Source organism: Embiotoca jacksoni, unplaced genomic scaffold (assembly GCF_022577435.1).
Source record: "Embiotoca jacksoni isolate LCO1_2020_lvr unplaced genomic scaffold, fEmbJac1.0.p SCAF_20, whole genome shotgun sequence".
In the NCBI taxonomy this organism is placed as follows: domain Eukaryota; kingdom Metazoa; phylum Chordata; class Actinopteri; family Embiotocidae; genus Embiotoca; species Embiotoca jacksoni.
In genome coordinates this window covers 5,369,013-5,440,499 of record NW_027185341.1, presented here as the reverse complement: position 1 = coordinate 5,440,499, position 71,487 = coordinate 5,369,013, and the positions used below count along the sequence as shown (strand labels likewise).

Here is a 71,487-nt window from a genome sequence, read left to right as displayed (position 1 = left end):
CTGCTGCTGCCCTCGGACTGCTGCTGGAAGTTCAGCCGCGCAGCTGTACGTCTCCGCGGCGGTAAGTCTTTTCAAAGTTTTTTCTGCCGACTCGCAAATCTCCAAACGGCGGCGGCTCTCGCGAACGCTGAGTGAAAGACACCACCACCACTACTACTACCACCCCTCCCTCCCTCCCCCCCCCCCTCTCCGGGCAAACCGTAGGTAAGAGGCGGCGAGTCGCTTTCAAGGGAGCAGGCAAGTTTGGCACGGCTTTACGCAGAGGCGACCATTGCGATCACGTTCTCTGGCTGTGAAACCCAACACCAGTTCTGGCCCCGCCCCTTTCCTTATATGGCTGAACAGTCCTCAAAAGTGGACGTCTTGCTTTTTTTTTTTTTTTTTTTTTTTTTTCCCCCCCCCAGATGTGCTTCCTGCTCTGCTGAAACAAAGTAAAGCAACCAAAAAGAGTTCACCGTTCGTTAAGGTGCCATTTTTTTTTTTTTTTGACGTGTTTAATTCGAGCTCATTGATGCCTCGCTACAATGTGCAGCACACCCAGTCAAAAGCACAGTTTCATGCGCTGCAATGAAAACTGTATGCTTAACCTTTTAATATGAGGTTATAGCCTGTGGTGTCTCCATTGCGATTATGTAACAGGTCTTATTTTGAAAGCAACGCAACTAAAAGCAGGTTTGCGACACAGATTTTTGCAGGCCAAAGGAAAACGGCGACATACAATGCAGATTTTACACAAGTCTCAAAATGTGTGGAATTTAGGCAGAACATAGTTGCAAGGAAAAGAAAAATAAGGTTATATCTTAAATATAAAAACAGAATAAACATAAGAACATGTATGCGAGAGTTCTACATCCAAGACTACACAAGGATATCTCATAGAAAATGTAGGTTTTGTTACAGTATTTTGGTCATGTTTTAAAACCTCTGGATAAAAGGTCCATATTGTCACAGGAAAGCTGTGGAGTTTTCAGAATTTGTCATAAAACTTTAAACAATTCGGCCCCGCCTCCATTGCGTGACTATGCCTCCATGTCCTGCTGAGAACTCCATTAAAGCCTCTAAAATAGTCTTCCATCCTAGGTTGCACTGTACCCTTTTGTCGCTCTGCATCAGGGCAGTCAGCTTCCTCTTCCTAATCCACCACGTACGAGGAGCGCTCATCCTGATCACACACAGAGCTGCAGCAGTGAAGCCAATTGAGGCATTTGTCTAAAAGCATCTTTTAATTAATCGGCTTTTTTTTTCTTCTAAACTACACTCCTTAGCTGTTTTTTTTTAACATTGTTTACACCTTAAAATATGTGTGTAAACCATTATTATTATTATTGGTCTTTTTCTCCACTATCTTTGTTTTAGTGATGCATGACACATGTGAGTGCATGTTTTTAATCAAAACTTGTGAAGGGAATCCAGATGCAAAATGAGCACTTGGCAATTTGTTGGCCTTTTTAACAGCTACAATAATAAGGATAACACGATTTACATTAACTACTGTAAGTGGTTTATTAAAAGATAGAAAAATAAATTATTGCATGTATGTATCGTGCAGCTATTTTGTTGAAAGACCTCTATGCTTAACAAAATGTCCCCAAAGTGTGCAAAAGTGGCCACATTTCTTGATAAAATAAATGATACTGAAGCTGCGATGCGTTTATTAATGATAATAAAGACGTTTGTTTTGTGTGTATGACTATCCAGCTTCAAAAATATGAAGAGCTTAATTCTTCTATTATGTTGTAAATTTAATATTAAAAGAGACATGGTTTCAAGGCATCAACAGGAGCTCTGTTGTGACTGGTGTTGGTCTTCAGTTTCACATTTTATTAACTCTATTAATTGGTTAATGAAGACATGCGCAATACATTACTCAGTATTAAACGAATTATCCTTTGGAGCCCTAACGTGTGCCTGTTGTATACGTGTGCACACAGTAGTAGGTGCTTGCGTTCGTGAGCATGTTTGCGTGCGAGGGAGTTGTGTGCCAAAGAGAAGCGTGGCTTCTCTTCTGTCTCTCAGGTACGACTGCTGCATTCAATAGCTTTCCGCCCAAGAAAGTAAAGTTTTGTGACAGGTGGGTAAGATGTGAAACCCCTTCTCCCATAAGATTGGACGAAAGGCCACAAGACAGCTAGTGACATATTTTGCCTCCGCCGAATCCTCTCAGTTGCTTTTCATCTTTTTTCAGGGAGCACTGACACAGAGAGAGAGAGAGAGAGAGAGAGAGAGAGAGCACCAGCGTCAGTATCCTCTTTGTTCCCCGTGCTGCCTTTAAGGCTTTCTCATACAAAAGCCGTGAGTGGCACTAAACTGTGTCAGTTGTCACACGTCACCACACAAGTGAGGAATGCGGTGCGGCGGGGGCTGGTTGTGACATGGGACACACAGGCATGCGAGTCAGCATGGACTGAGGGAGTCGTCAAATGCTAAAAGTATGCACTGGTGGAAGTGGCTGGTGTCATAACACAACGGTTGAAGTGATGGAGCCGTCTTATTTCACTACCTTCTGACAGGTGGAGCAGTAGCCCGGCATGCCTGTGTACAGCAGGACTCACCCTCGTTCGCTCAGCTGCAGTGTGGGGATTTGTATTGTGAAGCATTGTGTTTCCTCTACATATCTCTAGGTTGGATAGTGAGGCCTCTAGGGTCTCTTTAGCCCAGCTGCATCCTCTGCTTGTAGCCAGGTTTACACTGGAAGTTACTGGAGCTGAATCTTAACGGCTCTCCGGTCCAGTAAAGTTAATCTCCACCTCCTCCCTGCGATACAGATTTAGACTGCATTTCAGTGTGTACTGTACAGCCATAAGGACATGTCATGCATAGTGAAAAGCCATGTAATGCGTGTTTCATTTAATGCATTACATAACCTTCAGATTGTCTGGCTTGACACGGTGGTTTGTATAATGCGCATCCACTAACTTTGTGTCTGACTACTGCACAGACTCCAAAAATCTTTGGATACGCTTCGAAGATCCAAGATTTCTAATGCTGCTTCAACTATTTTCAAAGAGCAGCAAAGAGTGACAGACAAGCTTGACAATGGATTGAAGGATTAAGTACAGTAGGCATACAGCACAGCCATGTCAGTGGTTAGTTTACTACAGTGGTGCTTCAGGTTGGGAAAGCTGAATCCTTTACTTCTGTGGTTCCCAAACTCAAACGGTCAAGAAGGGCCAGAGGACAGGAGTCCCAAAATAATCAACAGAATTGGGAAGTAAAAAAAAATATTTAGTCCTCTAAATAATATATAAAGTGAAAGGAGGAAAAATATGAAACCAACCACAGCTGGGGACAAATTAGCATAGTATACATGCAGAAAAAGCTGAATCAGCACCCTGTAAAGTTAACTAATTGACAATCTAATCAGCATGTCATATCTTGTTTGTTTAATCTAGACAAATACCAAAGTGAGAATATTAAATTGTAGTTGTACAGGAGGTTATATGCCATATTATTTCTGTTCCATGTTGATGGCAAATGGCAGATTACGTCACGTTTGAAAAAGTGATCTTATTGGCCCGTTTCTTCTCTTTATGCTAAGCTAAAATGATAAAATTACCATAGCTTCCCCTTTATCATACAGACACAAAAACGGTATACATTTTTCTCATCTAACTTTCAGCAAGAAATACACCTAATCAAATGCGCTAACAACTTGTCGAACTACTCCTTTAAGAAGTCACCATGTCAGAATATTGTCATTACTTAATTGAGACTCAGAAAGCCTCGCAGAGCTTTCTTAAACCCGTCATTCCCTCCTATGAAACAATAACATAAAATAATCCCTGTTTATTGTTACTTGACTGTAGTGGTGTGTCGCTCTCATGTTCCTTCTTACAAGGCGCCTGGTGAGCCCTTTAGCAGGTGCTCAGTTTCCTCCTCTAAACGCTGGGTGCCCGTTTACTGTCCGGTGTGAAAGTCTGCTGCTATTTCCGAAAGTGTGGTAACATTAGCCAGCCTGATCAATGCTTTCACCCCCAGCATGGGGCCACATACCACATGTCACGCCCCGGTTCACAGAGAAAAGGAGAGGGTGTCAGACACCGAACCCCCCCCACACACACACCTCCCTGTCTGTGTAGGGTGTCACCCACACCCAAGAGAAACTTTTCCAGCTCCCCAAATGTCAGTGGGCAATTACAGTGGGCTGTGCAATGCACTGGGGCAACATGAGAGTCCAGGGGCCTGACGTCAATGAGCGCCGCTCTCTGCCAGCCTTTTCTCGGGTACACATTTGGAGACGATCTGAAACACGTAGTAAGGATTGTGAGAACCGCAGAGTCCCTTTACTTTTTATATACGTCCAGCCTGCTGCTGGCTTCTTAAAAACAAATGTTTATGTGGAACTACCGGCAGTCAACCCATTCATCACCCTGCGTCTGCTGTTTATTAACTTGTCATCCATAGTATAATGTAATGGTGACACCATAAAAAGCACTTCAGGGCACCGCTTCGGGCTACCTGATCGGGCTAAATAAAAGAGCAACGCTGACTGTATCACAGTAAGATGAAGATATCGCACCACTTGAATGCTCAAAAGTAGGCACTCTTCCAGGAGCTGAATGTGCCACTCATAGCTGTAAGTGTCTGGACAGTCTGGGTCAGATGTGCTGAAAGGTTACACAGCTTTCGCGTTGGTTCACTTTATGGTGCTATACTGTGAAGAATAAAGCAGAAATGTGCTCGGGGCAGAAAAAGAGAGAGATGGTATCAGCTGCATGGAAACAGTTAGCCGAGCCTCAAAGCTTCTTTTGAACTGCAAAGTGGCTGTTAAGAAACAGCTTTAACTCAGAAGACGTTCGAATAACATGCCACCAACATGCAGGAGGACGCAGAGGCAGAGGTCTCCACACTGTCACCACCAGACACAGACCTGCTCATCCACCCACATCGCCACATAATCTCACCTGCGAGAGAGACAAAAAAAAAAAACCCAAAAACATACAGTTTAATTTTCTCTTTCTCATTTTTTCCCCTACTGGCAAAAAAACAAAAAAAAAGATGATTTTTTTTTTTTTTTTCTTTTCTTTTTTTTCAAGCCTCTGACAGGCGAGCCTTTCGCAGGATTTAGTCCATCTGAAAACATGTGGTAAGCCTTGTGGAATGTTTCAAATGATTCCCAGATGTGGGCCGCAGACAGGTTTAACCCATTCTCTTCCCCGCTCAGCAGCAGCAACGGAGCAGAAAGGAGGCCTCGTCGGGAGAAGAAGTCTGAGCAATATCGCCCAACTTTTATCCCCTTCCGTCGATTTTTGTTACTTTCAAAGCATTAGGGCTCACTGAACTGTAGCTTAATGCAATTTGCTGTGAAGCTAAAAATGGAAGTTCTCTTATGCTGCATTACCCAAGAATAAAGAATGGTGAGAGTGCTGCTTTTTCCAGATGACTCAGCAATTGCAAGAACCTGATGAAAAAGACCCCAAAAATAAAAGGAAAACACCTTAATGAGGGCATATTCCTACTGCCGACTCAGATAACTTCTGAATACATCTATCGGTAGGCTGACGGCCTTTTCCCCCTGCAGAGCAACCTGGAAGAAAGTAGAACAATTCTCGTGTATCAGATCTAAAGCTTTATGCCGTACAAAAGAAAAGAAAAACTTGAACCCCATTGTTATTGTTCGCATGGTATGACGAGCAGGGACTGAAATCAGGGCTGCTGGATTGTTTTACGAAGGACATTGTTGTTGTAGTAACACTCCCAAAGATGGCGGTTTTGATGAGATAGGGATGGAGGTAGCAGAAGAGCCAGACTACTAAACGGGGTGGAGCGAGTGAGCTGCTTGATATCCTATGAGCAACAAACTCAAGTGACCCCATTCCCTGTTCTCCCTCTCTATCTCTCTGATGTTCCCTCCCTCCACCCTTTTCTCTCTCTCGCTCCTTCCCTCTGTACTTCCCCCTCTCTCTCTCACCAGCCCGGCCAACTGTGAAGCAGTTGTCCAACACGCCCGTCAGCCTGCCAGCCAGCACGTTGGCCTGAGTCCCATTATACACAATCATAACAGACAGAAAGGGTACATGCAGACAACTGATAGAATTGCGCTAAAATTGAGGGCAGAGGAGAGTGGCAGGCAGTCACTCTGGCAGCAAGTTGGCGAGCGAGCAGAGAAAGAAAGAAAAGCAAGAGGAGCAGTCGGAGGAGGAGAGATAGAGGGACTAGTCTTGTGCTCTGAGGCTCTTAGCAGGATACCATAGGCCATATGAGGCCAGAGCAGGCTGGGAAAGATTGTTACTGCTTTGAGCTTCCACATGTGAATGCACCGCAACCCCCCCCCCCACCCCCTCATTCTCTCCCCCTCCCCCCACCCCCTCGCTACCCCCCCGCCCACCCCTCTCCCTTTCTTTGCCTCCCTCCCCACAAGCCTCCCTGAGGAAGGACCAGTGTTTTAAAAGAATCACAAACAATTGCCAACTCCGAATTCTGCTTTTTATTTCGGAAAGAGAGTCGAACGTGCTTTTTTCTTACTAAGCCATGCTGTGTTGCAAGCGGCCTGATGCTCTGTTACTCACTTCACTCATTAGGAGAGAACAAGCCTGGGATCACATTCAGAAGAGATTAGGCTAAATCTGAAATAGGGTCATACTGTACCTTCCTATCAAATATTAGCTTTTTTTTTGTTATCATGTACACGACTACAAAGGAGAAAGGATTGGGCACACGGTGGTGTGTGTCTCAAACCACAATCATTGTGACTTTAAGGTCAGATATTCAAGAAATTGTGCAACATTTTGGGGAAAAATAGGTCTTTTTTTTTTTTTTTTTTTTTTGCAGCGTTTGATACAGCTGTCATGTCTGTGCTCTAAGAATGAAGCTCGAGCTGCTCCAATAGATTAGATATGGACTGGAGGCAGAGGAAAACAGCTGGCCTGGCTAACTTCAATGTTCAGAAATACACTTTTCAGCACTTCTAAGGCTCAACAGTTAACATATCCTTCTTGTATCTGACATTTGTACACATGCCACTGTGAGGTTGCCAGGCGACCAGCAGCAAAGTGAAGGCCCCTCACCTCCGGTCGGCAAGCACCCATACATTTCTGGTATTGTCCTGATTAAACAAATGAGATATAATGTGTTTAGTGTGGTGTTTAGAGGCATATTTTTGTAACGTTGGCGTGAGTCAGGCGCGCTGTTGTCCCCTGCTTCTAGACTTTATGCTCAGCGTAGCTAAATGCAGGTAGTTTTAGATTTACGTTACACAGATGAGAACGGTATCAATCTTCTTATCCCAATCTCACAGCCAGCCTCTTAACATATGACTAAAAAAGATTTAAAGTATTTTGGAAGCATTTTGTTTATTAGACTCTTGGTGTGCAGCACCAGCCCAGTCTCAAAATACAGCAAAAGAAATGTCTGAAGGCTATGTTGGTACACAGCGCCACAACGTATACGTATACCAATGTAGCTATTACAAAGTTTGGGTGGCAGCACACTTGCAGTAAGTATGTGCCACTATAAAGGTCAGGAAAGGTAAGAAACTACAGTTTTACTGTGTACACTATTATTTCTAAGTAAGGGGGCTATTTATGCTGCTGCGTTGATCGGCCAACACAACAGTCGTTCTGTTTTCAGGCTGATGATCATTGAGGTTAAAGCTGACAGAGCTGTAATGAAAATATAATTTTATGGCTTCACCTCTAACACATCGAAGCCAAACAAACATGTCTTGTCACAACATCATGTCAAGCAACATGAATCGACATCCATCCCAAACCGACCACCTGGCAGCCTCGGTCTGCACAGCGTCTTTATATCCACACACAAGATTGTGTTACACTCCCTCCCGCCGCGTCTTCCATTTTGGATCATCAGGGTGCCAGTCGCCAACATGTTCCCCTTCCCAGCATCTCATCAGAGGAAGCCCAGAGAATATGTCCCTTTAATTAGACCGCCCGTGAAAATAATGGCGCATTAATGACATTTCTATGGGGGCCAATGAGCTGGAACAACAGAGGAAAGACTAAATCACAAATCAATTCCAACAAATGTAATTAAGGCTTAATTAGCCTCCAGGGTGTCACTGGAATGCCGTGGAGGGGATGATGTGCAGGAAGAAAGTGAAGAGAGAGGAAGTGAAACGGAGATTTAGAGAAAGTAAGATCATCATGGGTCACAAACACAATGTGCGCCATTTATGTGAGCATTTCCAGCTCGATAACCTACTGCATGTACAACAATCCTAAATGACGTCCTACATTTATCTTTATCATGTTATTTGATTATCTCTGTGCTTTGATTAAAGTCAGAACAAATGCTAGCTTCTGGAAGCTAAATTTGTGGCTCTTGGCACGTGCCTGGGCGGTTTTAAAGGGGGAGGGTTGATTTAAAGGCAACACTTCCAGCGTGGAGCCACACAGCCAGCACCGGGTAGAGAAGTGCTAATTCTCTATAAAAACAGCAGCATGTATGGTTAAGCCCAGCAACATTCTGGTGTTAAAAAGAAAAGAAGGAGGGGGAGAAAGAAAACAACGTAGGAAAAGGGAGGGTAGGAAAAAAAAAAAAGAAATGCAAAACCACAGGGATGCTTGGATGGAACCAGCCTGCTTTGCTGGATGCCACATCACACAAATACAGACTCTCGCGCCAATAAATGAGCTTCATAAACTGCAATTAAAATCCTGGGCACTAATTTAGTGGAAATGGCAGCCTGTAAAAAGCAAAGAGTGTTAGGGAGAGGAGGAGAGGAGGGAGAAAAAAGGAGAAGTTTCTGGACTTCAACAAAGGTGATTTTTTTTTTTCTCCCTCTTTCCTTTTTCACAAATGCACAACATACCGTGCTCATGCATTTTCCGAGCTTGTACCACACGCATACAAAACACAGACACACTCCTTTTATTGCAGGGAAGCGTCAAATCTAAACATGCTGAACCTTTTCATGCATACAAACTCTAATAAGCAGCATCAAATACTTCTAAATATCAAGAGGAAACACCGAATGATATGTCCTCTTCCTCTCTCAAACACACACACACACACACACACACACACACTTCAGACACACCTACACTCTCTGGAGCCTTTTCCAGCAGCCATCCAGGAAGGCTGGCAGGCAGGTTCGTCATATCAGAGGTGTTTGGAGGTGGACTGGATACGGCTGATGGGAGACATCTGCCACGGCTGCCTGTCTGTCAGGGTCAAAAGACTATAGAATGAGGTGTCAGCATTGTGATAAAACAGGCCACACGGGCACGCGCACATGCACATGCACATGCACACGCACACACACACACACACACACACACACACACACACACCGAAAAACATGGCTGCTGGGGGCTGAAGAACCAGTTGCATAAACACATCCCCCTCCCACCTCAGCAGACAGCGCAGTCTAAACTGTCGAGTGACATACTTGATATGCTCGTGAGGTTTGTGTGTATCTTACAGCAAAGCACTGCATGTGATTGGGAGTGGATGGTAATGTCTTGCGGTGCAGTGCAACTCTGTTATAATGTTGTAAACGAGTCTGGTTGCTGCGGCGCTGAGTGACAATGGAATATCAGAGGCTGGAAAACAGTACGGCCCGCGCAGGCGCTGCGTGTGAATTCCTTGTAAAAGCAGCAGCAGCCATTCCTTCGCACAGGATGGGTGGTTTCAGCACCTCTTCCTGGTCAAGATTACTGCTGAGTATCGTCTGACCTTGAGCTGGCTCGTCTTCCCCCTCCTTCAAGACTGATCATAAGCTGAGGGCTTTAAATGTTATTCATGGAACTTGCATGGTCAAATTATGGAAACGTTAGGAATATGGCAAATGCGGCTGTAAAACACTCCCATATCATACTTGTAACTGCAGATATAAAAACTAAAAGAAGTGCAGTGAGCTTTTACAAATGTCATAGATTTTTGTGTGAGGAAAATTTTAGCTGCATTTTATATTTTTCATGGTCAGACAATGTGCCCCAAAACACACCCCGGTGGTCTCATCCCTGCGCCATATCCCCGAGAGGGCCGAACATGCACGGGAACTAAGCAATGTAAGCCCCGTGCCATGTTGCCCTTTTTTAATTGCTTATCGATTAGTGTGTCATGCTGTGACATAAACAGGGGAAACAAAAGAGGAAAAACCTGGATGTGATCAGAATTGAGGGGTGCGATGCATGGCCGAGCAGGAGACGGCCTCAGAGGGGGCGAGCGTAAAGAGAACCTTGCTGGAGAATAAATAAATAAAGCAGCCGGCATTGGCTCACACAAGGAGCTCAAGATTTACAGAATTTTGTTGTTGTTTATTAGAGTTCTTAAAAAGTTATAGTTGCAAGGAATTGACAAGAAATATACAGAAAAGTGAGCTCGTCCTCAGTTGTTAAATGTGGGCATCAAGTACATGCCTGTGAAAGAGGAAAACAACGTGAGCTTGTCGACGGAAGTTTGAGGTTCAGGCTTTTATCACCACCCAAATCCTCTGCTCTATCTCTCTTCTGGGTTTCCTGTGTAAGTCACCGCCCTCAAAAACTCTGCATTAGTAGTCATAACTTTTAAGTGAAAAGTAACATAATTTGATTATTTGTACATATTACAGACAATAAGCAGTTTTCCACTTTGTGCTTTGTCATAAGCGAAGTCTAAAAAACTTTTTAGGTTTGTGTTTTTGGGATCAAAAGGAGTTAAATAATAGATTTTATCATGTACTTTTAACGCCTTTAATTGAGAAATTACAACATGAAAAACATTCCGTTAGATAGTTCTAAATTACTGATCATTAATGATAACGATTGTCTGAATTGCTGAACTTGTGTGGTGGCATTTTTTATATTGCGACAATCATACCAATGGCCAGACATTTCAGTCACTATTTTCACACTCTACATTGACAGTGACTCACTGTCACTATGACTCATTGCCGACAGGCACGCAAATAGGAAATGATACCCACATATAATAATCAGTCGGGATCAGATGTTGCTCATCTGTGACTCGTGTTGCCTTTCCCAGGGCTGCAATATACAAGAGCTGACTGCACAGAGACTGACAGAAACAGCCAGCGAGGAGTGACCATAATCCTCAAATGTCCCCCTCTGATCCACGAGGAACTGACTGCTGATCTGATCCAAATGAGGCGAAGAAGGGAAAAACTCCTTCCCTTGATCTCTCTGCAAGAAAGATACAGCCATATGATGGTAATCTTGCAGAGCCAGGCCTCCGGCTCGAAGGACAGAGGGTTAAATGTAACGGAGATGAGCCACAGTTCACGTTTCCTTTATAAAGCAATACCAGGACTAATATTTTGTTATCAGTATGAACAGCAATACTTTTTAAACTATTCCTGTTCCTGATTGGAAGAGGGTTAGATAAATAAACAACCAAATCTCAGATGTTTGTGCCCTCATTTAAATATAGTGCCAAAATTTGTCGAGCAGGTAATAAAATTTGAACCATTTCGGGAGTTATTTTTCATAACGTGCTCAGGCGCTTTACGACAACTAATAGCCTCGAGTTAACTCACAAAAACACCAACTTTGCTTCTGCCTTTTTGTCTGTGCCAAAGGCAGTTTGGTTTGTCTGTGTCTACCAATGAAGAGGAAGTGCAGTTTCTCATACAGCTCTGCAGTAGTTACTGCATTTTTTTTTGTATCAGTATCACAATATGCAGATCATTTAAAAAGCCCAAATGAAAACAACTTTAAATGAAACCACACACGCAGAGTATGCACATAACATTAATACACAACTGGATTTCTTCAGCTCATGATGTATTTACTGGCAGGATATGACTGTGGTTGTGCTATAATCTGAATGAACTTCCCCTCTGCAGTTAATTTCGGAATATTTTGATTGCTACTATAACAGTACGTGAAGGTGGTTGCGGTAGTATGCTTACTGGCATTGTAATAAAGCAAATTTCAGAAATTTGTTCCACGTTGGCAGGGAAATTAACCAGTGCTGGTGTTTACAGAATCGTGTGCAGCTAATTGTTTTTATGAGCACGATTCTCTAATGAGTGGCAGAAAGTAAACATAAATGTTCAACTGGAGCAGTAGCTGATATTACAGTGAAGCGTGAGCAGACTGATGGTGGGATGGACGAGCAGAAGGTGAGTGTCTCATCAGTCTGGAAGGGTGCCGTGTTTCCTTGTAATCCACAATGTCTGAGCCGCTCCTTATGCCCGAGTTGATTGGGGAGGGCAGCTTAATAAGGGCTAACCTATAGTGATGTTGGGAGGAGGCCGTAAAAACAGTCCAGGATTATCACACCCACCGCAGAGCACACGGGAGCAGCAGAGGCAGGCGGGACTGTTGCAGCCAGAGATGGCCAGATGTGTACGGTGGGGGGGGCGGGAGGGGGTTGCTCGGTGACAGGCGAAGAGATTAAGGTCGCACTGGCCTGGTTGGATTAGTGCCAGGAGCTACATGATGCTAATGGACTGGCACTGCCAGGCAGAGCGAAGGCATAGGTAGGCTGGCAGATGTCGACACAAGGCTTTTATGTTGGTGCGAGGCTCCTCCCGCCACACCCCCACTCCCTCAAGTACCCCCTGCAATCCATCTTTACTCTACCCAAACAGATAAGGGATGACATAAGAGGTTTGGTAGCTGCAAACGGGGTTATGAAACAGGCCAAACCAACCAGAGATCCCTTTTGATCTAATCATGCATAGAGAGTTCTCACATTCTGTGTGTCACTCTCATTTTCTGTCACACAAACACACATCTGACCCACAAAATTCTCACATAAGAAACGAGAATTCTCTTGAACATTGAGGTAACTTTACCTGCTTGACATAAAAAAAAGATGAATCAGCACAAAGTAAGGCCATCCAGCGCAAATCCTGATTTAGACTAACATTGAAGTTTATCATATTTACTTATTATTGACTCAGAGAGGTACCGAGTCCCTTGGTGAGGCCAGAGTTTGTAGTGTTTATGTAACCCATTGTTCTGTACAGGTGTCAAATATATTTGTAACTTAATTTTGTCACGTTACCTGTAAAAAAAAACCAAAGCGACTCAACACAACATATTAAAGCAGAATGTGAAGGTCATAATGTCAAATAAAATTTCTCATTATCAGTTAATCCATTGTCATATTTCTTCCTCATAATATTGTCTTTAAAATGTCTGTTTTTTGTATACATCACAGGTTCCCTGTTACCGAAGGACCCAAATGCACAACACTGAGGTGGATTGAAGCAAACAGGACTTGACTCACAAAGAATGGCCAGACAGGTAAACACAATACTGAGAGGAAAGCAGACTCCAAAGTCCAAGCACAAAACAAAGCAGACAAAATACCTGACAAAGAAACAGAAGAGCAGTGAAACTAGTTTAAAAAAGAGCAACCTAACCTTTGGTTGAAAACTGGTGAACTGTCAGCTGGACTAGATCTACGGAGTGGGCTTGATGGCAGAGCGGCTGCAGGTGGGGCAGATTGGGGACCTGAGAGCAAGTGTGGTGGGCGTGGCCTGCGGGAGACTGGGCACAGAGTGAGAGAGAGAGAGAGATACCCAGGGACAACAAACTGAATAACAGAAAGAGCAGAAGGGCCCAAATAATGTCATTCCCATTCCACAGGGACTTTTTCAAATCCCTCGTTTTGTCTGTCAGTCAGCCCAAAGATAAAAAGATCATCAGATTACAATGGTATAAAAACCAAAAACAGGTTTCAGAATCTGGAGCCAACAAATATTTGGCTTCCTGGTTTGATAAGTTACTTACTGGACGAGGCTGACGTTGTACATTCATTTGAATTGTCCACAAAATCCATAAAAAGACCAAAACCAACCCTTCGAAAATGCATTTCTGCTGAGTAAGTTAAACAAACTAACAACATCTGGGCATTGTCCATTTTAGGAAATCAAAACGGAATAAGTATAGTGCATTTGTTTGGGACTATTTTCAGCTGTGCAGTAATATAATGTTACCCCGTACAATAGTGTTTTAATGATATTTTGACAACCTACACATGCAGTAGGTTTAATTGGTTTTGGTGTTTTTATTTTATATTCTAATAAAAATATAGAATATGCAAGCCGAAATTACTCATCAACTATTATTTTTTTATAAAAACTACAAAATATCAGAGCAGAGGAGCAGGAAGCAGATAACAGATGAGGACAGGGAAGGCAGCACAGCGGACATTGAACTGGCCAAGCAGGCAGGCAGGCAGACGGACAGCAGGCAAGCTAGCTCCTCCGGGGAATGGTTGGAAACGGGAACGTTCACATTTCTAGACAGTGACTGGCCCAGTTTCAGGGATACGGTCCATCCTCTCTCTTTCTCTTCCTCCTCCTCCTGTCTGTCTATTTCTCTCTTCACTACAACAGCGGAGCAGCCAAACAAATCATGCAAAGTTAACATCAACGTTTGCTCTCAGAGGTCGCCGGATCTCTCATAGAGCGGCTGACCTCTGTGCTGCTGGAGGGTGGAGTTCAGCCAAGGACAACTGTGTTTTTGAAGGCTGGATGTCATTACTTTTTCTTTTTTTTCTTTTTTTTTGGGGGGAGGGGGGGTGGGGGGGGGTATTTTAACCTCTTCCCTCGTCTACTGATCCACCACCCCTCCATCTACACACTGATTTTTTTTTTTTTATATCTCCCTCCTTTCCCATCGCCCCTCCCCTCCCCCCCTCTCTTTCAGCCTCTCACTTCCTCTCTGTTTTTAAGGACTCACGCTTGTTGAAGTGGAAAGCTGGCCTGTCGCTTGATATTACGGCCAACCTAAGACCAGTGCAGTGGCACAAGGTGCGCAAAGCCAAAAAAACACCTAAAAAACAAACAGACCAGACTGGAGTGTTACATTATCTCCCTTTCTTGCTCCTCTCTCCATTATCCATGAGGATGGGGACAAAACACAGAGATGCTTAGTATAAGAGGGAAAATAGAGGAGAAGTGGCAGAGTGGGAAGCAGAGGAGGAGAGATGACGAGCACAGGCAGGAATCGAGTGAGGAAGGACAGAACATGAGAGAGGGAAAGGGAATCTTTGGAGCGAACCGTAATCCAATAACAGGTCTTGCGAAAAGACACGCTGACCAGAAAAACTCCAGAGAGGTTACATGAGGACTTCGATTTACAAAGCATGTCCAGTTGGCCAAAAGAGGACGACGGGACAGAGAGACAGAGTGGATAGGAGGACAACAGGTTTGTCCATTTGTTAATCTCCAAACACCCCACCACCACCTTCGATCTGTTCATCCCACTTCAGTTGAAAGCCCCCCCCCCCCCCCCCCCCCCCCCCACACACACACACACTCCGCTGTGATAAGATTTCCCTGGAGAGAGAGTCAGATGGTACCACTCCTCCCCCACATCTCTTTACCTCCTCTGTTCCTTTCCTTTTTTCTTTTTTTTCCCCACTGTTTTAACCCTCCTCTCTCTGTCAAAGTCTTCTTCTCCTGCCATCATATCACTCATTCCCATGGCAGTGATGTGTGAAGAGCACGTGGGGCTGGGGGAAGGGGGGGGGAGAGAGTGGGTATCCACCAAGGGGCCTCTTAAGTATTCAAGGTCACTGTTTGACAAAGCGTATGCTGCGGCGCGTGGAGTGTTTCACAAGGCATGTGATGTTTTGTAATATTTGATGCGCTTCCCTGCAAATAGTGTGTGTGTGTGTGTGTGTGTGTGTGTGTGTGTGTGTGTGTGTGTGTGTGTGTGTGTGTGTGTGTGTGTGTGTGTGTGTGTGTGTGTGCGCGTGTGTCTTTTTCTGTGAGGAGCAGTTTGAGTCTTAGACCTTGAGTGAGGACATTTGGCCCGTTCTTCACTCTGGACAGATCTTCAAACGACAGTTTGATGGTGGGGTGAAAGTTGGGGTAAGGGATGAGATAGAAGAAGTGTCAGTGTGTCTGTCTCTGTGTGTGTGTGTGTGTGTGTGTGTGTGTGTGTGTGTGTGTGTGTGTGGGAGATGATCTGTGCACGGAATGTGTCCCAGCAATGAGAGTGTTTACAATCTTTTAGATAGTTTCAACATCACCAGTATTTCTCAAGAAAGACTGAAAATGTTGATTCGTACAGGGTTTGTTAAATCACCATGTTCACATCCGTCTGATATCATGTGAAAATCTTGTATCTCTAAATGAGAAGTGTTTTCTGATTGATTGCTGCATAATTGTGACTGTACTTCTGTTTAAAAGAGCTTGTGAAACCAAAGATTAGTAGAGGCTGTTTGGTAACCATATGAGACAGTGATACTTCCACTGGAGTTGGTTGCGATAAAATCAGTTTTCATCTGTCACAAGATCATTTTTTGAGACAACCTTCTCCAAAAAATGACCCGAAAGGTCTTCTGTGCAAGCAGCTTATTACGACCAACAGCTACATTTTAAAGTCAAGCGACCTCTCGCAGTTATATAAAAAAAAAAACTACGGTGTCGCGGGTGTCTCGTCATCAAATGAATTTTGACCATAGGTGAAATGACCGCGACCTCTTAACACCGTATCACATGGTGGTGCAATGTAATACGTTGCAATTACGCACAGGTACAATGGAAACAATGGCAATGGAAAGTCATTTTGGATCCTTTGTTGCGGTAAAAACACAAATGTGAATCGGAGAAGTGACGCAGTTTGGATGATGACAAATATAAGGTTGGGTGGAGGATACAACGGTGGACCATTGGCCCATTTCACACCAAGAGTTGGGACAGTTTTTTTTGAAATCGCATTTACTGTTGCCATGACAATGGAGATTGCCTAACTTAAAGGAAGTAGTAACTTTAACGCCCAACATGTTTCAACTCATCATATTAACTCAAACCAAATCTTTGTCTGACCTGAACCAAGACGTTTTTGTGCTAAAACTTAACCAGGGGCGCTAATTTAGAAAACTAATTTGAGGGTATGAACGGACGACCTTTATGTTCGTACGGGTTGGAGGCCTTGATGGATTTTTTTTTTAATTTTATTTTATTTATTTTTTTTTATCTGCCCTGCTTGTTCTGTTTTGGGCCTTACTTGTGTTTGAAAAAAACTAATGCCAAATATAATATGACACAATAAAAAAAAAAATCAAAATCAAACAACTATCTATCAGTGGTGATGGAAGTGATAGAAGCCTCACTCACACTTATTTCGACACATTGTGAGTGACAGTGATGTAGCGTCTGTGGCCATCACCCAAGCTAGCATTGATCAGGACTGGTGTGTCAGCACACCACCAAATCAATCACGCCCATTGATCCAACACCATGGGAAGAACGGGTGTGTATATTAGGGAATGTTTGTTTTTTGTGTGCCAAGAATATGATATTACCATAAGGTTAGAATCAGAGGAAAATCGATGCGGATTTACAAGGTTGTGAGGCGAGAGGAGCACAGGCAAATAAAAAAAAAAGTGTTTCTCCCTTACTCAATAAAACACCATGAGATTAAGGCTGAGCCAGATTCTATATACGGTATACTGTTTATGGTTATTATTTGGTACAGCTGCAGTTCATTATCAGCAATAAGATGGAAATGACTTCATTAATTCTTGTCTATTTTGGTTGAGAAAGACACAAGTTTGACTAACATGTTGTCCTCAGACTGAAGTCAAATCTACACCTTGTCTGTGGGTGTCACCAATCAAAATAATATCAGATCTTCCGAAGAGAGGAAAGAAAAGAAGATGAGTTAGACATCTCAATATACCAAAAGATAAACACAAGTAAAGAAATGCGGAGATTTTATTAGAATAGCGGTGGAAAAAAGTTTTATATGCTGGGGCTGCAGATTGTGAATACTGATCATCTTGCCTCCCTTGAACAGAGATCAGAGTAGATAAAGAGGAAAGAGAGTAAAAAGAGTGGGAGGGACATGGCCCCGAGACCTGTGTGTGTTTCCAGTGTCTCTCTCTCTCTCTCTCTCTCTCAATTCTTTTCTACGTTTCTCCACAGTCTGCCCCGGTAGAGCTGAAGATGTTTGACACAGACATGGTGATAAAAGACAGGCGAATCAAGAGAAATGAATGTTACAGTGGGTGGGATGAGAGCAAGAGGGATAGAGTGTGTGTGTGTGTGTGTGTGTGTGTGTGTGTGTGTGTGTGTGTGTGTGTGTGTGTGTGTGTGTGTGTGTGTGTGTGTGTGTGTGTTCAAGAGAGAGAGTGAGAGAGGAGGGGGGAAATAAATACAAATGATACCATGCTGGTGGAATGGAGCGCACTCCTGCTCCTCTTATCTGTCTGGAGAGGAGATGAAAACAGTGTGAGTATCACTCAGGGACCAAAACATAAAAAAAATCAGATGGCGGGAGAAGAAGAAGAAGAAGAAGAAGAAGGAGCCAGAGGTGAACCCCCTCCCCCCCCACCCCCCACACACCCCACCCCCATCCAAAAAAACAATTGGAACATGAAGAGCCTGCCTTTATGGTTTAAGAACAATGTACTGCATTCTTCCTCTTAACCACAAAACTGCAAGGCACTTACCCTTCTGTGTCCACACACTCGCAGGCTGCACACACACACACACACACGCACAAAAGCATGTGCACACACCAATTTCAGAACACATAAACGCAGGCGTCGTCACACACATGTTCATGCACAGACTGGCAAGAGCTTTTTCTGTACAAGAAAAAAAAAAAAAAAAAAAAAAAGGGGCAAATTACACATGAAAGGATGTGGGGAGAGGTGGTGGGTGGTGTGTTGATGGTGGGGGCAGCTCAGGGCGGCTGTTCTGAGTGTGTGTCTTTTTATCAGGTGAGGGAGAAGCGAGGAGGGGTGGCGGTGGGCGGGGGGGGGGGGGGGGGGGGGGGGTGGTGTAAGATTTATCTGCTGCAGTCGGAAAACTTTGACCCCGGAGTTGTAAATCTGTCAAAGGAGTCTAGCCAGCTCAACAGGAAACACGAATAGGAAAGGGGGGGGGGGGGTGTTTGGGGGTTTGGGGGATAGTGTGTGTGTGTGTGTGTGTGTGTGCGCGCGCGCGCGCGGGAGGGGGGGGGGGCACACCCATGAGCTCGAGCATTTCAAAAGAGGCACTTTTCAGAGCTGAGTTTTGGATGGGTGGTGGTTGTGGGGTGGTGGGGGTCCCGCCATGTTTACTATCCTGAAACTGATCCCTCACAGCCGGCGAATCTCCCTCCAGCTTTACCCCCCCCCCCCTCGAACACCCCCCTCCCCACACGCCCCTCCAAAAAGGAAAAAAGAATGTCATGCACAGACAGAACAAGGCAGGAAATTACTGTTTTGATATATGTAGGTGCATCGCAGCCTCCAGTGAGGTCCTGATGGAATCCAGTGGAAGTGCAAGTATTATAAAGACTCCACAAATGTGATCATTTATAAAAAAAAAAAAAACATATTCTCTGTGTTTACTTCTGAGTGTTGTTTACAGCTTGGTGATTTCCAGTAGACAACATACTGTATATGGTCTTCAATAGTCCCCATATGAACCTGAATGCAGCATGGTCAGACTCTGTGTTTCCACTCAGTGAGTTTTGGTCTGGTAAAACCAGGCTTGGCTGAAGCCGACCCCAGCTGACACAGGGCTCGAGGCAGGGTACAGTCTGGACACCTGTCAATCACAGGGCTGCCACATAGAGACACTGATGTTCGCGTTCACACCCATGGGCAGTTTAGCTCGCCTGTCTCCATCAGAATGTTGCTTACAGCTTCAGTTTTCTTTGCTGTGATTACAGTCTGGAAATCGTGTTCACATTAAGGTGTGCTCAGCCCCTCTGAAGGGTGAACCTGTCAGTGATCAGTGGAGGTGGCTAATTTTGATGACATTTAGGTCGTGTTTTTTTTCTAAATGTTGCAGCAGCGATGCAGCAGAGTTTTGGCCCATATGGTGGTCAATGCCGATTGGTTGGCTGCTCCGATAGTTTTGAAATTAACCCGAGGTCTATGGCCAGGAGGATGCAACGAACACCAAGTGACAGTTTAGCTGCCATTTAGCCTATACTGCATGTCTTTGGAAGAGGAACACCGAGAGGAATCCCTCACAGGCTCTAGGACAACATGTAAACTCTATAATCAACTAATGACCTTCTGTAGCTGAGAGGGCGGGACGATACGTGGGATGCCAGCAACTGCTGAAATAGGTTAGTTGGGAGAAGTCCCCGTTCACTGCCCCGTCACCAGGAGATGTTCTGGGATAAGGGACGAAACATCCATGAATGCTTGTCCTCAGCTGATGACTTTAGGTTTAGTTTAGTTTAGTTTAGGTTTAGTTTGTAAAAGGACAAACTAAGACTTGCAGGAAGTGCTGCAGAGTTCAGCAAAAAAAAAAAAAAAAAAAAAAAAAAAATTCATACCAAGAAAGCAGATCATATCTTCACTTAGCCTGCAGCAACCACAAACATTGGTGCAGTTTAGACCAGATTTGGGAAAAAACCACACATCATTCTATTTAACCAAATTCAGCATTGACAAAATACAAAAATTGATTGTCAGGTGTTTGAATCTATTATCAATAGGCCCTCTCGATCCCATCATCTTTCCGTTGGGATGAGTGCGACCACTCTGTCCTTTAGCGTCCAGTACTGAGAGCCTGCTCTGTGCCAGGGGGCAGGACGATTGGACACACTTGGACTAAAAGCATCTATTACTGAAGCCCTGGAAAACGCCAACACCTTGGCACAGGGTGGCACGCTGTCACAGGCTGCCCTGGGAACAGCTCAATTAGCCACCTGGCCACTGCCTACCCATCACAAAACTGAGCCTTTCAGCCCGGGGGGGCAGAGGTGTGGTGGGTCGGGAGAATAGGAGGCTGTTTTGGCAGACTGCAAACTGCACACGCAGGCTTAAGGGAACACCTTTCTTAGCGCTGGATATTGTATTTTTTTTTTTCTCCTAATCATCCATAAACCGCCTTTATGACAGGAGTAGCTGCAGAATGAGATCATCCGAGAGCTATTGTTCACAGCCCACACCTTCACTTTGCATTGCTGTAACCAAAATCACAAGAGAAAACAAAGAGACGATAAAAAAAAAAAAAAAAAAAGAAGCTGAGCCATTGTGTCAGTGGGTTCATTCACAAATTACTAAGAGCGAGTTTTGAGGCTACAGTGTGAATGTGTGTGAGTGGATGTATTTGGACAGCATACAGACCTGTGAAGCTACACACACACACACACACACACACACACACACACACACACACACACACACACACACACACACACACACACACACACACACACGAGTATGTTTTGTTGATCTGAGTTTGATTGAGTAGCAGCATGCTAACAGACCCGGAGTTAATATGTGTGAGAGGGCACGAGCTCCGTCTATTTCTGCATGTGCGTGTGGGCATATATAGGAAGTGTGTAAATGACAAAAGACAAGAGGCTAAACAAGGGCATAGTCAAATCACACACACTTCTTACATTACTGTGACTGAGAGGGATTTTTTTTTTTTTTCATGCTTTCGTTGAGTGAAAGAGAGAAAGAGAGGTGTGAAGCCTCAGTCACGCAATGCCACTCTGTTTGACTCTCTGCATGTGTGTGTGTGTGTGTGTGCGTGCGTGTGTGTGCGTGTGTGTGTGTGTGTGTGTGCGTGTGTGTGTGCGTGTGTGTGTGTGTGTGCATGTTTTGGGTGGCAGCAATAGTACAGCAACTGCATAGAACGGTGACCTGACATTGAGAGACCTGCACACAGGAAGTCATGGGTTCCTGATGCCTCCGTTCAGCGCTTAAAAACAAATTAGCACCTTTAAAAGAAAAAAAAAATCGTTTCCAAAAAATCCGACCGCTGCTCACAGATCTGCGAATATCACACCAACGAACGCAGGGGACGGGACGACCTCGCTAACAAACCAACCTACTGGACGGCCGCCACGTTAAACGTTTTTCTAAAAATACGCGAGCACGCCTGCAGGCGCATGTGCTGGTTTGAGGGATGTACAGAGGGCATCACAGGCCAAGTTTGGGGAACTTGTTGAGGTAACATACATGTGTGGTTTCATAGTTGGGGAAGTGAAAGATGAGGGCTGCAGCTGTTCATGTGTAGAGGGCCCCGTCCACGCTGGCTAGGAGACAAAGGAAGTGAGGTGCAGAAATTGCCGGTGTGCGCCGCGGTTATCTATCTGTCACGATCTGCTGCGCATGGGAGTGTAACTCTATATATTATCGTCGTATGTGCCAGCACGACACAACTTCCGTTTTTCAGCCGTTTTCCGCTTCCCCTTGGTTACCGCTCGTGAGACAAACACAACAAGCACATGATGAAAGAAAGATTTCTGTTTTAAAAAGCTGATTTTGTTTTAATGCAAATTACTAAAAGTGAAGTGATTCATTCTGGTTTTCGTATGCTGACAAATTAATCTGCCTCAACAAGAAAAGTTCAAAAGTTGCACCACATCGAAACTGGCACTCATGCTCACCTAGACTATTTCCCCTGTGGCCCTGTGTCATCCTCACCCACAAAGGTCACGATGACTGGTGTTGCACTTCTGGATTAAAACGGAATCATATTTTTCACACTAATTTAATGAATGGGGCTTTTTGTATCCTCTGCAAATCTTGCAAGAACAAGAGTGTAGTTGTGTTGTGGCCCAGGTGTCGAGGTGTGTGTGATTGTAGAGCGAGTGAAAAAAAACAAAAAACTCTACCAGCATGCTCACGTTTTTAAAATCAGCACGGAGGAGTTGAGAGAAGTGGAGGTGGAGGTTGTTTTTGGCCTGAACCCAAACGCCCCCCACACTTTACCTCCCCATGTTCCCCCTTACCCATCTCACAGACTCCCACTCTAAGCCCTCAGCTCCAGTATGAAATCAACATTGGGCCTGCAGGAAATGAGAGATCTCCACAGGAGATAGAGGAGGGAGGGAACGGAGGAGGAGGAGGAAACAAAAGAAAAACAGCAGCAAGAACCATAGATTTGACTTTTGGCATCCAAATGTCTCCTCTCCGTGTCGTGGTCCCTCTCTTTAACTTTATCACCCCCTTCCATTGTCTCTCTATCTTTCTGTCTCCGTGAACATCTGCTTGCTGTGTGTGATCGAGCATGCAGCTGTGCCTGCGTCTATATACTCAGCTCCAAGGGCTCGCCTTATGAAAGGCTCCGGGCTTGTTGTTCTTTCCTGGCACAGTAATTCGCTGGCTAAGCCCAGAAAGTGGACAAGCAGCGAGCTATTTCAGCGGGGCCTTGTTTTTGTTGTTCCACACTCAAAGACAACATGACCTCATGTGACCCCCACCGCCACCGCCGCCGTCGCCGCCGCCTCCCCTCAGCTACTCACGGCTGAAACACAGTGAAGTGTTCAAGGTGTGGGAGGCAGATCGCATCGCGCGGCACGCTGCACAGATGAGACTGCTGCTTCGCTCTATAATGTTTTACTTGAAAACACTGTGATTCGACAGGAAAGGCCACTTTAAGAGACGCCGGCTCAGATGTACTGCGCAGGGCTGAGGGGGTATTTTGACTTTCAACATGTACACACAACTGTGCATACAAATGTGTCTGTGGCCCTGTGTGCAGATTCAGATAAGCGAGATAGAAACAGACGCACACAGACACACACACAACACACACACACACACACACACTCCTACACACAAAGGGGTGGGGTAGCAATGAGGGGCTCGGTTAATGGCTTTTAAATTTCCACTGAGTGAGTGACTTACAACTGTGGAGCAACACAGCTGTTGCTGATTTGGGGAACAAAGAGGGGGGAACGGCAGCGATCTGAGAGACTGGACTGGGCTGCTCTCATTTAATGGGCTAAAATCTCCCAGGAATGACACACATGTGTGTGTGTGTGTGTATTTGTGTGTGTCCACACTTGCCCATAAGTATCTGTGGTCATCCTTCATGTACTTACTTTGTGAAGTCTCTTTTGTGTGCATGCATGTGCATGTGTGTACTTGTGTGTAGGAGGATGGGAGGGCAACAGGATACGTCTGGGTCTACAGCCATAGATTAAGGCAGCAGAGCGAGCGAGGGGAGACTTACGGCTCTACAGAGCTGAGTGATAGTGAAGGTCAACTCATTTGGGAATAAGCGAGAGTTGGAGAGGAGGGGAAAGACAGAGGAGGTTCAGATGCATGAGATTTAGTGCTGGGAGAGAGGAAAGGGAGATGGAGAGAGAAGGAGAGAGGGGATTAAGGCCAGAGCTCATCTAAGCATGTCAATAAGAGTTGAAAAATCTGTGTCAGCCAGGTGGAAAAAAAAAAAATCCAACTTTCTTTGATCAAAGATTTTCCATCTGCAGGCAGACAACAATGCAGCTCGTTTGAATGCGGCCTCGCTTGAAAACTCCACACGTCTTGATGTCAAACTTTTTTTTTGCAGTGGAGTTCCATCTCTTGAAATACTGCTTCCTGATTCCCCCCCCCCCCCACCCACACAATCCCCCCCCCTCCCCCCCCCCCCCCATAAACACACTCCCCTTCTCCCCTCCGAGTTTGGCTTTGTTTCCTGCCGCTGGTGAACGCAGCCCTTTTCCTCAGAGGCCCCCTCAGTGCACTGCAGCCTTGTAAAACATAGCAGGTCAGCGTCACATGACTGAGGTCTAGGACACTGAAGGCTGGGGCCAGCCCCTCAGCCGCGCAGAGCAGGAGTTGGGTGGCAAAGTACACATGGGTGGGGCAGTGTGGAGGGAGAAGGACGGAGAGTGACACCAGAGAGAAAGAGGTAGAAATATGGAGAGGAGAAAAAAAAAAAAAGTAAAGCAAGGAGGGAGGAATGGATGTTTGCAGTAAAACAATAACTCTCCTGAGAAGCTGAAACCACTAAAAGAATATTATTTCCATCCATCCATCCCTCCCTCCCAGAAGAACACCTCTCTCAACTCTCATCTTTCACCTCCTCCCAAAAACAGTGGAACGCTTTTCTTTTTTCTTTTTTTTTTTTTTGGTCTCACCTCTGTCTGTCTGAGATGCACAGTTTCCATCTACATCATAGACTGATGTAGATGGAGTCTGCGCTCCCCGCCCGACCATTTCCACAGAGTGATCGGAGCTGACATACATATGGAACACACTCATCCTAGTTGCACTCAAAAGAGAGGGGAGGGGGGGAGGGACCATACACACACCAGTACATACAGTACACTCACATGTACATGCGGGCTCATCAATCAGCATCAATCTCATGTACGATTTGTATAATAACATTTTGGATTGGAGTTTTGGCTTCTTTCACTTCCTGTAATTTCAGTGTCATGTCTGTTCTTGTGTGTCTCTCAGTCTCCCTCTTTCGCTCTTATTTTTGCGCTAAGCACTTGAAGCTCGTCCCCAGAGGCTTTATAGGAGGTCTGTCACACTAATAGATTTCACCTTCTCTCATTCTCTCTCTCTCTCTCTCTTGCTGTCGTTCCCTTTCCCACCCTCTTTCTCATCTGTTGCCCAATACAGGCCTGAGCGTTTGTCTATATCTGTTGCTATTTATTTATTTCTATTGACAGTGGCATAGAAATCCGAATTGTTTAAAATTGAGCTCACATTTCTCACAAACTGCAGTTCTGTGGCACAGAAAAGTGAGCTGGTGCAGTAGATGCAGTCTCCTTTTTTTTTTTTTTTTTAAATGCTGATGTAGGACATTAGGAACAAATGCTATTGTGGTCAATTAATATGACGTTAAAACAAGAAAAATCTATCGTAAAGCTAGCAGCGGTGTGAGGCTAATGCAGCGTTCAAACATTTCTTGTAGCTGCAACATGGGAAGTCGTATGCGCGGTATGTTTGGGGCTCAAATTGTGAAAACAGTGCTGCTGGACAACTGTGGCAAAAATAAGTCTAAAAGACTCCTCGGTGTCGTCGTCTGGAAGCCCCCAAAGCTAACAATTTAGCAACTTAGCAGGTAACGTAACCCAGAAAAAGTTATGTTTACATGACAAGAAATTACAATATATTATCTCACCATCCAAGGAAAAAATGAACCTCCAGGGTCTCTGAAAATGTCAGCAACCAACTGTGGTTGATTCCATCTGATGAGGAGCTGGAGGACACTATGCCCCGCCCACCTACAGAGGAAACCTGACTGCATTCCAGGCCTGTCAATCACACCGGACACGCCCCCCCCCCCCCAAAATATACTGCTGTTAGAGGCCTAATATCTATCTATTTATTGACTTTTTATTTCATGACAGCAGTTGAATTGGGGTCTAAGGAGACAGAGTTTTTTTTTTGAGCCAGCCCCCAGAGGCCCTCAGCGGTATTTCACTTTAGGACACTTCCGCATTGGCTTCACTTTTCAGACTACTTTTCAGCTTCGTCCGCTTTTCTACACCGTCGATGGTCACAACTCGTGAGCTTGGAGCTTCTAGAAAATTCAAAGGTTGTGAACACCACAGGAGGGGGGCATTCATATAGCCTTTTTCATGTGGACGCGGTAAACACAACCAAATTTGAAGGCTGCATTAATACAGTAAAACGCAATACAAACAAGTTCATGTTCAACATGCAAATTGTTCACCATGTTCACCGTCTCAATTTGGCCCGTTGGCATGCTGACATTTGCTATTTAGCGCTAAACACAAAATGCATGTAAGACGTGTGTGGTCAAAAACAAAAGCGCCAAACAAAACCAAAAATCAAAACCAAAAATCAAAACCAAAAATAAACGTATCAAAGTCCTGACAGTGACATACGTTTTCTGGCAGTTCATTCAAAGGACATTTGAGTTTGGACAAAGTGGCAGACACTGCTATCCTTAACGTCATGTCGCCAGCTTGGTAAAAAAAAAAAATTCAGTTGTTGAATTGCACCCACTGTTGTTGTTGAAAACATGGCACAGTTCCTGTTTTGCGCAAAAAGCAACCCAGCAAATTTCTGTTGGTCGATCCACTGCAGAGGATCACGGTGTAGAAAAAGGGTCGGCGGACCATTTTTAAGATATACATGATATAGAAATATTGTATCAGCGCTGTGAATGTGGTCCTGAGTGTATTCGTGCTTTAATGTCTAGTCAGTCCAGTGTGCGCACTGATTCAGGTGCTCTGGTGGAGTCCTGTTACTGGACATGTTTACCTCTCTGCATACATATTTACTTTCGTAGAAAATCTGTCTCCCTCAGTCTGTTTAAAGTATGCAGGAGTTTGTCAGAGCGCAGTCTGTGTGTGTCTCTGCTTGACAGTCTGACTTTGTGCATCTCTCACACTTGGGTTTTGAAATGTCCCCTGGAATCTACCTTCAACAACAACCTCACCCATACCTCTTCCTCCTCCTCCTCCTCCTCCCTCACTCCATCTTACTCATCCCACATGTCACATCACATTTCTCAGGCAGCTCCAGGAAAAGGGCAGAGGCCTTACGAATTGATGTGGGTCGCTTACAGGAGCATGGCCAAGACAAGGACAGGGACAGGGACACACACACACACACACACACACACACGCACACACGCACACACACACACACACACACACACACACACACACACACACACACACACACACACACACACACACACACACACACGAGGATGTGGTGACTCTGTGTACCCACCTGTCACCTACTTTTATCTGCAGTGCCGTGACAGAACTATAACCTCAGTGTCTGCATGCAAAAATATTTGTTTATTTAAAAAAAAAAATCTGTGTACATGAAAGCACACCAAAATTCACACCAACACACACTGCACTGACTCAGACAGAGCTATGGCAACAGTGCAATGTTACACCACATCGTGCCCCAGTAGTTTTGAAAGGGAAGCGCTCTCTCTCTCTCTCTCTCTCTCTCTCTCTCTCTCTCTCTGAGATCTCCACGGTGATCTGAAAACAAGCTGGCCAATGACGACACCTATTGGTGACTGCGAGACCTTGTTCTGTACTGGGGAGCTGTTGCAGAGAATATATGAGATGAATAAGCAGTGATATTGAGTGCATTCATCATCCACTGACAGTAAATTTACAGAAGAAAATGGACATTAGCTCATAAACATCTATCACGGGCCTGTGTATTCGGCACATGAGTGTGGATTTGTGCGACGGATGAATCAGATGCAGCGGAGCAGAAGGGGACCACATTGTGATATTTGCTGTGTTTTATAACAGCGCTCTACCACTTTCTCGCACGCACACACACACACACACACACACACACACACACACACACACACACACACACACACACACACACACACCCACCCTCTCTGTCCCTCCTCTCCATCATCTCCTTTCCCATGGTGTTTCTTTGGGACTCCTGTTACTCCTGATTTACTCCCGTTTCCCCTCACAGCCTCAACACGCAGTCTTTTATATGTCCAGTTAAGCAGCTCTCTCCTCTAATTGGTTAATGGACAGCAGAGGGGATTGGTGTAAAAAGGGAAATCCCAGGAGCCTCTGAGGCCTGCTTCATGCCCACTAGACTGGAAGGGAGCCAAAATGTAGCCTCCATCAGCCCTCCTCCTCCTCCTCCTCCCCCCCCCCCAACCCCCGTTACGCCTCCACTGGACTGTAGAAGATCCAAGATGGATGCCTCCAGGGCTCAGCTACTGTGAAACTTACACTATTGTTGATGAAATCTGGAAGACGAGGAGCTCTGCATCCATCAGTGCTCGGTTATTATGTATTACACGTGATTGATGTTTCCACAAATTCTCCTCACATGACAGTAGTATCCAAAACTGCATATTTTAAACTACTTTGAAAAACCCGAATATTGCTTAATAAACTGTGACAAGGACAAAGACATCATACTACATCAATAATGCATCAAGACCTGATCCATCAGCTCACGGAACAAATTCCAAGACAGGAATTGCAGCATCATATCAAGCCAGCCTGTCCCGCTGAGCACTTTGGAGGGAAAAAACTGCTCTGTGGAAAAATGGAGCAATTTTTAGAGACACTGTCTTGAAGCTCAGTGATCCACGTAGCTTCTGCATGCAGCCGTCTCCCCGAGGATAGAGAAAAACACAGGGTGGAAAGAGGGGAGGAGGAGGTAGGAGCAGAAGAAGGGGGAGAAAGTGCACATAAGCCCACTAAGAGGAGGTGAGGTGAGAGGGAGAGTGATGCAGAGAGAAAATATAGACATGCTGTTCAGTCTTTATATAGATTCTTGTGTTTATAAAAGGTCAAAGTGGCAGGAGGAGGGAGTAACGCTGTCCATTCTGTGGCCTTAATCTCCTCTTTTCTTCTCTCTCAGTCCTTACTATCAACAGTGGAAGAAGTGCAGATCTTTAAACTGTAAAAGAGCATAGCAACCATAAAATGGTTGCTATGCTCTTTTACAGTTTCTTGTAACTTTAACAGGCCTCCACTTCTTGCCTCACATGTGAAATAGTCTTAATGACAATTTCACCATCACAGACACTTTTAATAATATCTGCACCTCCTCAGTATTGGCTGATATCGGCCTTAAAATTAAAGCAACATTTCTGTAGATATGACAGGCCAATAAAATGACTTTAATTATGCTTAAATAAATGGCCGACGCCACGTCCGTGGCGTGAGGGTGCTCTTGCGTGTGAAACAGGGTGCGACAATATGTCCGCGGTGTGGAAGGTTTTTTAACGTGTCCGAAATGGATGGCAAAATTGTTATTAGAAGTGACAGCTCGGCGTCGGTTGCATGACGAAGAGCTGCATCACATTCATGCAACACTACAAATTTAATTGTCCCATTTAAGAACCTTCATCCTGATCATTACGACGAATTCATGAAGAGCCTAGTGGGCATATCTGCAAAAAAAAATAATCGATCATTGTGCATCCCACTTCCTAAGTGTAACATGACGTGATAAACTGTTCCTATGCCTCACTCGACACACGTCTCATAAATGCATCATGCTCGAGTTAACTCTGTCCCCCCTCCTTCTACCACAATCATTATCCTTTAATTAAACGTAGAGGGAATAAAAGTGTTGCAAAAATATTAATTGCTATGCCAAAAGAAAAAGGCATTTGGGAAATGTATGGTGCATTTAGCAAACAAATGTCCATATATACTATATTCTATTAGATACATTGTGACACTAAATGTATTAAAATTGTAAATACTGATGCATCAATGCATCCATTACGTACCACTTTATGGCTGAAGCAGGCTGACATGGATTAGGTTCAGTGGTTCCCAACTAGAGGTCAGGTCACAACGTAAATCTGAGAGGGGTCATGAGATAAATTATTGGACATAAAGGGGGGGGGACAATAATAAACTTTTGGGCGGATTTCTATTTCTTTTTCAAACTTTTCTCTAATTTTTATTTTGGTGAAAGATTTGATATATTACTTTTCTAATGGTGGCCAACGGTTACCTAAATAGTATCTAGATCCTTCACAAGGGCACTGGCCAAATGAGCTGTGAACCACCAGTTTAATCTTAGCAATTTATTGTATTTCATTAGCTGCCCATGGCTCTTAAATTGAAAAATAAGTACAGCTGCCAAATGAATGAAATGGAGTATATTTCTGCTTTACTATAGTTGAGAGGGATACAGTATATCATACTCCTTTATCTTTATATACAATTATCTTTGGTAATTAGTATCTTTACGGATTAAGATTTTACATGCAAAACAAATGAGGTGATTATAAATACAATTCACTGATGGAACTACTCTGCAGTATACAAAGTTGATCAAATTACCTCCACCCTGAACAACTACAAGGCAACACAACAATCACGAGCAATAATCCAAGAAACAGTATATTTAACAGTCTGAAGAGCTGTTTGTTTTTCTGAAACATATAACTTTCCTTTTGAAAAGTGTATTTTGCTAATATTTTAGGACTATACTTCGACTATACTACACTTAGCAGTCCGTATCTTTGAACCTACATGCTCTTGATCTTGACTTTTATCTCTCTTTTTGCGTATTCGTCGTCTCATATTGCTTCTTAAAAAGAAAAAGAAATCTGCAACAGCCCACTTCTCACTCAACAAGTAAAGCAGAAATGTCCTTGAGCAAGGCAGTGAAATGCTCCAGTGGAGCTGCTTAGTGGCCAAACATCCAGCAGCATCCAGGCGTGACGACGTGTGATGGAATAAATATGAAGCAAGGTGCTGCATGATACATCAGCTCTCCCCAGACACGGTCGCTGAAGGTTAAAAGAAAGGTGTCTCCGCGTTCTTTGACACCAGGATGTTACGATTCGAGACGATAGTGTGGTATTTAAATTACTTCTTGTCTTATCAGCTTGAACCCAGCAGCTGCAGAGAAACAGAGGTCAGAGTTCAAACTGTGACAACTGCAAATGTCAAATGACTTGCCCCCTCACTGGGACTGTCACCTCGGTTCATCGTTTGGGAACTCAACCAACCAGCAGGAAGATATGGAAATAAAGAGAGACAAAGCAAAGTGGAAGAAAAGAACTCATCTCAGGAGGGTGGGCGGATGAACATGTGAAACCCTGGCGTTGCATAATGGGATATTGCATAATGTGTCCCAATTTTATACCACGGCGCTCACTGATATTACAGTGGGACCCCGCATAACGCTAGCAGGCAGACGCGCAGGGAGAAACATTTTTTTGGGGTTAGGTGATGTGAAAGGGGGGGAGGGGGGGGGGGGACACGGAGGGGCTCGCACCTCTGTCTCCGAGCAGAAGACATGGAGTGACGGAAGGAGACAGCCAATGGGGTGAGGGGTAAGTGAGAGATGGAGGCAGGAGGGCGCAGGTGGGGGAGGTGGGGGGAGGGGGGGGTGGAGATGGTGGATGTGGCGGGTGGAGACGGTGTGTGTGACGGTGGGTGGGCGAGAGCGCGGTCGGTGCTGGTATTTCTACCCTGTCACATCGCGTTAGTGTGCAGCCGAGCACGACTGCTGAGCGCACCACTCTGGACAGCTCTGCACACACGGGGCGGGGCGAACCACACACACACACACACACACACAGGTTTGAATTCACAAGGACACAGTATCTACACTTGAGTGCGCCCACGCGCACACACGCACACACACACACACACTGTAATCTCCCACGAGGACCACAAGGACATCAAAAACAAGTGAACACCAACGGATGGTTGACAGAAACCAGAGGAGAGTGCTCAACCTTCAAACTTTGCTTCCATCCATCCATCCATCCATCCTTACAGCACTCTTGTACATTCCACCGGTCTATTGAGGGTACAGTCATCACACAGGAATATTAACTTCCTTTTACTTTCCCCAGCAGATGTGCACACTACACTGGAAAGAAAATGGTTGGAAAAAGGTAAAATAAAATAAGTCAGAAGCAAATGAGGTCTGCCTGAATATAAACAGTGCGTATTCGTGTTCAGTCTGATGCTTCTGGCTTCAGTAACTCAGGCTGTATCTTGTTTTGGAAAGAAGCTCTTCAAACCCAGATGTGCAGACCGCACAAAGCTACAGATGAACAATAACAATTTACTTTGCCGTCATCGAACACATTGCTGCATTGGGCATAAAAAGAAAAGAGCAGCCGAGAAGCATCATCTTCATCAAACAAAGCTATTCTGTCAGCGGGGGCAGAGCAGTCAGGCTCATCCACTCTCCGATCACTATGTGCAACATTTGTGGCCCGTGAGCCCAAAGGCTTTTTACACAATATTTTTCCTTGACAGAGAAGAGGGGAGGGGAAGTGAATTGGAATGACGCCGCACCAGCCACGTCGCGGGCCCCCCTCGGGCGGAGAAAACAGGAAGAAGTGGAGAAAGCAGATGGAGGGAGCAAGAAAAAGAGGCAGCAAGACTCTTTCAGTGTAAAACGCTGCATTCACACGGTGCACCCTGTGGCAACGGGAACGAGAGAGAGCGAGAGAGAGAGACAGAGGGAGGCGGCAGGGTACAGATGGACGGATGAGGAGGAGGCGAGGGCGGAGCGGCGAGGAGCGGCGAGGTGCGACGTGCGGTGACCCGAGCTCTTCGGCGACGCCATAAAACTTAAGAGGCACGCTTCAGCTGCTTTGAGCGAGGAGAGCGGTGTGTGCCGTCAGCTCTGTGGCCGGCTGTGCGACGGGCCGGAGGTCAGCAAGAACACACCGAAATGCAGAGGGCACAGTCAGCACGGCGGACCGCCATCAAGGTCGCAGTTACATAACTGGAACCTGAATATCTTCTTCACGCAACCGAGTTTCGTTGTACATCAAGGACACAGCAGGACGAGTTTGTTCCACCTCAGGAGCATTTACTCCCCGGGGATGGAAACATTTACTTCCTGGTGACACCGAAACCTTTGTGATTTCTTAGCGTTTCGGGAAACGTGCTTTCTTGCCAACATGAGAAGATCGATACCGCTCTCGTGTTTGCAACGGCAAACGTGCGATAAGCAGGCCAAGTATCTGCTTAGCTTAGCTCGGTGATCCCCAAAGAACGAGATCGTGGATAGAAGTGGCAGAAAGGAGTTTTTTCTGCAGGGTGGCCGGGCTCAGCTTTAGAGTCAGCAGAGGAGGGAGCTCGAAGTAGAGCCGATGCTCCTTCGCATCAAAAGGAGCCTGTTGAGGTTCAGGAAAATGTTGCTTTGGACAGGAACTAACAGAAGCCTTCTGTTGTGGTTATTTAGACTTCCTGAGGGTATTGCATACTTAAATACATGGATTTTAATTAAAAATGAAACCATTTTGGAACCCGTCGCGTGAAGAGGTACTTGGGACATTTAGTTTGGTATATAGTGATGATCTAACAGCACCTGAAAAGTCAAAAGTAAAAGTATAAAGGTAACAAAGTAAAATAGTAATTCTCTATTTACTTGAGCCAGTTTTTCTTAGTTCTTTCTGTACTATCGAGACTTTTTTTTTCTTTTTCAGATCAGTGAGTGGGTGCTTTTCATGCGTAATGTCACAGCATGGTGTCTCTATCTTTTCCATTGGACACAAATTAAAACACTTCAAGGAAAGCCTCCTGCAAATGATGAGAAATTACAACACATGCAACAAAATGTTCGGTCATGTTTATCCAAAGTTAGAGAGAATTGAATCCACATTATTGGGTCACAAGTTACCAGACTTCAGTCCAGTAAACAAGCTGCCTGATTTGCTTAGAACTGGGCACTGTGCCGCGATTAAACCAAATAAAAGAGTAATGCTGCAAAGTGAGCTGTTATATTTGGAGGACAGGAAGACGAAAACTAAAAGGAGGGCTGTTTCTTGACTTTCCCCTTGAAAAAGCGGGCGAGTTTTGTCCCTACATGACTGAGCAGAATGTGGGCTGATCAGAGTCCATGCATGTAGAGCCGTCACTCAAGGTGAGGTGTGCGTTGAAAGACCTTCCAAGGAGCTGCACAGGGGACACAGGTAGAGCGCAGGGAGGCCCCGAAGTGTCTCGTTTGAGGAGGAGGAGGGAGAATGAGAGGGAGGGACAGAGAGAGCGAGAGAGACACACAGAAAAAAAAAAAGATGTCATCACTTCATTCTCCTCCTCTGTTGGTGTGAAGGGAGTCGCAGAAAACAGATGACCTACATTTTCTCTGAGACGAGACTCCAGCAGCGAGGCCTCCCCGGATTCAGAAAAGACAGGGCGAGGCACGGAAAGGCGCAGAAAGCGAGACAGAGCGGGTGATGATGATGATGAGGAGGAGGAGGAGGAGGAGGAGGGATAGAAAGACAGAAGCAGGCAGACTTCCAGTTTGACAATGCAGACATGAAAAGGTAGAAACGCAGGCAGACAAAAGGAAACAGGGAAAGTTTTGACGGTAATCCTCTTCGACTCTTCCTTCCTTCCCTCTCGGGTGGTTATATAAAACACATCTAGAATTCTGTTCTGTGCACATCAAAGAGCCTGCGCCGCTTTGCAATCTGCATATGCGACGCGTCCAGGGAACCGCGGGGAGGGATGCGTGCATGCGCGTATGTGTTTCCGGGAGGAATGTTTGAGTCAAAAATAAGCTCCTTTGGAGAGTATTTAGATTACTCCGTGTTGAGCTGAAGCCACTTGGATCTGTGACTGTTTAAGTCTCCGAAAGACAATCACGTTTTCTCTTTTCTTCATCCGGAGAGAGCTCTGCCGGCAAACACTGCCGTAATTATTGAAAACAAAGAATCATTCAATTCAAGGAGAGCTACCAGCTCCAAGGTGGAACAGCTGGATGAAACATTGAACAGTTTCAGTCCAAACTGTCCCGAAACTGACGCTAAAAAAAAAAAAAAAAAAAAAAGGGGGGGGGACACGCTTTGCATTGGCCTGAAACTATCTGCCCCTGCGATGACTCCGAAGTGTGGATTCTGTCATCGGAAGAAATGTGTCCGAAAATGAACACGTCTTGCTGAAGCTGAACGCTTCGTTCTCTGTTACACTGCTGCCATCTGCTGTTGACAAAATGCATTCGAAAGAACAAGGCTTCTTGGTTTGCCAGCTCCAATAGTAGCTGTTATGAAGGAATTTCTGCCTTTATTAGCTCCAGAGTAAAACTTGAGCAACCAGTTCAGCTGTCTGCTGCTGCTGCTGCTGCTGGTGTACAACTCTGAAACACCATCACACGATTTTAAATTATGTTTATGATTATAGAGAGAGAACAAAAAAAAATCTAATCATGTTCACAGATGTGATTAAGCTGAATTTAATACTGTAAAATAGGATTTACTGACTTGATGTAAATTAGCATCTGTTGTACGGTTGTTTATGCTCATAAAACTTCTATTCCTTTTTAATGGTCTACTCTTTACAGAACTCCCCCACTGCGGGATTAATGAAGTCGAATCTAATCTATATGGGATTTGTAAAACTGATAGCTTTGCAACAGATCATTTACTAATTACAGCAACATAGATCAGTTAGAGGCCCTTCCTTAATAAAAAAAAAAAAAAAACACTCGGGTTACGAAACTCGGAAATAGCCTTTGGTTTGTGTTTATTTGGTAACAACGCAACTGTGAATGTAATGAATACAATACTGGTGCATTGTTAGGAGTTCAGTCTATATCCTCTACAGCCCTTTACAGAAAACAAGTGGTCATTTGCGCTTATCACAGCACAACGACCCCAACGCTGTTCTTTTAAGAAACTTATAGCAGATCTACAAAGGGTCTATTCATGGTTAATAGCTCCTTTTCCGAACTGTTACAATTTATAAACCCTTTACAAAGATGTTATTACAAAGTGGTTCCAAACGTCAGACACAACGACAAACATACATGTAATGACTCAGTAATCTCACGTACTTCCATGTGATTATTTCTGTCATCACCTGACCATACGTGAAGAAATAGTTTAGGAATTTGGGAAACGCACTTGTTCACTTTCTTGCAGAGTTATGAAAGCGTTATTACCACTTCCATGTCTGTCCAGTAAATCCGAGAGCTGCTGTCAGCAGTTGACAAGGGGAGGCGGCTCCTAACAGCAAATAATTGCATAACCGTGGTGCCACGGTTTTAAACTACTTTTGTGATTAAAGAGGACTATTATTCCGTTATATCGTATTTTACATTATAAATTACAAATAATGAGGTAAAATTAATGTGAAAGTAATTCTGGCTCTCTCGCGAGGCACTGACGTCAGCTGGTCATGGGTTTCTTGATTATGGTCATATTTGACGCTGCAGGGAGTTTGCAGCAGCAGAATAATTTCACTCGCTACATCAGCGCATTTTTGTTGTTGTTGTTGTTGTTGTTGTTCGTACGAGGACGACAAATGTAGAACAAATTGTGTACACGGCTTGTAATTGGGAGGCTGAATCCACTGTCATGTTTTGACAAGCAGAAAATGAGCGTAATATTTACCAAACGAAGACGTCCGGCAGAAACCTTTTTGCTGCGGTGTTCCCGCTGTCCACTCATATTGCAAAGGGTATTTTAGAGTGGATTTTTCTGTTACAATCAAGTGAACAATCAACTAACAAAGAAGCAAACATCATTCAAAACAAGTGGAAGGTTGTTTCCTTCCTGCACTGTTTATAGATAGCAATGATTCACCAGACCAAACAACTCAATTGTTTTCCAGGCATCCTCTCATAATCAGTCTTGCTTTTGTTCACGTCCTGATCATACCACTGCCTCCCAAGCATTTCCTTCTGATGACTCCCATCGTAAAATCTCCTTCATTCGTTAACAGTGAAAAACACTTTACGTGAAGTGGCCATCAGTAATTTGAAAAAAAGTTGTGAATTAAAGAATAAAAACTACTGTGACTGCATGAAGAGTGAATCAAAGACCCCTCACACCATCAATGTCCTGGTGGGTATATATTTGCCGCGCCTGTACTTGGAACCGTTGCTGGAGACCTTCTTACTGGAGCTGCTCCTCAGTGATCCTTTCTTCTGCCTCCGGACGCTGCAGGACACACACCCCGACAGCGCCGTTCCTCCTGGCTTCTCCTCTGCCTCCTCCTCTGCCTCCTTCTGCTTGACGTTTTGGAGGTTCTGGCAGTCGCAGGAGTGCTCAGGGCAGAAGGGCTCCCGGTCGGAGCAGAACCACTTCATGGAGCTGTAGAGAAGCTCCGCACAGCTGGAGATGGCTGATAATACCCCGATAGCGAAGTAGAAGCAGAGGAAGATCGTTTTCTCTGCAGGCCGGGAGGTGAAGCAGTCCACTGTGTAGGGGCAAGGAAAACGGTTGCAGGGGAACTGGGCTTCCACCTTGAAGCCGTACAGAAACCACTGGCCCACGAGGAAGCCAATTTCTGCCACTATGCGGAAAGACACGTTGATAATGTAGAGCCTCCTTAAATGGACTTCCTCTCTGTTCACCTGGCTGTTCTTCTTGTTATGGTGATGCGTGGCATACATGAGGTAAAGCAGAGAAGGCGTAGCGATGAGGATGATGTGAAACACCCAGAATCTGTACTGGGAGATGGGGAAAGCCATGTCGTAGCACACCTGCTTGCAGCCCGGCTGAAGGGTGTTGCAGGTGAACTCCTCTTGCTCGTCGTCAAACAGGTCAGTGGCCACGGTTCCCAGGATCAGTATCCTAAACACGAGCATGAGCAAAAGCCAGAATCGACCAAGCATCGGCGAGTGGACCTGGAGGTCGCCGAAGAGTCCGCCGAGGAAGCCCCATTCCCCCATGACTGCAGAGCTGTTGGTTATGGCCTCTTGGAAGTCTGGAGATTTATTCACCCGTTCTTCTCAGAGCAGACGCCGTCTGTGGTTTAAAAAAGAAACTAAGACGGAGATAAATATCCCCAATTCATGACTCATAGTGCAACCGCAGCACTCTGGCAGGACAAGGCCAAGCTGGGTTCAAAGGTTGTTTCATAAAATAAACTGAAGGAAGATTTAAACAACAAAAACAACAATAAAACGCTTGTGTCAGTACTATTGTACTGTACAGTCTTCTCATGCTCTCTTCAAATGGCGTGTTTTGAGGTTTCTCAGGGCTTTTAATTGAGAGGGCGGCAACAGTTTAGGAAATTCCTGTTACGTCCTAATCTTGCACCAATCAGGTCCCAAACAGAAGCGATGTTTACCCAAAGGGGGCCAACTCCTGATGAACATTTCAAAGAGCTTCCTCAATGACAGGAAGGATCTGTTTTAAACTGCACCAGCAGTTTCCCTGGTCACCAGGGATCAGAACAAGCAATTTATATGAAGTGTGATTAAATCAAATAAATCGTTCGTGCAGTAGGATTCATTCAAGTTGTCAATCATCTACATGCATCTGGCAAGATTTGCAGCGAGTGAAGTTTTTGTTACTTTATGGGAACAATAAAACTGTTTACCGCTTGCCAGTGATTACACGAGGAAACCTCTTAATGATCACTAACTCGAGACAATTTGTCTGTACTCGCCAAGGTAATAAAATGCTACTCGCCCATCCACAGCTCCTAGTGGCTCGTTCCTCTTACACCACAGTGTATCTGCAGCTAATGCTGCTCCCTCAATTAAACACGCCATTTGAATACTCCTGCTGGGAAGCAGACTTGTACACACAGGCCAGAAAACACACACTGATCAGTTAAAACAGCTCAACTTTATTTTTAGAGTTACACAATGAACAACCATTGAAATATTTACAAGGGAAGACAAAATACAAACAAACGCATTACAAAAGATATTTTAAAAACATACGAGTAAGTCATCTAATGACTATGAACATACAGATTGCTGGTGTCGGGTCCATTTCAGCTCTGAGGGTAAATGGAGCTGATTAAAAAAAAAACGGATAAAAACAATGACGTATTAAATGCACAGCGCAAACCTTTTTTTCTTTTTAAGTCACACGGCCAACGATCGAAAGGCTAAAATGTAGAAGTCTTAATCCGAGTCGGAGTCAAGTTTGTAGAAGACGGGTTTCCGGGCACGCGAGGGTTTCTCTCGCGGCGCCACGGCTGCTGGAGCTGCTGCTTCTTGGTCAGAAACCTGGAAGCTGTCGTCCTCGTCCCACCTCTTGGTTTTCTATAAAGAAAAATATTTAGGTATAATCCAGTGATTTACCAAACCAAAATAAAAAATGTAAAAAAAATAATGATTCATAACGCCACAAAAGACCTTTCTGAAATCAGCTTTCAAGGTACAAACTGACCTTGCTGCCAGCATTTGTTTTGGCCTTGAGGCGTGACATGAGGTTGTCTGAGCCGCTGTCAGAGTCGTCACTGATGGCCTGCTTCCGTTTCTGAACAGGTTTTGCCTTTGTGACCGGAGCTTTCGCTTCAGTCTCCGAGTCACTGGAGTCGAATGAAGAGACCTTCTTGGCAGCGGCGCTGGATGCAGCTCTGGGCTTTGAGAGAGCATCCAGGATCGACGGCTGCTTCGCATCTAGCAGACATTAACAAGGGAAAAAAAACAAAAAACATTACAAATATGTTTATTTATTTGAGGAAAGAATGCATACTTTTGTTTTTGTGTTTTGTTTGACAAGAAATATTCGTAACAAGCGTGTACAACTATTGTTGAGGGTTCCTATACATTTTTCCCAATAAACTTTCCCTTTTTTTTGGGTCATATTTCATCATACTTGACACAATTTCCGGGACTTTAAAATAGGTAGAACCTGCATGTCCAGGCCGAGCACCTGTGATTGGCTGTTATGTTGTGGGAGGGTTAAGGTCAGAATCAATGTTAGGGATCAGTAGACTGATAGCGACACAACCAATCACAGCTGGGCAGATTAAGGGCTTCTTCCACGGTTACACAGCCTGTAGTGAAGCACTAGATTTTAAAAATCAGTACTCCAGGGAACATATTTGGCTCAATGTAAAAGATGTGTTGTTGTTTTTTTATGAATATATTTTAAACTATACCCAAAAACAGTGCATATTCAAAAACATACTGTGTTCCAATTGATTTCCAGACTTGGAAAATGGGTTTTCTAAATAGGAATTTCACGACCGTGGGAACCCCGATTGTTAATATAAGACTTTCGTAACTGCTTCCTGTTGCCATTTGATGAGAAACCGAAACAACGCCTCTGCTCTTTAATCTGCGCTTCAAAGAAACCACACTAAACTGTCCCTAATTCAGCTCAACAGGCTTGTGTTCATACCTGCAGCCTTCTTCTTGGATGCAGCTGGTTTCTTGGCGGCGGCGGCAGTTTTCTTGGGTGCAGCCTCTTTGGTTTTACGTTTGGGTGCAGGCGCCTGATCGTCCGACTGAGCTGTAAAAGTCCCACAAATAGCGAACCGTGAATCCTGTGAGCCTTTGGCCCAACATTTCCCAGGTTTATCACACCAGTGTCCGATTGAAGTACTCACAGCTTGACTTGGTGTCGGATTTTACTGTTGATTTGCTCCTTGCCGCTTTCTTCCTGCATAGAAATTACACAATCCGATTTAAGGCAGAGAAAAAAAAACCTGACTGGAAAAACATCGGCGTGAAAGCGTGCTTTAATACACAAGTCATCCGTTTCATACTCACGTGGGTTGTGGAGCTCTGGGAGGTGGAGCTGGAGAGTCTGCATCACTGTCTGATATAACATCTGGGGCAAAGCTGGTGTCATCATCGCTGATGACTGCTTTCCGTTTTGGAGCATTCTTCTTCTTGTTGTCAAACTCATCTTCACTTTCAGACATAATGAACTTCATCGCAGCTAAAAAAAAAAAAAATAGAGAGCGTGCAGCTTTAGCAGAGCTGCCACTTACTGCAGTTTTAAACAAAAATGATAATGAGAAGTTGATTATTCATGCTAAATGAGCAATTAAACAGCTGGTGCATGCAGTCAGGGGTAAACTGAGATCAGAGAGCTAATTATCCTCAGGAAACATTTCTGGAGTGTTTACATCTTGTCTCACTGGTGTGGGTGAGAGAAGAGCTCACTGAAGAACAGTGATCTGCCAAGTGTCTGGTATGTATGAGCAAACATGACAGGTTTTTTTTTTTCCGGAAGACAACACATGGGAAACATGAGAGAGGATAACTTTAGGTGGGGTTAGTGGTCTGGGTCACCAAGCAGATTCACCTTTAGTTTTGCGTTCTGGCCGCTCCCCGGGGGGGACGACTTCCTCGGCCTCAAGCTCATCCTCAGACAGACTTTCAGACAGGCTTTCAGACTCTGCATCCGACCACGGATTCTTCTTCAGCTTCTTGCCGACAGGCTTGAACTGAAGAGTGGTCTGCTTGCCGGTCTTTGATGCAGCTGCAAAGAAAAAAAAAAAGGGTGTTTTCTTTGTCATCTTTCATAAATATGCAATGCAACTTCTTTACTGTCGATCCACATGGAGTATTTTAAAGTGCAATCTATAACTACACTGTCTCTGAACAAAATCACCCATTATTATTGTTATCACCCATTGATTATATTTGTTGTCACTGCTCTAATAGTCTCCAACATCCACCTGAGGCTAAAAACCGGTGCAGCCTTTGGTAACAGTGCAGAGCTGTTCTTTACTGCTGCAGTTATGTCGTTGGTTATGTATGTAAACTATAACGTACCCAAAAATATTCACAGAATCTTGGTGGAGAATAACTGGGTGTAGATATAATAAACTGTTATGTCATGCAGCTTCGTGTCTTCTCTATAAGCACAATATCATTCGATAATGAAAGTTGTAATATGTTACAAGCATTTGTCTACTTCTTTAAAGTCTACTATGAATTAGTCTATCATAGCAACATACTAAGGCTGGCCAATAACATTGTCTGTGAACCCAACCGTGTCCTGGACAGTCAATACAAAATTGTTCTGATAAACTGGAGATGCAGGGTACAAAGACTTAATAAGGTTAAACTGAAGGATTGTTTGTGCACCTGCCAATCCTGAAATGAAATAGGGCGCTTTAGACCAGATCAAACGTACGTTAAAGGGGCTCAAGTATGACTTTTGTTGTTGTAATATTAAATGATTTTATCTACGTCTCTAGTTTTTTTCTTTTTGATTATGACTGCTGAAAACTACAAGTTCCAACAATTTAATACAACCTTTGACATAAGGTATGAATAAACTTAAAGAGACAGTAAAAATATAAATCTTCGTCTGAGTTCTCCGATGCTCAAGATAAAATCTGTCCCAGAACTCGGAGCAGATGTTGAATGTACAACATGTTCTTGTCTGCTCTGCTTTAACATGAAGTCTTGAGGCCACATGGCTCAGTATGAACTCAAAAGATCGCTCATTAAAAGGAACATTTCCAGCTGTTACTGAATAATCAGTCTCACCTTTCTCTTTTGCCTGGGTTGTCATTTTCTTGTTAAGTCGTGCAGCCAAGCCAGTTTCCTCAACTTGCTTTGTGTTCTCTGCATCTTCAAACTCCATCTTCATCACGACATCTTCACTCTACGACGACAGAAATAAGTTAAATGCTACATTTGGGGAGTGTGTTGTACAAAAGATTGTTTAAGATGCAGGATATAAAACATTGAAAATACAATTTTGACAGGTGTGATGAACTATGACTGCAACAAACAAAACAAAAATAGAAAGCAGGGCACACCAAGATAGTCCTGGTCTGGTGGGCTTAGTTTGATCACAAATGAAGAGACGTACCTTGACTTTCATGCCTTTCCTGCCCTCTGCTTTCTTGAGACCAGCCTTCCTGTTAGCGTCAGCCTTCATCGCGCTGGTGACACGTGGGACAACACGACGGCCCTGCGGCGTGGGCAAAGTCTCCTGCTTCACTTTCAGCGCTTTACCTTTACCTTTTCCAGTCACCTTCACGGGTGCATTAGCATTCTCCTTTTCTTTTGCCTCAAGGCGCTAGAAAAAGAAACAAGATCAGAGGAGGATTCAGGGAGGAAAGCTAGACGGCTACAGCTCTGAATGTAGCCCTTTCTATATCTGGACGTACGGCATCTGACCATGTGTGACTGACAAGGTGGACTTGTGATTTTGCAGAGCAAAAACAAGTGACAGATAGAAAGAGCCAATACCTCCAGTTCCTCAGTGAAAGCAGCGAGGTCTTCCTTCCACAGGTCTGTTGGAGTCTTGCTCTTCAGGATGTTCATCTCTGTCAGCTACAGAACAGCAGGTGGGTCAGAAACGGACAAAACAAAGGCCCATTTACAGGTTTCATTTTTCAAGTTTTAATCCTCAGTGTGACTGCAGCGTAGATGAAACTCTTACCTTAGCATCCCTCTGTTTGCACAGCTCCTCTTTCTTCTCTTTGGTCAAGAACCACATGGGCATGCTCAGCAGGTAGTTGTAGTCAGGCCCGCTGGTGTCCTCTTTCTCCGTTGCATCCTTCTCCTCCTCCTCCACTTCAGCCTCTTCTTCATTCTAAAAGAATAAGCACAGGGCGGATTATTTAATTTTCCTCTTTGTTGTAGCTAAAAAACACATTTGAATCCAAATGTCCCACCTTCTCTTGAGCCTGTTTCCAAGCCTTGACTGGGTCGGAGTCATAGCCCATCTGTTGCAGCATGAGGATCAGCTCCTTTTTTGGCTTGTTCTCTACAAGTAGATGGACAGCATTAATACTTTTGATAAAGGAAAACCAAAAGTCATTCTAGGTCTGCACAGCTATGGCTAAAACGATCATTGAAATTAGGAGTTCCCTCCTAAATAATACGATTTCAGATGTTCCAAAGGAAAAATGTCAACAGGTATTATTCAGCATATAATTTAAGGCCAAAATTTACTCTGAATGAGTACTTACTGCTAGTGGACAGTAATGTTAAAAAAAAAAAAAAAAAAAAATCTTAAGCTTAAAAAAAAAAAAAAAAAAAAAAAAAAAAAAAAAAAAAAATCTTTATTCTGCAAGTTAAATAAGAAACAAGCTACTAACCAATGACCAGGGTGCCCTCAATTTTCTCCAGGATGAAGCGGGCCTGGTTAGTGAGCTTCGCACTCTCTGCTCCCAGCATGCCTGCCAGCCAGTCCTTTCTCAGCACATAATACTTCATTCTCAACTCGAAGAAGTCCTTGACAATATCCTGCACAGTCTCGTACTTTTTCATGCTGCCTACATGGTCAAACAGAACCTAAAAAAAAGGGGGAAAAGGAAAACTGATGTTTGTGGGCAGCTTGGAAACAAGTTTTTTTTTTTAAATTATTATTTCATAAGAGGGAAAATAAGACTCGATTTATGCTGTATGAAAACATGATATTTGTGATGATATGTGGCAGCCACTACCATAGAATGGCAGGTGAGGGGGCTGTGCAGCTTGAAGACTTTATGGAGGCCGGCAGCCTCCGCCTCCTTCAGCTTCTCTGCCGTCATCGTCACTTTGAAGCGCACCGTGGTGTCTGTGTGGTACTCTTTGTAGTCGGTGATCAGAGGAGGAACCTTCTCGGTGCCATTCATCATTGGCTCCAGCACATTCTCCTTGTAGGTCTGGACCATAGACAACAACGTAAAAAGACATATGGAGTTGATTTAAATGGTCTCAAAAACACTGAGAATGAATAAGAAAAAAATTTCATTCAAGTTCATATTTATTATCATAAATACATTCCTGTAAAGAAGCAGTACCAAAGCTGTACTGACTAACCTGTGTCCAGGATTTGACGGGCAACTCGGAGATCTCAATGGTGGTGGAGTCAATGATGGCCACCTCTCCGGTGTTCATGTACTGGTTGTCCATTATCTGCTCAATTGTGCCCCTGAAGCCTTTGTAGTTTGGAAGCTAAGGGGAAAAAGAAAAACATCTTCTATCATCTGAACTGCATTTCTTGTATGAAAGGTGCTGTACAAATAAAGTTTATTATTATTATCATTATTATCTGTTTGTTAACAGAAAACAGAAGATGAGCCGTTCCCCGTCCTCACCATGGGCAGAGGCTCGTCACCGTTGAGCATTCGGTGGATGTTGCTGATGATCTCACGTATGTTGTAGTTGGGGATCTTGCTGGCCCAGCCCGTGCCGATACCCTCGGCACCGTTCACCAGCACAGTGGGGATGATGGGGATGTACCACTCTGGCTCTACACGCTGGTTGTCATCGTAGTTGTACTTGAGCAGGTTGTCGTCCACAGGTGGGAAGACGAGGCGGGCCAAGGGGCTACAAGAACAGGAGGTTGAGAGGAATTTGGAGTCAGTCACTGACTAAACAATGACATGAAGACTTCCACAAGCCTTTGGCGTTACAGTATTTGTAACTTGTAAAGTCTCCTGCTGACCTGAGCATGGTGAAGATGTATCGAGGGCTAGCAGAGTCCTTGCCACCATGCAGCCTGGTTCCAAACTGTCCCAGAGGCTGCAGCAGGTTCAGGTTGTTGCTTCCCACAAAGTTCTGGGCTAAACCAATAATGGTCATCATCAGAGACACCTGAAAAACAAAAAGGGTTGGGCTTAAATCATCAGAAAACAGCTTTACATAGCAAACACTGCTCACCAGGAAAATCGATCATTTTTCCAAGAAAGGTAGTTGTGCTTTAATTTTTCACCAAATAAAGAACATTTATTTAACTAGATACTTCTGCAGAAGTTATAAATCTGGTCTTAGCCTAGATGACAGTATGAACATACAGTGCACCATAGCAAAGCACAATGCAAGCAAATAATAAAAAGGAACAGCAGAGAAATGTTTTTACACACACATGAATGCTACAATTAACAGCTGATGAACATCAAACCAAGAGACAAAGGCAGCTTTATAAAGTCATTGACAAGTCATTCAAGCCATCTCACCTCCCCATGGTGGTAGGCTGACATCTCAGCCACCGAGCCAGCCAACTGGGCCACCTTCACCTCCCGTTTGTCATTCCTCTTAAAGCAGCTGAACAGCACCTTCCTCTGGCCTGGTTTCAGGCCTGAGACACACACACACACACACACACACACACATATTAGACCTCTCTCTAGACTTAACTCTGTTCTTTTTTTTAAGGGTTACAAATTTGCTCTTGGTGATCGTAAACACTTCACGCACCATCCACCATGCAGGGAATGGACCGCTCATTGTCAGAGTTGGAGAAAAGCACCAGCTCCTTGTTGATAAAGTCGTTGTAGGAGAGGAACTTGGTCAACTGACCGTACAGGTAGTCCTGTAAAGAGGCAGCAAAACGTGCAGTCAGACTTAACAGAAAACCATTAAAAACAGCGTATCTAGTTCTTGAATTGTTGGGACACTACCTCAGGCAAGTTGTTCTCCCGGCGCTGGCGCCTGTTGATCATGAAGTTGGTGAGCCACTCTTTTCTCTCATCCACTTTCTTTTTGCTAAAGGCCTAGCAAAAGGAAAAAAAGACGAAAGAATCAAATATTAAGACTATTAATCAGATCCCCAGAAATTCAGTGACGACTTAGTAAGGTGTTTAAAACAAGTTTCAAATGTTTCGACTAAATGTGATGTGACCCTCCCGAGGTTGTATTCAAACAGACGGGTGACTTCTTACAAGGGTGATGGCTTCATCGTCAGCAGGTCCAGAGTACTTGAATGGGATTCTGTGTTTCTGCATGTCAGAGAAGTACTCCTTGGCTTCTTGCGATGTGCTGGTTCCCAAACCTGGATGGACAAAGCCCACAAAGGAAGAGAACATATGAGATAAGGGCATATAACAACACACACAGAACGACAATCATGACACTGGCGGCCAGGAATGATAGGCTGCTTACTTGAATGTTTTACTACCACACAGGGGTTTATGACAAACCTTTGTAGTATTTGATCTTCCAAGATTTGTGGTTGGTCTGCATGTCCTTCCACGCATCGAATTCAGGGATACTGTAGAAAGAGATCTGAGTCTTCTTGAATGACGCCTGAAAAGAGGGAAAGTAAATGCCTGCAATCATTTTGTGGCTGATAGCCTTGTCATTTAAATGTTTGACAACAAATTAGCCAAAGTAGGAATAGAATCTGAAAATAGGAATCATTAAAAAAAAAGAAAAGGGATTTATATTGAAATAGTAGAGCTGTTGTCATATAACATATATTGAGTTCTGAGTATTGATGTTTTGACACCAGAGGGGGGTGTTGTTGCATATTTGGGACAGACTATTCACAAAGTCGAGAAAAGCTTGAAATCACATATGTTTCACATTATTTGTTCTAATTATTGAGCTACCTGCCATACTTTAAAGATAGGTCAAACTAAAACATCTAGTTAAAAAAAGAACAAGACCCACGAAGGCTTCTTTTGAGTTGTTCCAAGTAAATAACTTCCAAACACCAGCCCAAATACAGTGTCTTATGGTTTTCATGTGAGGTTGTTAGTAAGCCTGCGTACCTTGATGATGGGGGTGATGAACTCTTCTACGAAGTTGTGGCGCAGCAGCGACGGCCAGTTGTGGTGGATGAAGTTTATCAGCAGGCCCTTAATGTGGGAGCCATCTTGATCCTGTCACGTAGGAATAGAGTTCAGTCATATTAATATCATCAGTAAAGCTCAAGATTAATGTCTGGTTGAACTTTTACACGATGTGAAAATGCACCGATATAAGGAAGTACATTTGGGGCAGACCTTGGATGCTGTAGCTACTACTCTCCTGCTGGCACTAAATCTTTTCCATGAGAATGTTAGTTATGGGGAGACAAAATTTACAACCCTTTTTCACTGCAGAAATGTCCTCTCTAAAGCTTAGCTGATGCTCATATGAAGCTTCTGCAGTCCCATAACACTAAACTGAGTCGGTTTCTTTCAAATTTAGTTTTCTTAGAGCAATTTTCTCCATTTTTGTTTCCCCAGCTAGTAGTTCTGTGCACAGCTGCGGTGGAAGGATACCTTCTTGCGGTAAAGTGTTTGTTTGCTGTTCACTGGTCTTTGCTTCTCAAGTTGAAATAGATTGGAAGTGATTGAGACCTTTTTGCAGCTTGAGAGCACTAATAATATTGCAAAAACAATTCTCTTACTGTTCCTCCTTATCTCTTTGATCTATTTCTGCCTCGTCTTCACTTTGTAAGACAGAATATAGTTTGTGTCTATGTTTATCCAGGGTGTTCAAAAGGAAACGAACACTGGCTGTGAATTTTGTCTACCATTTCTTACAGCGTAATTGCATTTTGGTGAAAAGGTTTTGAGGCCAGCATGGAAAGCAGTTAAAGAGACGAAGACCCTTTCTCACATCCATATGGGCACATAGAAAGACCTGAAAAATCCTTAATCTGCAATTAAGATACACACAAACACAAAAAGTAAAAAGATATGTGAGATGAAGCAGATGAAATAAAACACCTGATCTGTCATGATCATGATCTTGCCATAACGCAGACTCTTGAGGGATTCTGGGTCGGTGTAGTTCTTCTTGTACTGAAGTCCGAGGATCTTGATGATGTTGTTGATTTCAGCGTTTTCCATAATCTGAGCAGGAAAACCAAACAAGTTTTTATTTTGTGTTTAATAAACTACAGACAGATGAGACTAAATATGTTTTGTTTCTGATTGAAACAATTGTTATGTTTATGCTCTAAAATAAATTGTATCCGTCTGGGTCCAGACAAGATAAAGAGAACACTACAAATATATTAATGACCGTCCCGGCACCCAGCACACACTTCTGCAATACTAGTTAGCCACCATCTAATGTCTACAAGTAAAACGCTGCTGAGTTGAACCTGTTTGTGTGAGGCCTCCCGGACGTTGAGCATTTTTCCTCTGAGGGGGAAGACACCATAGTGGTCCCTTCCGACCACTCCCAGCCCAGACACAGCCAGTGTCTTGGCCGAGTCTCCCTCAGTGAGGATCAGTGTGCAGCCGATGGAGTTCCTCCCACCTGCCAGAAGACATGATTAGTACAGGATCACTGCAGCTCATTTGCACTCTCATGATGCTATACTAAATTGTTAAAAAATAAATAAATAAAAGTAATAATAATAATTAAAAAAAAAAATAATTTAAAAATAAAAAAAGGGGGGGAAAAAAGCGTATTATACATTACCTGCATCGTTGGCATCATCCAGTTTTGGCACACCTTTGATTTTTGTGTGTTTAACGGCTGAGCATTTCTTGTTGAGCTGAGACTGGGCCTTGAACTTCACCCAGTTCATTATGCTTTCCACAATCCCACAGGATGTGGCCTACGAGGAACAGAAGATGAAGAGCAGTTAGTGACATCTGAATGATCACACCTGTGAGGAATGCAGTGCTAGTGGGTTTTCGTCAGCACCTGTTTAATGAACTTGTCACTGAGGGAACAAGTGGAGCCGAAGCTCTTATGTTGCAGAGTCATGTTCTCTTTGGTCTGAGAGTCAAAAGTGGGATTCTCAATCTGGCAGTTGACAAACAGCCACATGTGGTTCTTCACCTAGATGGAGATGGAGTGAAGCAGATTGTATTCAGGAATATTTTAAGCACAAATACATCAGTCATGCTCCAGCAGTTTTGATAATGCAATTGTAGAATTTCAGCGTCATTAAAAAAAACAACAACAGAGTTTAAATTAGATGATTGTACCTGAAAAGGCTTCACTGCCACCCCAGCTTTGTTCTTCTTCTTCACCACCTCAATGAGTTTGCTAACCACCTGGTCAGCCACGTAATCAATGTGCCTGCCTCCCTAAAGTCCAGAGGACAAGATCACATTTACAAAATAAATGCCGTAAGTATTAATCATAGTGACACAAAGTGTCTGGGAGGGCAGCCAGACATTTACTTAGCTGCCAAAAGAATCTGGTTCTACAAGTCCAGTCGACCTTAACATTTTTCATAGCCATTCTTTGATGTAAAGTTAAACAGGGCGGACAAAATAAGAAAATTATAATTGGCACAGTTTTCCAACAGAGCACTTAAGCAAGCCGTACTAATTCATCAATCACAGTCACACATCTATACATATCCTACAGAGAATCGAATACACTGAGATATTACCTTGGTCGTGGCAATGCTGTTGACAAAGCTGACTTGCTGGAAGCCTTTCTCGCTCATAGTGAGGCAGACCTCCCAGCGCTCATTGGCAACCTCGTGGGTCACAGTGAGCGCATCACCCAGCTCATCCACCTTGTCCTTCAAATACATGTCCACATAGCTACGGAAACCTGTAACCTGGAGTGCAAGAGATGTTGGTTTTGTTATGCTGTTGTTTAGTTTTAATCCCAAGATTTACCCCCTACAGTCTGACAAACCAGTTAATGAGTTTAAATTCAATACACCATTTAGAAAAAAAAAATCAAGGATGTGTGTGCAGCAGTGGGATACAACAGCATCTCTACAATGTTATCAAAGCTTATATACTGTCATGTTCTGTGTTGGTGGATTTATATGCAACACTCATTATAGAAATCCTACAACATAGCAGCTGCTAGTAACAACAATAATGCTAAATGTGGCTATCCGCAAAGGTACTTAAAGTTATATTTTGAAAAGAAATATATTTGCATGCTGTTGTCCTGCTGTAAAAGGTAAGAGCACTGAACACGTCTGGTTAGATGTTACATTAATGCAGAACTTCAGGACTAATAAAATGCATTTCTAACATATTATGAGTTTGCCGATAGAAAGGCAGAAACAGGCGGAGAGTGAGAAACAGAAAAGGGAACTTACTGGCAGCTTTTTGCCATTGAAGAACACCCGGACACCTTTAGTGGATCCAGCAATGTCATAGGCCCTCCTGGTCATCAGAGCCACTGTGTCTTTGTCCAGGGCGCTCATCTTAAACTTGGTCAGGTCTGGCCTGAAGGTGATGCACGTGTATTCCTCTCCGGTAAAGGATTTGATGCTATATTCCCCTGCTCTGCCCATGTTGTCAAACCAGGTCTGTGGAAAACATGGGAATACTGTAAGATGACACTTTTTTTAACAAGTAAATTATTTTTTAAAAAAAGGCTGAAGTTGTTCATCATTCTTCCTACCTGCGTGAAGGTCTTCTTTGATTCTTTACAGGCGGTCTCTACAGTGAACTTTGTGCTGAAGATGTTGCACAGCTTAGCACCGTATCCATTACGCCCACCTAAAGAACAAATTCAGATGTCAGTTAGATTCCCAGAAAAGTGACAGTGCTCTGATAAAACATTAAATATTGCCGTAGCTTTTTACACAAAACCTCACGTGTGGCCTTGAGGTCATCGGGGACTCATGTTCAACCCATAGGATGAAATATTATTGTTGGTGCAGGGGATGTGTAATCTCCACTATTAGAATGGAGTCTATGTATTTATTCATTGTCTCATTTATAATGATTACAGACATTGGGTTTCGTTTAAGACGTGTTTTACTATTCAGCTGCTCATGCTGCTGGACTCTATTGTAAAGTTGTGTCTAGCTTTGTCACCACATGGCCAGATATCAGAAATGTAATTAATGAGAAAACCTAATCATAGTCAATAGCCAAGATGTGCAAAACAAAAATAAAATAAAGGGTGTACTGAGATAAATGAATTGTGCAATGAAATCAAAATAGAACAATTAGTCTCACCAGTGACTTTCTTCTGCTCATCATCATAGTTACTGGAAGTGAGGAGCTGTCCAAAGATGAGAGCAGGCACGTAGACCTTCTCCACTTTGTGCTCCACCACTGGAATACCCTTCCCATTATTCCATATGCTGATGGTGTTATTTTCACTAAAGGAGACAAAAAAAAAAAGACACACATTACACCATGTATTTTTGTTCAATCAAGGAAAGTTGGATATGTGTGGGAGCCATTTGACAGGTTTACTCACACATCAATGTTGACTTTGATGCAGGACATGCTCTTGTCCCTCTGCTTATTGTCAGCTGCATTTACTATTGGAAGGGAAAAAAAGTCTTTCAGTAAAATAGGTCCATCATCGAATTGCCAACATCATAAACAGCACCTTATTGCCAGAGGTGTTTACTCACCAAGGATCTCATCGAAAATCTTGTAAAGCCCGGGCACAAACGTCACATCACGGCAGTTCAGTCCATCATCCTCATCATACACCCACAGTTGCTGAGAAAAGAGGTCGACTAATGACGACAAAGATCTCGCACACATTCCTAATAAAAGATGAATCACTGTTGTTCTCGACTCCTCTGAGACTTAAATTATTACAGGTTAATAAAGGAAAGTCATCAAATTCAAAGACAGTTACTGCTTTGTGACTTCTTACCTGAGTGACAGGCTGTACAGAGCCTATGTAGGAGTCCGGTCTGAGTAAAATGTGCTCCAGCTGGGTCTTCTTCTGATAGATCCTCTCCACTGAAAGCCGCTTCGGATCTTTCTTCGCCTTTTCCAAAGGCTTGTTTTCAAGAAATGCCTGATGCAAATGGGAACAAGGTTATATTTATGTAATTTGCAGTGCAGTCAAGACTGGGTTTGTATTCAGAGAAAACTTTTCAACAATCAGTGCAGTCTACGAAAAACACCCTCGTGAAGTTGCTGGGACTTTGATTTCAACGTTTTGCTCCACAAGATCAAATGTTTGCAGCCGTGAAACATGATGAATAAATGTAGTGTCGCACCATCTAAAACCTCTCAGCTCACGTTTACAACTGGTTTCAAATTCGCACCGCTTTTATACAGCTATTTATTTATTTATTTTTACATTTGAACACTGCTGCGTGAAATTATGTTTTTGTGGACTTGCACCAAGTGGCTCAATGTTGTTGTTGTTGTTTTTAACCAGTGCATTTGTACGTCTTAACATCAGATGCCATCGAGTTATATATATAACGACAATGATATCAACGATAATTACGGTAATGTAGCTGCACGATGTTAGCGTGCTAACTTTAGCCGTTACAAAGAGAGAGTAGCAACAGGCTAAAAACGGCTAACGGTAAAGGCGGCAGAAAATGTCGAAGTAACGGTTAAAGTTACCTTCAGTGGTTCAGCCATCCTTCTTGTGTTTTACAGCTTAATCCCGACACCCGCGATATCTTAAAAACTGCGTTTAAAACCAGCTAACCAAATATAGCTGCAACGTTATCGTCGCTGAGTGAATCGACGACCTCACTTTGAATGTTCGAAATTTTGGCGGCCGCTTGTCCTTCCGGTTATATTGACCAATCATAGGAAGGCGCTTTGGAGGCGTCCCTCCAATGAGGAAGGGGAAACTGTACCTCGTCAACCAATCATTGACGGAATAGGTAACGTGAACCCACCCACTTTGTGTCCAATCAGATTCTCAACGGTCGAAAGAGGAAACACACGCTTGAAATAAACTGGTCTGTGTAGCTGAATACATCTATGTCAATAGAAACACGACATTGTAGGACCTTTTGATGAATTAGGCTAATTAAAATGATTGAGTGACGACCATACACCATAGGCTACATGTTTACAATGAAAAAGGGGATCTGAAACAATATTGCTGGAAGGTAATTATCTTTGAATGCAAACAAAGATGATTATTTTCCAAACAACAACTCCTATTATTATCTGCGTGGTTCTGTACACATGCAACGTACACATTTCATTCATAGTTTTGGTCACAAAGCATAGGCTATGGACATGATATGATTCTTATTCTTTAAAGTGCTGCTTTTGAACTTTATGGTGATGGGAGATAATAGGTAAGCAGTGTCACAGTCATATATCTCATTTGCCACATGTCTTGCAGAGGCTTTACCAACTCAAAGGCCTGTATTTATTGATGGCATCTAACACAAGCTGCATCTTTTTTTTTTTTTAAGCCTTTTTAAACCTAACATGTTGGTTTATAATCCTACGGGATTTAAAGGACTCCCCAGCTGAAAAAAAGAAATAGGGAGCAGGACATTCAGTGAGTTAGACCATTGGCACCTTTCACTATGGGGAAAAACCCTAACTGACCTTTTAAATGCACAAATTCACAAAAATTGACTCACAAGAAAGTGTTCGCTGGTTGTGCAATGTCCCCTTCTTACCTTGCTTCATTTATCAATATCTTCTTCCCCCCACCCCCCTGTCTCTCTCTCCCTCATTACCTCCGGTCTCTGTCACACACACATACACACTGTACATGATAGCTGCCTAAAATCTATTCTGTGGTTAATGGGTTTATCTCCCCAGAAGTGTGTTGTTGTAGTGTCATGACACCCCTAATGTGATGTTTTTATTTTAGCTATGTATCACAGAGCTTTTCTTGTTTGCTCTGCTGTTTTCAGATGACGTAAAAGTGCAATATTTAAGAAAGCGTTACAGTACAAAACGTAGGATTTGGTTCTTTATATACCTGGTCCAGTGGCAATCACTCAATGGAAATGCAGTAACCTCTGATTTATCTAACTGATCTACCATTCTTATCTGTCTTCCTCTGCCATGTTGCCCACTCATCTGACCTCTACACGATAATAATAGGACGGGGGAGCTTGAGTGGAGCTGCTATAGTCCACCAGATGCAGTCGAGTGTATGTACACAAATACACCCACAACTGCACACATGAATGAAGGTGCTAGAACACATTGCTCTTTCATTTTGCACTCAGCATCTTCAGCCACAAAGAAGGATTTATCTCCTTTGAGAAATATAAAAGAATGTACCAGCAGCCCTCATCCGGTGGACGTTTCTGATTCTCTGTACCTGGAAAAGAGACAATGGCGGCTCAAAATGTTCTTTTCTTAGTAAAATAAAGAAGAATTTAGGCTTGATGCAGATTCCACCACTTCAACAAAATAAACACAATCTATGATTAGAGCAAGTGAGTATTTTCAGATTATCATATTACACACATATGCACATTACTGACAGTTTGAGTATCAATACCACTCTCATGTCTGTTAAATATATGCCGAGATGACAATTTAGCTTAACCTAAGAGCCAGCTTGGATACAAAGGATGCAGAATCAGCATTCCAGAACCTTTAAAGCTTGCAGATTAACACTGTGAATCTCAGTTAAATCAACAATTTGTGGTTTTACAAAGGTTTTTGTGTTGGTTACCTGGCTATCTCCCAATGACAACATTGGTAAATAAAATAGTTCAACACACAACCCTCTGCAACAATACAAATTGTGCTCTTTTAATGGTCAAACGATACAATCTAACAAATTAATCCGTTGAGCAAATTTCTGCAGAAGTTGTTCCCTCAGTTTCTATTTTCCAGAATTAGTAAGTTTTAAAATGTTTATTTGACTGATGATAATACAGCTGCATTTTGTTGTTGTTGTTGTTTTTTTGCCTGAAACTACTATTTGAACTCTGTGACACACTCACACACACAGACTTCCACTTATCCAGTACTAGTGGGCAGTTTGAACCAGGGAATGCAAAATACTTAGCATCCAAAAATAGTCCACCCTGTAAAATAGATGGACGTGCTCTCAGTACCACCTGCTTTCCTGTTTATTTATTGATGGCGCTGTGTTTTCTGGGGCTTGATGAAGCTTGACTGTTGGGTAAGTGGGGTAGAAAGAAACTTGATGTGTCACAGATCTGTTGATAGCTGTCTGAGAGAGCTGTTTGGTGCGACTTGATGCTGCATGTTATCCAAAGATAGTGCTGCTTTGCAGATATTAGTATGACAGGTAAACAACTGCACCAACTGAGCACTTGACAAGTATGTCAGAGCCTGTTTGGGAGAGAGCCTGGGTAGTGTACGTTATAGCTGCTGACAGTGATAGGAAGGATTTTCAACGGGCAGTCTCTTTTCCTTCATTTTGGCTTTCCATTCAGTGTAGACCACCTTCAGAGCTGTCTGAGAAAAACTCTGAGACGTGGATACATTTTAAAATATGGGTTTCATGTTGTAAAGCTAACCAGCCATTTAGGATAAGTCAATTTGGGACTTTTTATAACTTGAGAATCAGACTTGATTGCCACTCTTGGATCTTAAAGGAATAGTTTTGAAAAATACTCTTAATCCCTCCTTTGAAGATTAATACTTCCTCTCCTCTTCCACGTATGAAGCTTGAGTACGAAAAGAGGTTGAGTTAACATAAAGACTAGAAGCAAGAAGACAGACCACAACCTGCCCAAATTACACTTCAGTTTTGGCAGATTTGTTTATCTATGGACAAAGCTGAGCGAGCTGTTTCCACTTGTTTCTAGTCGTTATGCTAAGCTAGACTTATTGGTAGCTTTTGCTTCATATTTGCCACACATACATGAGACTGTAACCTTCCTACCACCTCTGCCCCCTTTTCATCTGTCAAATTTTCCACTTCACCACCCATATATCTTACAAAATGTTCTGAGTCACTGTTTGACTTGGCGATGTGTCTTCTTCCCTGGAGTTTGCTAAAGTGAATTCGCTTGACTTCATCTCAGTGTTTCTGATTATTTCCTGGCAAAGACTAGTCCCATTTCTTCCTGTGGGCCTTGTATCGACAGCAAGTACTGCAACATAGCGAAAACACCCAACCATAAGATGAGAATGAAAAAAGTTAAAATAAAATTTGAATATGTAGCTGAGTTAATTTCCAGCTGTATGACAGATTAAATGAGAGGCAGGAATACGAACACATTCTTTAAAAAAATTTTTTACATACCATAAGCTCTGAAGACAAATTTAGAGAGGTAAATACCTACAGCATTTAAAGAGAGTATTTTTTCACTCTTTCGTCAGTTATGTTATGAACATCACATTTCCTGCTGTGTCCTCAGAGGTCCGCAACATGACCTTTAAGGTGAACACTGCTCCCTGGCTGTCATTGTGAATATGTCTGGGAGACACAATGAAGGACCAGGAGTTATTAATTACTTTAAAAGGGCAGGGGAAAACAGCTTCAACCACCTCTATCCTGTTTTGGCAGGCAACTGCAGGCAACTATAAAAACTTAACATTTAGGATGCCGTCAATTGCAATCTGTGACGCCAATTGATTTCCAACCTTTTCTGCCTGTGATACCGTATAAGCTACAAGAAGACTGTTTGTCTTTAAGTTGTAAGCAGTGCAAACCAATGTTCTCTCTTTTCCCACTGAATCACAATACCCGGCCTGGCATCACGCCAAAGCATGTAATACACTCATTAGTCCACTAGAGGATACCATGTCAGGGTCATGTTTTGACTCACCGAGGTATGAAAAGTACATGCATGTATGACCAGCCAAGTCATTTGACCAGAGGGAGGTCATGTGACAAAGAGTGATAAAAAGAGTGATAATATCCACAGTTAGAAAGTCGAGAGGATTTCCAGCCAGCAGACCGGTTTTCGAGTCTGTGAAAAATCCAAAGTTAGCGTAGATCTCTTTCAAGTAATGTATGTAAGTTACATAACGTAACGTATTTAACTTACGTTAATCAACTTACGTGTAGTATGTCATGTTATTTCTGTAAAATGACTTATTTTAACTCAAACCACGATCTCTAGTATTTGTGCTTAAATCAAACCAAATTGCGATCACGTCACATTTGGCCCAAATCAGGAGCTTTTCCTAAACCTATTGATTTCTGGTGCCTAAACCTATAAGGCAACCTACTTTTCAGGCCTTGATGAAGAAAAAACGTGACACTGACTAGGTGTCTTCTAGTGGATTTATGGGTGTATCACATGCTTTGGTGTTATACCAGGACATCATAATCATCTACCTCAGTTATACTGTCGTGGTAGTGTAATGCTAATTGAAGAATGTCACCGTGCACTAAACCAAAATCGTGAAAATATTATTTATCCTAAGAATGTTAGCTTTGTCGTTACGATTATGTTGGCATGCTGAAGAGCAGCTTCAAGTCTTACTAAAACCCTGAAGAACTGGAACATACAGTGTAAAGAAGAAAAGATTGGAGAAGTTTGATCAGCATTACCCTAGAAATCATCCTTCTCCCACTTACATTCCCCTCGAGGTTCACGACATGCAGGTTTGGAAACCACTGCCCGAAAACATGTTAAAATTTACTTAGCTTCTTTTTTTTTTGGAAACACCTTGAAAGTGTTATGAACCACCAACCACTTAAAACGTGACAGTGGAGCATAAATTTACTGTGTGCTCGAAGGCATATGGCTGGTCGCTTTTGACGAGGCTCAGCCATCCATAACCCTGTCAGAGGGGAATTCAACAAGGCTCAAATGAATATCTACAACACTTTCAAACTGGCACTCCATTGTTTCCTTAATGTCAGTGATATCAGACTTCAAAGATGATTCTTCTCACAGGGGAAGATGAGGTGAGGTGACCCGCCTGTTGCTGGCAGTAGCGGGCAAATCCTTTTAATACACCTTTCTCACAGTTTTTTGATTAAAAGGTTCAAGACTGGCAAGGAAATAAATAAATAAAGCAGGGTAATGTTGTATTCACAAAGACAAGGCAGGACTTTGATCTCACTCAAAAAGCTGGGAGCCAGAGACTCCAGAGTGTGTGCGTGTGTGCTGAAGAATATACGTTTGAATGGATGTGAGTTTGTGTGAGCAGGCAAGAGAAAGTCGGATAGAAAATTAGAAAGAAAGGGAGACATCTTATTAATATGAATCCTTTTGTTCCACTCCATTCCAGAGCACACAGGTGAAAAAAAAGACACATTCCCACCCTCTTGAGGTGACATTGTGGAAACTTTGGTGCTCAAATTTTCTCACCTAAATTCTCTTTCTACACATTGGTGTCATGGATTAATGCTAGCTTGCAGGTACGCCCCCTGTGCGGGTATAAGAGTAACACAGAGGATGCTTGAGCCTGCTTCCATGGACTTGACAGACTAGAGAGGGGAAAAAAAAGTACGGATAAAAAAAGGAAAAAAAATACTTTGATCCACTTGAAAGTGTAGTCTATCAGGACTAATGCTCGGTTTTTGGTGCGTACAGCGCCCATCGAGCTGCCAACCACTGTGGAGCATTTGAAGTAATCTGATAAAGCCGGGGAAGACGGATTGCCAGTGCACTCTCCTCTGTCGATGAGGAAAGTAATCCCATTTTCTGCTGTTTCTCTGTCATATGCTTTCCCACCTATCTGATCTTCTTCTAATTGACAAGAGCAGCTTCATAACCTCGGGGCTGTGAAAGGAGCAGCAGTAACTAACATAATGTTTTATGGGTTTCTCATGAGGACTGAGACACCCAAATGTGTTAAAGTGTTTTTTTTTTATTATAAATGAGTCAACACCAGCAGGAAAATATTAAAAGATTATATTTTTTCAACCTAAATCAATACACAATTATGTATCCTGAAAATACTGGGGTTGTGGTTCAATCTTTGATCAGCTGATGAATAAACTGGCCTATGCTAAGACAGGCATTGGGACAGGAATGTGAGAAGGATATATTTGAAAACAGTAAATTGTATCTCTAACTGATACTACCAAAGAGCACTGAAATGTCATGACAGATGCACTAAAATCCTATATTTCATGTGCAATAATGCTTAATGTTTCTGTTTTATTTCCTGTCATCCACACCCAAAAACAGCTTATTTAAACTGCATTGAGCTTTTATATTCTAAACTGAGACAGAACGGTGTGATACTGCATTACACCAGAATATGAAGAATAATGTTAGACATCAGTAATATTTCACTTTAATTGATCACAAAAGACAATCTGACTGAAAGAAAGAAAGAAAGAAAGAAAGAAAGAAAGAAAGAAAGAAAGAAAGAAAGAAAGAAAGAAAGAAAGAAGGCAGTTTATCATATGCGGAGTACAAGGTAGAGTGTTTGGGTGGAGTATCCCACATTATTGATTGTAATTCCATTAATACCTTATGACTGGCTGCTTGGCAGACTCTCCCGGGTTAGTGCTCATGTACGTCTGTTTCCATAGTGGATTTGATTGGGCTTCCTTATCGGCTGGCAGCAGGCAGGAAAAGGGGCTGGAGACGTCCTAAGATCCACATCCCTGGCAGGCAGGCTGCATGTTTGAAAAAACAAGCTTCAGATCAAACATGATTAGTATAGGCTGCCAGCCCAACTGCTCCATGAACGAGCGTTTCACTGTGCATGAGCTCATTTTGGTGTGATAGAGTGGGAGGGGTCCTTTACTTCACTGGCACCTGCTGCATGCACATCAAATCCACTTCACTAACAGCAATCAACAGATGCATATGAATGAGTGTCATGCCACTACATATTTGCATGAATATATCCAGCACTTATCTCTTTCCAGCAGCAACCGCATATATCCAGCCACTGCCTTCCATCTGTGTGTAAATGCGCTGCGCGCAACGCGCCTGTCATTTTAAAACTGTGCATTAATGTTATTTTTTTTGTCATACATATGGATGACAGTCAGCGAGACATCGCCATCAATGACAGTGTTGCCCTCGCGCCGCGTCCTTGCCGTGCTGGTTCGGGCAATTTTGCCTTTATGGTTTTCTGGTTGCGTGGAAACTAAAAGGGTACACTGAGCGAGCCCTGAAGTGCAGGAGCGTTTCCAGTGGCGCGTCGTGGTTGCCAGAGCGGCTCTCGGCACAAGTTTAACGGGCTGCTAGAGGACTCGATGGAAGCGATCCAAAATATTGACCGAACGGCTTATTGGGGAGCACGCTGATCTGCTGGACTATAATTTTTTGGGCACTTATTCAGGGACACATCATGGAAGAGGGAGGAAAAGCGGCAAAGACGTGAGTGTACGTGTGTGATATTGATCAAAACGCATATGTTTTCTTTGGGATTTTCTCGGCGTCTGTACATTTTAATCCATAAAGGAGTAACGGATTGGTGTTTGCCAGTTTCAGAGCTTTTAAAATGTGACTGATTCTGCAAATAAGCGCTTTATGGTACCCACTGTAACAAAATGAAAGACACATTTAACAAGATATCAGTTCCCATGAGGCATAGTCTTAATCTCTTCTTTGAATTCATTGTCAAACAGATAGGTGTAAATGAGTAAAATTTTAGTTTCAACATTGGAACTGATATTTAGCCTAGAATTAATGGTTTACGTTTGCATCTTAAATGCCATCATTACATGTTGTGATTAATATAAATTAAAGTTTGAAAGTAACTGGATCAGTATTAAACTCTAGATGTTGAGGATGTGAATATTAAATTCAGTCTAGAGGAGATATTTCGAATGATGACTGCAGTGAAGAGTTTCTAATCAAACAGTTCATACAGTAAAAGCCATTACAGTATCAAAAGAGCTGAGTGCTCTGCAATAATAGTGCTCTTTGAGTAAAGTCAAAAAGGGTACAATGGAAATCTGCAGAGCACAGAGTTTTGCTCTGAGGAACAAAAAGAGCATACTAGTAATCCAGATTGACATTGGGTGAGGGTCCCAGAGTGGATAGAGGTAATTATTACAGCTGCATTAAAAGCCACAGTTTCAAGTTAAATATGTCAAGGATGCTCTATTTTCCTGTCTCCCTTTGTGTGATCCCCTATTGAGAACTAGAGACCAGCAGTTTATTTAATACTCATGCAGCTATGAAAGGAAGCCATTAAGTGTTCTGATTCATACATGAAAAACACTGAATCACAAAAGACATTAACATCATAATTTTATGTTGCATTTAAATGCCCCTGATGTTTGGGTTTCAGTCTAAATTACTGCTCCTCTTGGTGCCAGCAGTGAATTTATGAAGTGACAGAATGACCTGTGATCATAAGAGTGCAATATTTTATTGTGTAAATTAAACACTGGATCATTTATCATGAAAGAAGTCAAAGGAACGCTGACAAAGCCATGATTTAGAGGTCAACAGACTTCTTGCATCAGGTTTATACAGTTCTCATGTGTTTATCTCATCCAAAGGCGACACTTGCCTCTTATTTCTTTGCTGCCAGCTCTTTGTCAGCTGCCTCTGTGACTTCCTAACATTTGCCCTTTTCCTCGATATCTCATTAGTGTCATGCAATGTTCTCTGTGTTGTGGCTGTAATGCCACCCCTCTCCTTAAATCCTCTTGATATCATTCTTTCTCTCACAAACCTGCGCTCATGTGTCCAATTTCCCTTCTTTGGCCACCTGCTTTCTCCTCCTCCACCACCACCCCTCTTGCTTCTGCTTCCCCATTATCCCTCAGCATAATACCAGGCTTTCATGCGATGTGACGGGAAAAGTACAGCCTTTACAGGAGCATAATGCAAGACTTTTTATTTCCTTAGGGGCTTCTGTCATGGTGTTTTACTCTCTCATACACCCTGCTGACACTGAGTGCAGGGGGAAATCCTTTGAAAGTTGTTTAGCCCGGCCTTGATGAAGATGTACGGGTAAATAGCTTATGTCTGAGGGAGACAAACTACAGCAGTCAAAGTTTAATAGCACTGGCGTCATCTGCGCTTTGCATTAGACTCCATCTATGCCTAGCAGGCATCTCTCACACCAGCGTACAGTGTTATTAGCTGTGTCTTATTGACAAATCATCTGTCCCCCTAACACACACATACACGCCGCCAGTGCCACCACATGCTGTCCTTAACTCCCCAACGCCATGCGATACTTTGAGGTACTTAGAGATCAATTTCATTTGTTAATCTTGGTAAGTGCATCTTGCCCAGTCTCCGGCCATTTTGGAGGAATTAAGAAGTCTGGTTGAAATCCTTCTTTCTTTTTGTCTCGCCCAAGACAGGCCATAAAACCATCTGTTTTTTTTTGGCCTTGGTGCTGTTTATAGCATTTCCTGTACCTCAAAAGAAGGATTGGGTGGCCAACGCTGATGCTACAGCAACTTAAGGAATTTTTTCTTAGGAGGATTAGTAACACGATAGGAGGTAGCCCTGATCAGCTATTAATGAAGTGTGTTGGGATGGGTGGAACTGCTATTTTCAATGACTAATGTACAAAATGTAATGTGTGATTTACAGGACAGACAGACGAGCTTTTACCTCTGTGTCACTTTGGACTAAATGGCCTTAATGACTAGTGTGTGCATAGATTAATAGATATCAAGCTGGGAAATCATAATAATCAAAGAACTGAAAATATGTAAAGTCTATTAGAAATGTAGTTGTATTTAGCCCATGTTTTGTTCAGAACATTTTGTTCCTCATGGTGTCACATCACTATGTTAATGCCCGTCTCGGTGTACTGAAATAGCCCCGCACTGCAGGGATGTCAATTATAAAAGAGGCACAGTGACACCAAAGTATTTTCTTAGCTTGTTTATTGTGCTGGGATGAGGGGGATGTTTGATCCTTGGACTTTCCTGGAAACACAACAAAGTTGAGTTGTTTCTGGCTACCAACATGCTGAAATGAGCGTGCAGCATTCCCGCTGTCTCCACGCTGCAATTAGACAAGCTACTGTACCCCCCATAAATAACACTGCCGCCTCTGAAGATCGTTGTTAATCACCCGTTTTGCAGGAAAGGAAAGTATTTCACCTCACAATCTGCTCTTTTATTTCTTCTAAACATAGTCTTCCCACTGCCTATGTGACTTTCTGTTGTTTTTATTCCACAGGTTCAACAGCTACTGGGGAGGTTGATGTGGACTTTAGCCCTCAGCCCAGGTGGTCCTCCCTGGAGCATGCCCGTATCCCACAATGTCCCTACTTGCAGACTGGCTACTACGCCACTCAGTGGTCATGTGTTTGCTCTTCCACAGTTTGGTGCTAATGACCTTCTGCTTCCACCACGCGGCCACCAGTTGCTCCAAGAACTGCTACTGCTCTGAGAGCGAGAGTAGTGGCAAGACGGTGCGCTGCAGCAACCTGCAGCTCACAGAGATCCCACAAGACATCCCTAATGACACACAACGGGTCTACCTGGACTTCAACCTGTTCACCACAGTCCCAAAAAATGCTTTTGCAGGTTTGACCAACCTGGTTGAACTGGACCTATCGCACAATGAATTAGGCCAGCTAGATCCAGGGGCATTCAGAGGCATCGGCTCCTCACTGCAGTTTCTAGACCTGTCTTCGAACAAGTTAGTAAACTTTAACCCTGAGGCCTTTGAGGGCCTGCGAGCTCGCGCCAACCTAACAAACAATCCATGGCATTGTGACTGCAACTTGCAGATGGCGATGCCCCGTGTGGACCTCGAGCCTGCGTCACTGACAGGCATTGTGTGCCAGACTTCAGATCCTGAGGAAATAGGAGTTCAAGGACTTGCCTTTCTCTTGGCACCAGACAAAGACCTATGTGTGGTGATGAAGAGGACTACAGATGTGGCCATGCTGGTCGTCATGTTCGGCTGGTTCACGATGGTCATCTCCTACCTGGTGTACTACGTCAGGGCTAATCAGGAGGACGCCCGCAGACACCTGGAGTACCTCAAGTCGTTGCCCAATGGACAGGGCAAGTCAGAGGAGTCTTCCACCATTAGTACTGTGGTGTAGGGCTGATGGAGCTACACATGGGATCTGAAATGCCGTCTCACAATAAAGAGGATTGAGGTACAACCTCTACACGGTCAACTTCAGTCTCAGTTTTGCCCAGCTGCTGTCACGGAGCCAAGTCGGGCAATAAAACATGTGCCTGCGCAAAAATACCAGGCAGACGCAACCTAGCCCAGATGAATAATTCATCTTTCAGTAACCCATTAGGAGATTTTGTTGGCTGAGTCTGTGCGCTAAAGGAGTAAAAGCAGTGGCATGTTTTTTGGTGAACTCCAAATATGGGATATAAATGGGATTTGTCCAGTGGTGCATGCACCTTGATGCACCTCTCGTACACACAGACAATTCAGGAGACAAGATCTAACAGCAATATGAACAGTGGGATGAGGCACCGCTGGAATGAGAAACTCCATGCACAACTGTTTTCCATTAAAATCCTTACAATATTCACCGGTAATAGAAGTAAAAGGATGTTTTCCATGCGTTTGTTGTTTTTGGGTTTTTTTCTTGCTGAACTCAGTCAAGTGTCTCACCCGAAATGAACAGATATGGTATTTGAAATCTTAGTCACTCTTTAGCAAATGCATGTGCAGCTCACTCTGCTGATGTATTAGATCGATGTGCGATGAAGGACTCATCAGTTATTCTGTAATGATTTTGATAGCATCTTCTATACGAGAGCTCCATACTGATGAGAACAGCAAACATCCAAGCTGCCTGTGTCTGTAAAAAGTATTTGACAGGAAACCCCTGCTAGCTCATCCCCTAATCAGTGAGATCCCATGATTTATACAACACAGGTGGTTGTAATTGCACATAAAGAGACTCATACTTTTTCTTTTAGTCTCCTGATATGTTTGTCCGTGTCATCCCATTGCCATTGAAGGTTGAAGTCTGTTTATGTTACTGTATGCATAGGATGTGGTAGGTTTGTGAGGAGGTAACAAACCAAAAGTCCGTATTGGTTTGATAGATTTGATAGATTCCTATTATCTTCAATCAATCTTTAAGAAGGTATGCCATTCAATGCTTGTACCAGAAACATACTGCTGTTCTGGCAAACATAATACTGTATGCTAATGATGTTACAAGCCAATAACACTGTATGAAATATCATCTAATTGTCAGGAAAGGTTGATTTGAGAAGTAAAGAATTTGAGATTACTGCTCCTCCACTGTTATAAAGTAGAAAATGAGGGTGAGAAAGACTTAGGAACCAAACAAGGACACATTTTTATATTCTGGCAGGCAAAGCCGTTCAGCAAACATTCGGTTCTCGCACATCTTCACCCAGAGTAATTAAGGGAACACACAGGAATCCTTCATGATCACAACAGATTATCTGTTTCTGTGCTGTGTTTCCCTTTTCTCTCATGCCCTTAATAACCGCCCAGAGTGCCTCCAGGACGATATTGTCTGATGCCGTCACTCCCATGGGTTTTTCAAATAACATTTATGAGGCCATGACCTGCTGGTCCATTTAAAAAGCTGCCAGGGATGTGAATATCCTGTTTCACCTGAGCACAGCAAAGAGGAAAATGCATTTGTGTCTCTTATGAGGAACTCATCAATACAAACCAAGACCACAAAAAGGGGAAATGTATTTGAGTGGTGACATAATTGAATCCATATCAGACTTTAGGGTGTGGCAAATGGTTTGTCAACAAGGTCTTCCCTGTGTCAAACACCACAAATGCCTCTAGAGCAGAGCAAGACCAATACATGATTTATGATGTCCATACAAAATACTTGAGCAGGAAGTCTGGGCCTGCACCCATACTCCTGTGTGACACCCCCCCCCCCCCATACCCCGCTGCCTGGCTTACTCTTGGTTGGGTAAAGCACTTTCGCAATGCCCTTGGGTTATTCGGTGAAAGTCCAGAGGACTCACAGTGGAGTCACAGTCGGTTCCACCTCATCTTCAAACTGCCTCTGTCCCAAAGGCAGCACTTTGTAAAGAATAGTTTGACATTTTTGGAAATACACTTACTCACTTTCTTGCTGAGATGTATGAAGAAAACAATTTTCAAGAAAATATTGAACTACAAGGGTACTCGGAGACCTCAGAACTCCTCAAAGACCAATAGTCCACGCATATGATAAACAATTCTGTACCCACAACCACCCTACATGTTTGGATATATTTAAAATTGTGGTGATGTTACAATTGTACCGGTTACAGTTCTCCTCCATAAAACTGTCCCCTGCTGCTCCATAACAAATGCTTGCTGTATTACGTTTGAACAAATCCATGTGTATCCCAGAGGATACTGGAGTGTGATATGGAGTTGTCATATTTCTGGAATGGCCTATGTTTTTTCACAAATGAACATGGCTGCCATCTGCTGGATTTTAAGAGGTATGGCACTTAGTAGGCCTATTGCCCTATCTCACAGTGTTAATGAAAGTGAATCATTATTCCTAGATCTGTTTATGATTTGGATCATTTCCGAAATGTTTTGGCCCATGGTCTGTGTTACAGCCTTCCGCCAAGATTCATGAAAACTGCACGAGTAGTTTTTCTGTAATCTTTCTGTCATACAGACAAATAAGCAAAAAAAAAAAAAAAAAAAACAGCACAGAAAACATTACCTCCTTGCCAGAGTTCACAATAAAGCTGGAACTATCAGCTGGTTAGCTCGACTAAGCATAGCGACTTCGGACAAGACCATATTTAGTTTTTTGAATTCCTACCAAAGTGTAAAAGTGTAAACAACTAATTTAGTGTAAAAAAACTAGTTTGAGTTGTGTGTCAGATTATTTCGTGGTTCAGAAACAATGAAGTTACTAGTCTTGAGATTAGTGAACGCTGGAGGAGCTGGTAAACAGATTTTGTTACCTTTTAGACAAAGCCAGGTAAACAGCTTCCTCATGTTCCCAAAGTCTGTGCTAAGCTAAGCTAATGGGCAGCTGGCTTTAGCATACAAACCTGAAAGTGGTATCAATTACCTCATGTAGCTTGAAACACAAATAATAATAAAAAAAATGTTTAGTTCCTAAAATGTTTAACTATTTCTTTAAAAAAAGTGTAAGAAACAATTAAATGCTTCAAAAAAAAAAATACAAATTTAGAAGTGGTTGTTTGTGCTCGTGCTTGTGTAAAAAGAGTTTCTGGAGTTTGTTTTACAGACAACAATGATATTGATCTTAACAGAGTCAATCTTAAGGAAGCCCAGGTACAGCCTCCCGTGACGAGCAGGAGGTTCAACATTACTGAAAAATAGATGGTAAGCCTCTCTCTCTGACATTTCCTGCCACACACACACACACACACACACACTCTCTGTCGCTCTCGCTCTGCTCCCCTCTTTCCTCAGATAACACACTGTCATGGTGGCTTTGAAACCAGCCACTGTTAAGGTAGGCTCACCTCCAGAGGACATAAACATAAACCTAGGAACAGGCACGTGTGTCAGTGTTTCTTTCAGCTAATGTATGTGAGTGTGCAAATTCTTTTGTTCACCTCTATGTACGACAGGTGTGTGTGCATGGCGGGATCGAGGGCGCTGGTAATGCAATACCTCTGTTCCCCAGCACACATAAATGCCGCTGAGGTTAATTTAAATTTCAGGCCAGCTCAGCTTGCCCCGCCTGCTACCTTGGACACGTTACACTGGTGTGAGCATTACAACTGCTGGGTAATGGGACACAAAGTGGGGGATAAGGTGACGCATCCAATCCCATAGAGCGCAGCCCTGTTCGGGGTTGGGTTGCAGGTGAAAATGTTTCCAGGCACTGAGATCACATGGAGTCTCCCAGCGAGGGCCCTGCAGTGGGCACCTGTCAATTCTCTCCCTTCGCCAAAAAGATAAGTGACACCTAAGATGCGGTGACAAGGACATCCTTTGGGTGAGTGTCAATACTCTGACATGGTCTCCTTTTGTTGGTGCCCTCCAGGGGCTGATCAGGAGACAACAGACCGACTATTAGAGCTGTGTCAAGGTCCCTGCTTCATGTTGTGTCACGCAGCTCCCTGTGGTGGAAAGTGGGTAAACGTGGGGAAAACAAATGTCTCTCTTTATTGGTGAGATATGCTTTTGTACATTTAAGAAATGTACATCAGTGATGAAAAAGTTCATTCTTGCTGTTTGTATTGGTAGCAGCAGACAGTAGACATTTGTTCACATCAGGGCCAGATTGAGCCACTAGTGGGTCCTGGAACCAAAATGAGTTGGGGGCCCCCGTTGAAGCACCTGTTAAAGCACTTGTACCCCCAAACCATTTTGCCTGGAGTTCCCAACCATAACAGGAATACCAACCAAGGTTTGATTTATTTAAGAATATGTACCATGTGAGTACATTATCAACAGAATTAAAAGTATTAAATCTGGAATTGACAAAGAATTTCAGGATTAGATGCAAAACCAAGGCCCTTACATTTTATGTTTCTTTTTATGTTTCTGTCTATTGCAAATTACCTTAAAATATTTTCCACAACAACAAGCTGAGGACTTGGAGCAGTCACTCATTTAGGGTTAGATTTAAAGTTTGGATATACCCTCAGGGACGAATCGCCTCCTGGGAAATCTATAAAAACAGCATAAATCATACATTGATGCTTGCTCATTAGATGTCTTAACCTGTTTAAATTGACATCAAAGGTTTACACGGAGATATTCTGATATGTGAAATTAAGCTGATAAAGGGGTTTTGTAACCATTCCATCTATACCCTATATTATCTATACCTGCTTTATCCTGAGTGGGGTCGGGGGGGGTGGGGGGGGGGGGAGCCTATCCCAGCTCACTTGGGGTGAAGGCAGGGTACACCCTGGACAGGTTGCCAGTCCATCACGTAGAGACAGACAGAAACAAAGACCATTCACACCTAAGGGCAATTTCTAGAACCACCAATTAACCTGAGGTGCATGTTTTTGGATGGTGGGAGGAAGCTGGAGTACCCGGAGAGAACCCACGCAGGCACAGGGAGAACATGCAAACTCTGCACAGATAGGCCCAGGCCCGGATTTGAACCCTGAACCTTTTTGCTGTGAGGTGACCATGCTAACCACTGCACCACTGTGCCGCAGGGGTTTTGAAACCAAGTCAGAGTTTTTATGGAATCACAAGTCATATCATCATCATCATCATCATATCTGCTTTAAACTAATTTCCCGAACAATATACTTTCCTGTTGAAACGTCTTTGCTCTGAGGAAGAGCAGTTAATTTCAAATGATCAAGTTTCAACACATCCTCCTGACTGGCCTGACATTTCATGTAAAACACATTAGATCATTTTCCATGATGCAGAAGTCTCATTGCATGTGAACTCACATGACATGATCAGTCATTGAAATCTGGTTTGGATTGAAAGAGATCGTCCTGCTGGATTAAGTAGTTGCATCAGTCTTACAATACAAATATCTTTTCTTTGGATCTGACCCAAGAACATCTGCACACGTTATCTCACATTTTCCTAATTTTGACAAAATTGGTAAGATTCACTTAATGAAGAAGAAAACAGAGATAGTGATTCAGCACCAGAAGGTCAATGATTCTGTTTCAGGGATTGGTGTTCTTGCATGTACATTAATGTTAATATTAAGATGAATTAAATCCAATTCCTTAATGCCAAATGCTTTTAGTGCAAATCTGTAGAATGCATGAACGAAGATCATTGTAAATTAGCAGCATGTTGATTTCAAAGCCAGAAAACATTTGATATCAACACCTTCGGTGTAAATGTTGCCTCGGGAAATGTTCTCTGGGCACAGGATTACCACTAAAACCTCTTTGCTTTACTTTACATCAAACACCAGCTGATTTTATAGACCTTGGGTCTTTTAATGACTTCCTATGGGATGAAAAAAAAAAGTATGTCTCAAAATTTTAGATTTAGGAGATGAGGGTTGAAGGTAAAACTTATTTTTCTTTTCACTGTGACAATTTTTCTTGCATGCTCAACTCTCATGATCTCTCCAGTCCCATCAGATTAAGCAATGGGTCCACTATTTAAATACCTGTTGAAGAGCCAAGCACCGTTCACCCTGCAGAACCTAATTTTAAATTCTTATTCATACCACAAGGTTTGCAGGGACTATAGACATATCTTACTAAATCAAATTGAAATCATGCACCAGATATCTTTCCATTCACTGTGATGGCAAATAGAAAGGTAACATTGTGGTATGGAAGGGTTCAAAAGGCAGGACATGCTTGTGCACCAAGTCTCTGCTCAGCCTCGTGCATGTTATCCCGTTGTTCCACCGCTACAATCACATCCAAGTGGCTCATTGACAGAGCCACAGAACACGGCCACGGCAGTGAATGATGCTCTCCTTTCATGTGCACGATTGATTGGAGGTCAGACCAGTGTGGATTTCACAGATCAGATTTGACAGCTTCACTTCACAGTCTGTCAAGCATGGCCACATGTAACATAGCTACACTGACTGATCAAGGGGCCTTATGTTAGAGGAAGAAGCAAACTGATCTGCCACAAAGGAGGTTCAGGATTGACGGAAGAGATGGTTACATAACTTTCACTATCATGGTATGTTCTTGGCCTCTCCGGTTGTGAATTGAGGATTTAATTGATTAATTATTTAGTGAAATCTTAAAGCAATAGTTCAACGTTTTGGGTAAATGCTGACTTTAAGCCCACAGTTAAATGAGAAGACTGAGATTACTCATATATCTGTATGACAAATACTAGCAGCTTAGCCAAAAGAAATGTGGGGACACTCTGAAATGAAATGAAACCAGGACTTTTAAAGCTAAAAAAAAATATTGAATATGTTACCGTATATATAGCCTGTTTATTACTTAAAAACATAAAGTGTGAAAACTAAATCTGCCGTAGGCATACAGATGTATTTCATCTGGTAAAATGGTTTCATGGAAAAATCAAAGCTACAATTCAGATGTTTGTGTAGATGAAAGAAACAAGATACACTGAGTTATAAGTGAGCTTTAGAGGTGTTTCCAGACAGATTATTTCATGTGCAGACATGAGTGACAACAGATTTTCTCATTTAACTCTCAGCAAGAATATCAGTGCATTTTCAATAATGTCTTTTGAGTCAAAGCCTGTAACTGAGAGACAAACTTTTGTAGGTTTGTAAAGAGGGATGATTGACCCGCTAGGGTCACCTTTACTCAAGCAATTGATGCTCAGTAGCCTTCCGCTGTCAGTAGGCTACATCATTCACGATGAGAAGTTTAGAGACGCCACTGTCTCTAAAAAAAAGATTCAAGGTATGTTTATTCCACCAGAGGGCACTCAAACTTTTTTCTCTTTTCACTGTCCAATATACTTTACCTTTTTTACAGGACACAGAATCTGGTGAACTCTCTGTACTTAATCAGTGGCACCTTTTTGGATCGAACTGGAGACCTTCCTGACTGTCATCCTAAATACCATAATAATGTTTCAGCCTGAGCAATGCAGCTGCGTGGGCACACTTGTGAAACAGATCACTACATGTCTAAGCAACTGTCTTACACCCACATTTAATAATTTATCACATATTTCTGTCCAATACGTGTGAAAGAAGTCAGAGTTTCCGGTCTATAATGGTAAAGCAAGAGCCTCAAGCTAAAACTATAAAGTTAAAAAATCATATATTTCAGAGATTAGGAAATTTCGGTTTCAGTTTA

General features: G+C 43.2%; 3 protein-coding genes and 1 long non-coding RNA gene across 6 annotated transcripts in view; 1 reads left to right on the top strand and 3 right to left on the bottom strand.

The window, feature by feature from the left end:
- Positions 1–115, bottom strand: part of LOC138202130 (uncharacterized) — a 64,304-nt gene extending 64,189 nt beyond the window's left edge. Inside the window, exon 1 of the long non-coding RNA XR_011178629.1 lies at positions 1–115. This exon is cut by the window's left edge and continues 54 nt beyond it. This is a non-coding gene — a long non-coding RNA (uncharacterized lncRNA).
- Positions 116–35,514: 35,399 nt separating this feature from the next.
- On the bottom strand, positions 35,515–37,904 carry LOC138201833 (gap junction delta-3 protein-like). The gene has a single exon (XM_069155337.1). The coding sequence runs from the start codon at positions 37,681–37,683 to the stop codon at positions 36,835–36,837; it is 849 nt and encodes a 282-aa protein (XP_069011438.1). The 5' UTR covers positions 37,684–37,904; the 3' UTR covers positions 35,515–36,834.
- A 664-nt stretch (positions 37,905–38,568) lies between these two features.
- top2a (DNA topoisomerase II alpha) lies at positions 38,569–52,757 on the bottom strand. The gene is made up of 35 exons (XM_069155885.1): positions 52,641–52,757; positions 51,931–52,077; positions 51,680–51,770; positions 51,520–51,583; positions 51,273–51,418; positions 50,710–50,807; positions 50,402–50,614; positions 49,730–49,903; positions 49,317–49,418; positions 49,030–49,167; positions 48,802–48,940; positions 48,479–48,636; positions 48,099–48,224; positions 47,154–47,264; positions 46,581–46,686; positions 46,323–46,432; positions 46,062–46,154; positions 45,859–45,973; positions 45,618–45,739; positions 45,107–45,255; positions 44,757–44,988; positions 44,479–44,613; positions 44,121–44,321; positions 43,773–43,968; positions 43,347–43,438; positions 43,112–43,264; positions 42,919–43,002; positions 42,536–42,745; positions 42,208–42,325; positions 41,012–41,188; positions 40,471–40,642; positions 40,308–40,360; positions 40,100–40,210; positions 39,140–39,372; positions 38,569–39,012 (listed from the first exon to the last, which is right to left on the bottom strand). Exons 1-35 carry the CDS (start codon positions 52,656–52,658, stop codon positions 38,872–38,874), a joined length of 4,728 nt encoding a protein of 1,575 aa, XP_069011986.1. The 5' UTR covers positions 52,659–52,757; the 3' UTR covers positions 38,569–38,871.
- A 7,003-nt stretch (positions 52,758–59,760) lies between these two features.
- On the top strand, positions 59,761–65,792 carry lrrc3ca (leucine rich repeat containing 3Ca). 3 transcript variants are annotated; one of them, XM_069155884.1, is made up of 2 exons: positions 59,761–60,229; positions 63,155–65,792. In XM_069155884.1, exons 1-2 carry the CDS (start codon positions 60,201–60,203, stop codon positions 63,885–63,887), a joined length of 762 nt encoding a protein of 253 aa, XP_069011985.1. In that variant the 5' UTR covers positions 59,761–60,200; the 3' UTR covers positions 63,888–65,792. The 3 variants fall into 3 exon arrangements, with proteins under 3 accessions (XP_069011985.1, XP_069011982.1, XP_069011984.1); XM_069155881.1 differs by having other exon boundaries at positions 63,011–65,792; XM_069155883.1 differs by having other exon boundaries at positions 60,173–60,235; positions 63,011–65,792.
- Positions 65,793–71,487: the final 5,695 nt, after the last annotated feature.

Coding starts and splice junctions, on each gene's coding strand:
- lrrc3ca (XM_069155881.1), top strand. CDS start 63,093: ATGTCCCTACTTGCAGACTGGCTACTACGCCACTCAGTGGTCATGTGT.
- top2a (XM_069155885.1), bottom strand. Junction 51,419..51,519: donor ATCAAAGTCAACATTGATGT/GTGAGTAAACCT, acceptor TGTCTCCTTTAG/TGAAAATAACACCATCAGCA. Junction 48,225..48,478: donor GGGAGGCCTCACACAAACAG/GTTCAACTCAGC, acceptor TTTCCTGCTCAG/ATTATGGAAAACGCTGAAAT.
- LOC138201833 (XM_069155337.1), bottom strand. CDS start 37,683: ATGGGGGAATGGGGCTTCCTCGGCGGACTCTTCGGCGACCTCCAGGTC.